At 34.1% G+C, this 70,141-nt stretch overlaps 8 protein-coding genes and 4 non-coding genes across 15 annotated transcripts in view; 5 read left to right on the forward strand and 7 right to left on the reverse strand.

Moving 5' to 3' along the window:
• Positions 1-3,373: 3,373 nt before the first annotated feature.
• LOC117915525 (probable protein phosphatase 2C 25) lies at positions 3,374-5,738 on the reverse strand. The gene is made up of 4 exons (XM_034831090.1): positions 5,171-5,738; positions 4,269-4,607; positions 3,964-4,143; positions 3,374-3,858 (listed from the first exon to the last, which is right to left on the reverse strand). The coding sequence occupies exons 1-4, from the start codon at positions 5,633-5,635 to the stop codon at positions 3,697-3,699; spliced, it is 1,146 nt and encodes a 381-aa protein (XP_034686981.1). The 5' UTR covers positions 5,636-5,738; the 3' UTR covers positions 3,374-3,696.
• A 2,031-nt stretch (positions 5,739-7,769) lies between these two features.
• Positions 7,770-7,903, reverse strand: LOC117917190. Its single transcript, XR_004651653.1, has one exon. It is a non-coding gene; the product is annotated as a small nucleolar RNA snoR136 (small nucleolar RNA).
• Positions 7,904-7,972: 69 nt separating this feature from the next.
• Positions 7,973-8,054, reverse strand: LOC117917170. The gene has a single exon (XR_004651636.1). It is a non-coding gene; the product is annotated as a small nucleolar RNA SNORD25 (small nucleolar RNA).
• Positions 8,055-17,079: 9,025 nt separating this feature from the next.
• On the forward strand, positions 17,080-20,998 carry LOC117916054 (asparagine synthetase [glutamine-hydrolyzing] 1). The gene is made up of 13 exons (XM_034831860.1): positions 17,080-17,320; positions 17,918-18,056; positions 18,158-18,253; positions 18,392-18,533; positions 18,644-18,834; positions 18,922-19,083; positions 19,170-19,250; positions 19,344-19,565; positions 19,661-19,795; positions 19,910-19,990; positions 20,093-20,179; positions 20,274-20,381; positions 20,489-20,998. Exons 1-13 carry the CDS (start codon positions 17,241-17,243, stop codon positions 20,714-20,716), a joined length of 1,752 nt encoding a protein of 583 aa, XP_034687751.1. The 5' UTR covers positions 17,080-17,240; the 3' UTR covers positions 20,717-20,998.
• Positions 20,999-21,279: 281 nt separating this feature from the next.
• On the reverse strand, positions 21,280-24,635 carry LOC117916055 (protein PMR5). The gene is made up of 5 exons (XM_034831862.1): positions 24,129-24,635; positions 23,871-24,042; positions 23,594-23,772; positions 23,315-23,473; positions 21,280-21,915 (listed from the first exon to the last, which is right to left on the reverse strand). The coding sequence occupies exons 1-5, from the start codon at positions 24,464-24,466 to the stop codon at positions 21,585-21,587; spliced, it is 1,179 nt and encodes a 392-aa protein (XP_034687753.1). The 5' UTR covers positions 24,467-24,635; the 3' UTR covers positions 21,280-21,584.
• A 3,053-nt stretch (positions 24,636-27,688) lies between these two features.
• Positions 27,689-38,007, reverse strand: LOC117915994. Of its 2 annotated transcripts, none has more exons than XM_034831785.1 (10): positions 37,665-38,007; positions 34,684-37,332; positions 34,358-34,481; positions 34,161-34,249; positions 32,689-32,933; positions 31,648-31,734; positions 31,456-31,555; positions 30,711-30,918; positions 30,517-30,622; positions 27,689-28,189 (listed from the first exon to the last, which is right to left on the reverse strand). In XM_034831785.1, exons 1-10 carry the CDS (start codon positions 37,869-37,871, stop codon positions 27,994-27,996), a joined length of 4,011 nt encoding a protein of 1,336 aa, XP_034687676.1. In that variant the 5' UTR covers positions 37,872-38,007; the 3' UTR covers positions 27,689-27,993. The 2 variants fall into 2 exon arrangements, with proteins under 2 accessions (XP_034687676.1, XP_034687675.1); XM_034831784.1 differs by having other exon boundaries at positions 27,689-28,192.
• An 807-nt stretch (positions 38,008-38,814) lies between these two features.
• On the reverse strand, positions 38,815-52,129 carry LOC117916041. Of its 2 annotated transcripts, none has more exons than XM_034831844.1 (10): positions 52,010-52,129; positions 47,924-49,414; positions 47,566-47,689; positions 47,350-47,438; positions 45,512-45,756; positions 44,580-44,666; positions 44,387-44,486; positions 43,081-43,288; positions 42,886-42,994; positions 38,815-39,474 (listed from the first exon to the last, which is right to left on the reverse strand). In XM_034831844.1, exons 1-10 carry the CDS (start codon positions 52,097-52,099, stop codon positions 39,141-39,143), a joined length of 2,877 nt encoding a protein of 958 aa, XP_034687735.1. In that variant the 5' UTR covers positions 52,100-52,129; the 3' UTR covers positions 38,815-39,140. The 2 variants fall into 2 exon arrangements, with proteins under 2 accessions (XP_034687735.1, XP_034687734.1); XM_034831843.1 differs by lacking the exon at positions 52,010-52,129 and adding an exon at positions 49,731-49,955.
• Positions 52,130-53,382: 1,253 nt separating this feature from the next.
• On the forward strand, positions 53,383-54,117 carry LOC117917032. Its single transcript, XM_034833261.1, has one exon. It carries the CDS (start codon positions 53,383-53,385, stop codon positions 54,115-54,117), a length of 735 nt encoding a protein of 244 aa, XP_034689152.1.
• An 8,041-nt stretch (positions 54,118-62,158) lies between these two features.
• LOC117915610 (gibberellin 2-beta-dioxygenase 6-like) lies at positions 62,159-64,531 on the reverse strand. Its single transcript, XM_034831211.1, has 3 exons — positions 64,033-64,531; positions 62,614-62,935; positions 62,159-62,530 (listed from the first exon to the last, which is right to left on the reverse strand). Exons 1-3 carry the CDS (start codon positions 64,488-64,490, stop codon positions 62,297-62,299), a joined length of 1,014 nt encoding a protein of 337 aa, XP_034687102.1. The 5' UTR covers positions 64,491-64,531; the 3' UTR covers positions 62,159-62,296.
• A 3,283-nt stretch (positions 64,532-67,814) lies between these two features.
• On the forward strand, positions 67,815-68,030 carry LOC117917187. Its single transcript, XR_004651650.1, has one exon. It is a non-coding gene; the product is annotated as a small nucleolar RNA U3 (small nucleolar RNA).
• Positions 68,031-68,905: 875 nt separating this feature from the next.
• LOC117917188 lies at positions 68,906-69,122 on the forward strand. Its single transcript, XR_004651651.1, has one exon. It is a non-coding gene; the product is annotated as a small nucleolar RNA U3 (small nucleolar RNA).
• Positions 69,123-69,251: 129 nt separating this feature from the next.
• Positions 69,252-70,141, forward strand: part of LOC117915633 (PHD finger-like domain-containing protein 5A) — a 2,612-nt gene continuing 1,722 nt past the window's right edge. Inside the window, exon 1 of one of the 2 annotated variants that reach the window (XM_034831245.1) lies at positions 69,252-69,385. The gene's annotated coding sequence lies outside the window, so the exon portion shown is untranslated. Of the gene's footprint in view, positions 69,386-69,532; positions 69,557-70,141 lie in introns of those variants that run through there. The other variant, XM_034831246.1, reaches the window with a different exon arrangement.

Genomic DNA, 70,141 nt, shown 5'->3' on the forward strand with positions numbered 1-70,141 from the left:
CCAAGAGCTTCTGCTGTTGACGTGCAACACCACCCACCATTACACTTATTTAATATATATAAATATATGAATATATATCATCCCACTGACACATGCCCATCTCCCATATCCATTCATATCCTCATAAGGATAATCAGAACTTGGGGGGACTTCTATTTTATGACACTTCCCAACTTTCGCCGTCTACTTGCTGATTGGGACAAATGAAATTGGATGACCCTCTTAGGAACTTTTAAAAGATAAGTGCTGGTGTCAACTGTCATCAGCCTAAAACAAAAGGGGTAAACCGCTTAAACCCCTTTCTTGGCCACTAATTTGGCCAGTTGTTGGTTAGATATTGGGAGGTTGTTTCACCACTTTGTCAATAATTAATCTTCATTTATACGTGGGACTCCAGGATTTTGATTCTGGACTCTCTATACTGGTGAGGTGGTGCGCTGTCTAGCTTCAATGGATAAGTTGGGACCTTTCGTTACGCAAAGGGAAATGACAAGCTAGTGGTTCTCTAGCTTCTCAGTATCGTTTACCTTTTCAATAAGATATTTCCCTGAAAAAGAAACCAAGATTTCAAAATTGGAATAGTAAGTCCATCTTGATAAAATTAATGTAACCCACCATGTTGCCTTATTGACTGCCTTTTGGGTTCATCGAACCAATCAATTATATGCCATGAGGATATATGATGTTAAAAGTTATACTTATTCTTTGTATTTCTTAAGGAAAGCATATCCAAATCCTCTTCTATCTATGCTATCATAGTTTATTCTCACACACGTTGCCTTTTATCTATTATAGATATTTGTTTTAAAAATATTTTCATATGGATTTTTATGGGTATACTTGTAAGTACATTAATTTTTTTTATTGTCATTTTTTTAAGGTTCTCTGATATTTATATTTATCAAGTAACCACGTGTCATCTCCTGATCGGAGTGAATAATAACTTTACTTAACTGATTAAATACTTTTTAAGTTTATGTGTCGTGTTCTTGATAATACAGTGTTTAACCCATGTTTTTTAGAACATGACATTAAACCTATATTTTTTATAATATGACTATATCATGTTTTTGAGAACATGACGTTTGGTAAGTGTTCTTGAGAATATGATTATTGGATATAGTTCTAATATTGTATTATGAGATCATAAAGGGACTACTTCATTAAGGATCCCCTCAATACTTATAAAAAAATTATAATTAATGTAAACAAAAAAGGATGGGCATATTAGATAAGTTAATTGCTTTCCAACTTCCAAACTTGCATATTGCTCACCACTTGGTGGTCTTATCGCTAATGCTAAGCCAATGAGAGAAAATTGGTCTATTTAACAAACTCTCAAGGACACAAGCCTGGTTGGGAAGATTTGGGTTTTATTCCGGTGTGCCTACCCTTGTCCTGGGAATTCAAGACACCGCAGAACATAAAATCGGACGGCCAACCATTGAACATGCATAGCATGAATCACAACCTTTCATTTTATTTATTTATTATTAATATTATTTTAAATTTTATTTTGAGGCTCCGGACATGCAAACCTCAATGTTATGTTCCATGCATGCACTTGGCTCCACCAACCTTAACCACTAGCTGTTAGCCTGATACAACGTGAGACTTTATGGTTTAGGGTCTTAATGAAGTCAACTATTTTGTTTTGCATGCAATTTTGTAATTAATCACCACCCTCCAGTTGAAAATAATTTTTAAAAATAGTTTTCAAAATGAAAATTGGTCAAAGAACTTGAAATTTGCTTAACTTTTCAAAATGAAAATTGTTCGAAAAACTTGAAATTTACTTATTTTATTTTCAAATATTTATTAAAAACAACATTTATTTGTAATACCTTATTTTCAATCATTTGTCATATTTATATAATTATTTTGAATATTATAATTCTAAACCTTCTCCTTTTGCTTTCCTAGAAGGTCATTTTATTTTTCAAAAAGAGTAAGTATGGGGGCAATTTTCAGTTTGTAAATTTGACATTGACTTTAATTGGAATTAAATTCAATTTATTTTATGAAAAGAAAGAGGCAAAAGCAAGGATTAGCATAGTGTAGATGCACCCATCAAGATGAACTGGTAAATGTAACATTGACTTCATTAAAAAAAATGGATTACAGATATAAGTAGGCCATAATGTATGGTGGTCACAAGCCCTAGACATGTGATGAATCTTGTGCTGAAGCTACAAATCTACAAGGTGGGACCTTGGTATAATTCCCATCAGAAGACTGTGTTCTTATGTTAATCTGGGTTGGGGGACTGGCCCTCATGTATTTGGGGGTGGGGTCCAACCCAGAAGCCCAGAAGTGAAGTTTCTTAAGAAGGCTGTTGTCTTGGAGGTTGGTCACATACAATGTTTGGTACAATGCATTAAATTAGGCAAATATGTACAGGAAGGCAGCCAAACACATAACATGATAAAAACACTGGGAAGAGCCAATGGAATGGAGTTGGCTTTCCAATGAACTGAGAGGTTATCAAGGGTGTTGGCTTGTGGGTTGGGTTTTTGTTGTAGACAGCTGCTATTGACTGTTCATGTTGTGTGTGATTATCTTCATTTTTTGGGCTTTTTTTATTTGATGAAGATGACATTCAGTGTCAACCTGCCTGAGTGGGGGGCAAAGGAGGGTGAGAATGTATGTAGTCAATTTACTCTTCTTCACCAAAACATCTTTCTTATTGTGATGAGCGATGAGGCCCTACGCTGTTGCTGTTATTTCTTTCAGTTCTTGAAGATGGGTGGTGGTCCTGTTGTATCAAAATCTAAGCATTTTATTGTATAAGTCAATTCAAATTCAACACCAATAATAATAATAATTGGGTTAAAAACATAAATCATATAACTTATTTAAAAATTAAATTATTCTATTTAATAATCAGGGTTGAGTTAAATTTTGTACTAGAACTGAATCTATCCATTTATTTAAAAAAAATTAAAATGAATTAAATGTGAACTATATAGTTCAAAGTTATAAATATGTTGATCAACATAATTATCAAATGGGTGAATTTGAGTCAAATTCGTGTCATATCGGTTGATAAAAAAACTATTTATTTATGTTAATATGGATCAACAAGAATTTGACCCAAACCCGATATGCTCAACCTAGCCCCATGAAATAAGCGTAAGATTTGAGTAGCAAATGGTGTATGAGATGGAGAAGGGGATGTGTAGGTAGAGGGAAAAGAAAGACGGTGAGGGATTTGCGCCCCCCCCCCCCCCCACCACTCCAGTATTTTCTCCAAACTCCTTTAACACCTCAACCGACTTCTCTGCTTCAAAATGCAGAATGATGAAGTGGGCACAAGCAACTTAGAGAAACGAGACTTCCAGTGCCTGGAGAAAGGCAGAGAGGCTTAAAGGGATGATGAGAAACAAAGAAAAAGGAACAACCTATACAACAGAATGTTTTACAGAGAATCAACTGATTTACATATCAAGTTATTTGTAGATCTATCAATAAAAAATGGTGTGTGGAAGTTACATAGTCAGCTAGATAAAGGCTCTTCCAGTATAACTATAGATCATCCTCTTCATCATATCTATCATAGTCACTGGCACTACCCGCAAAACAGCAAAAACATAATTATACCCGGAGAGCCCTGCCCTTGAGAGAACTGAGTTTCCTCTGAAAAAATAAGTTGCCTATTTGTTAGGTGAATTCCTTCCTTAGGGTTAATGGGGATCTTCAGATATACCGGCCCAACTGAATTAGCATCACACTGATATCATCAGTTGAGCCTCGTGAAACAGAGAGGTCCACGAGCTTTTTACAGGCAAACAAAGGATCTGGCTTATCAACACCGATGCAAAAAGGACGAGAAATGTCCACTGCTTCTTGGTTAGTAACCTGAAACCAAAGGAACAAAGGAAGGAAACCCATTTAGATTCATAAATTATTTGACCCTAAGGAGAAAGGAAAAACTAGAAACAAAATCTAGTTCTGATACATTACCTTATCCCACAATCCATCAGAAGCAAGGATTAAGAACTCATAGTCAGGTTGAATTGCAAGGATTTTTGTCTCTGGATCTGCAGTTACCCACTGTTTAAGATGACGATCGCCAATTCCTCGGGATACAGCCAAAGATCCCTGAATTCTCCAAACACCATGGTAGCAATCAACATAGCCATCCTACAAAAAAAAAAAAAAATAAAAATCCATCAGTCACGATTCAGACAAGCTTCCCTTCAACAGCTGAATTTCATTTTTCAGATTTCATGGGGGGAGAAAAAATAAGCACACCATCATCTTCTTACCAGCTTTTCAATTCTGCTCTTTTCATCCTCTCTCGAAGGCCGATGATCAGAAGTGAGGGCCTTGGCAATTCCCCCTCTGCTCATAACTGCGCGACAGTCACCAGCATTTGACACAACAAGTTTGCCATTCCGGATCAAAGCTGTCACACAGCATGATCCACCGCGGAGATCCTCCTTTAGAAAATCAGAATCCGTGTTCAAGTAACCGTGTTTTACTGACTCTTCAATTTCATCGTCACCTCTTCTCACCACTTCATCTAAGATGTTGTTTTTCAAATTTTGTGCTGCAAATTCAGCAGCTTTTGCACCACCATGCCCATCAAAAATACCAAAGAAAGCCTGCAAACATAAGATAACTTCCTATCAATTTCAAGTACTGTAGAATCATAGAACTAAACTCCAAATCTTTATATTTCATTTATCTCTCAAGTTACAAAATTGATTATTGTCTAACGATTTATATCAGAATTCCAAAATATCTTGTAGTAATCCAGATCTAATTATCTTCCATCAATTTCCCATCTATCTGTTTATTCCACAAACAATAGTTCAGAAAAGAAATTCCCAGAAGATATTAAGTGCCCTCATTATTTTGATGGAAAATAATTCCAAGGACAAAGAAAGGCCACGTTTTGTCCCAATTGGCATTCCAATACAAACAGTGGGAAATATTTTCCTGTGCTCCTATTGGTTTCCCAGGAAATCATTTTTCCTGAAGTTGTAGCTTAAGCCAAATCATCCAAGTCTACAAATTTCAGTATTTTCCATGAAAATTCTCCGAAAAGATTATTATTATTTATTTTTGTGTGAGCAATAGTCTCAACAGCTACTGAGCTAAGAATACAGGAAAATCATAAAAACTACAAATTAAGCAAAGGAAAAAAAATAAAATTTCGCAGTACCTGTTTGGGGTCTCCTTGAAGGTCAACCACAGCCGAGTAGCGATCCTCCATAGCTTCTCTCCTCCCCCTCTTGCAATACACGGAATAATACCCGTCTCTCTCATCCTCCACCGCCTCCCTACACCCCTCACCCACCGGAACCGGCGCCGGAAAACTCAACGACGCAATCGGAATATCCAACCTCGCGGGCCTCTTTCGCTTCAAAACCGTGGGTGGAGACGCCGAAGCCGAAGCAGCAGCAGCAGCAGCAGAAGAAGAAGAAGAAGAAGCAGGCCCCTCCTTGCAGGGCCTCAGCCCAGTCAAGGACTTGGGAAGCCTAAGCCTAAAGGGAGAAGATGGCGAGGAGGGCGAGGAGACATGGTGGTGACGCGTCAGGGTTTCAGGAGAAGAGACTGAGGTTTTGCAGAAGAGAGAGGAAGAGGGAGAGAAGACAGGGGAGTTGGTCACTGCAACTGAGCACGCCATTGATTTCTGGAAACGTTCTCTCTTTGGTTTCTGTCTTTGCTTGCGATGATTTTTTTTGCTTTCGTCTTTCTATTTTCTGATTCCGTTTGTTTGGTTTCTGTGTTAATGGGGGCGACCAATGTGGGATTTATAGAAGGGGGTGTTTGGAGTCAAGAGTGGGCCCATCCGTGTTTCTAAGAGCGTGGCGGTCTTTTTCTCAGTGTTTTGACTTTTGACTGCTAAAATCTCAAATATATATCCCAATAAAAAAAGGGAGAATTCCATTCACACCAAAAATCATGGAGAAAATTTCCCAAAGAAAAATTTATTTTAAAAATAAAAAATAATAATTTTAAGGAATGAATGGTGTTAGATTAAAGGGTGAAAATGGTCAAACACGTTATTTGTAAAGCAGTGGTGATAGGGATAGAGGGAGCGTTTTGATTCAATACTTGAATTGAAGATTATCCTCAGTTATGGGCTGGAGACAGGTGGCCACCATCTGATTGGTGGAGGCAAGTTCCGCGAAGTTACCGTTGGGCGGTGACCGTTACGTGTTGTGGTATTACGACACGGTCCTTAATTCCTGAAATTTGACCGTTTTTTATGTCGGAGGGAAGGGTATCTTCACCTTCCCTGCAAGCAAGAATATTTCCACAATTTCGATTCAATATTCAATAATTATAAATTCAATTTAATTTTAGTTAATTTTCCGTTTTTTTCATCTCCTAATTAATAAAATTAATATTAGTTATTGCGATTTATAATTACGTGGAAGAATTTTTTTCATATTTATTATATTATGTATATTAAGTTTGTCTCTATTAAAATGATTCGTGGGTTATGGAACATTTGTTTTCTAAATAGATAAATTTTAATTTTAAATTATTAAAATTTAAATATAATTTGAATTTCAAACATCTTAAATGTATTTTTAATAATCACGTAAGATTAAGATTCAAATTTAAATTATCTTGCATACAAACTATGATTCAAATTAAACTAAATTAATTTAAAATAAACTTGATTTCATTCAATTTTTCTATCATTCAAGTTTTAATTTAGATGTATAAGATCATATTATTTTGACATAATTTTTCTTTCATATTATTTAGAAGTAGAATCAAACTAAATTAGACCTAATTTTTTAATTTTTCTTTGAGAACCATTTCACTTGTACCTCTCTTCGTAATGGTGACAATGGACTGTATGTTGATTAACTTGATTTTGTATTTTGTTCATTTGAAAAAATAGTAAGAATTAGGGGTATAAATAAGGTTTGAGAATTAGGGATATAAATAAGGTAATTTCGATGGATTTTTGGATAAAAAGTAAATCAAATAAATATAACTAGTTTCATGATAAAAATCGAACCAATTAGATTTATGATAAAAAAATCAAATATTTTAATTCAACCCAATTTTTATACCTTATATTTGTATTTATTTTGAACCCAAATTCCATTAATTTGAATTTATATTAAATTTTAAATTTAATTTATTTTTAAAATTAATTGAAATGAACATGTTGAACTTTTTTTTTTATTTTACTTCTTTCCATGTGAGTTCTAATTAAAGATTTATTTATTTATATTCATTTAATTGGCTTGGTATCACGTGGATAAATTGATTTTGAGTCATTAAATAATTGGGGTACGTGTGAAATGGTGTGAAAGGATAACAAGAGGACCATTTTATTTTTCCGTGTACACATAACATAATTTCAACGCGATGTTGAACTGAAAGGATCCTCGGGAAGACTATTTTAAAGTCCTTCCCTTACGCCATGAAGAAAAAACTCCACACCAAAATTCCTTCAGGATTCATAGTCGTCAGTCCAATTCCTTCTCACTACACACCAAAATTCCTTCAGGATTCATAGTCGTCGGTCCAATTCCTTTTCACTCCATACCCAAATTCCTTCAGGATTCATAGTCGTCAATCCAATTCCTTTTCACTCCACACCAAAATTCCTTCTGGATTCGTAGTCGTCAGTCCAATTCCTTTTCACTTGTTTTTCTCTTGCTCCATGGCGTTAAAACTTTGAAGTGTTGTTAAAACCAGGAACATTTGAGAGACATTTTTAGAAAACAATCAAAACAATTTCCAAGAAACCATAAATACAAAAACAAAATCAAAACCTTTTAGCAGCACGTAAATGTAGTTCCCCGACGTCCAGATGCAGCACGACCGCGGCACCGGATAGCGAGGAGAACAATTTTCTAGCTTCGCTTTATGCATCGTCGCACAAACAATTATAAGTGCGATTTATTGACGAAAGTGAAGCCATTTCAAATCAACACAAAAGACAACAATTTAAAAAAAAAACAATCAGTTTGGAAAACAAAGGAGTAGTATAGTGAACTCAGTCCCTTAGATGTTCGTAAGAGTTGCGATCATATCCGCAAGTCATTACAGGTCTGTAGACTCATCACCGTTGTTAAACTATACTCCCCATCCTCATATTCAAAAAGCAAATTCTTTTTTCCAAATAAGGGCGAATATGGAGTTGTTCTGGTGTTCTTCAAAAGCGTGTAGAAGGATAGATTGAAGGCCAGATATGGAAAGAGCAATACAAATCGTATTGCTTCAGGGGAACGAGTACAATGGGAATCGATCAGATCCACATCGGCTAGATTGCCAAGCTTTTATAAAATGATCACAAAAACAGAGATTTCTATAGAGATGTTTCAACTTCCCAGTGATGCAGTGCAGGCGGTTTTAGAGCTGCAGATGCAAAATGAGTCGAAAAGCTGAACACTTTGCTTTTGCTTCAAGGGAACGAGTCGATCAGAAACAGATCAATTCTGTCGACCAGATTAAGAAGCATCAGATAAACCTTCGGTTTGAAAAATCATGAATCGAAAAATCTGAATCAAGCCCTAAATGATGAATAGGTAGATCTAGATGAAACCCTAATTTGATCGGCGCCAGAAGAGATGACGATTTGGGGAGAAAAGGCGCTGTCTTATAGATGTAGGGCTAGTCAGATCGGACAGTCCAGATTTGGCTATTGATAGATCAACGGATGGTATTTTACGGCCCTTGTATTTTCCTGTTTCACTCACAGATGACAATGTGCCCTAGTATGAAAAGTTTCGGCCTCGGCTAAAACCCAGGCCCATGAATTCCGGGCCAGATTAGGCCCATTTCTCGCTAGTAGCCGTGGGCTTCGGTCCCTTCTTGAGTCTAAACTATAGCCCTACTCTGCGTGGATTTTTTTTTAATTTTATTTAAATCAGTTTAATGTTATTTTAATAAAATTTGTAAAAATTGGGGGATTTATTCTCTTGGAATTTTGACTCAAAGTGGCCTTCATCCAACAAATATAAATTACGAGCATTTTATGAAACCGTTATTCAAATAACCCCTTTTTATTTTTTACTTTTTAATCAAATTACCCTTTTATTAAACATTGGTGCCTACTGCCTAGCAGAGATTTGGGCTAAGAGTTCAATTTCAAGTTGGGCCATAAGGCCCAATTTGACTAAGACAAGGGCGCTGCAAGCCTTGCCCAAACCCAAGTTAATCGTGTCTAAAAACCAGCCCAACTCTGTCCCTTTCTATTCATGGATTTTCAAACCATGGGCCATAATGGTGGCTCTGTGCAATCGAAACAGGCCACTGGTGACTGACCCATTCAGTCCCCTAAACTCTAATTGCAAGGGAAATGAGCTAAACCCAATAATTTTATGCAATTCATATTGGCTCATAGTGTAAGTTTTTAAGCCACCTAATTAGACTCTCTTTATCATCCATATAAAAAAGAATCCTAGATTCAAGTTTCTTTCTGCAAGCCCTATCATACAAGGATTGGTTGTTTCTTGGGAAAATGAAAACCTAGAAAAGAAAGGTAGCAAGCAGAGCCCTTTTGGATGAGAATTGCGTCTACTGCAATCTTAATACATGTATCATGTGGTCGAAAGTTCTAAGACATGAAATGAACAAAGCTTGCAGCCAAGGTATATCCCAGAAAATGACATGAGAATATAAAAGAATAGAAAAACTTGCCTTCGTCTACAAGACTACAATGCAGCAATAAAAAACATAAGCCCTATTGTCAGAAATTGCTGCTCTCATTGTCCAAACTCCAAAGTATGCCTGGCACATCACTCTCAATGCTAGATCAGCAGCTTCTTCATGATTCCTTTTTCAAAACATATCTTGCTTGTTAAAAAAACCTTTAGGGCTGGCTTTTGATTTTTTCAATAACATCAGTTTGTGTTCAAAATTGGATATTGGACCGTCTGTTCTCCAACAGTGAAGAGATCATGAGGGAAAAATGCAGTGTCCTACCCCGATGTTTGCTTCTTAGAAAGTTTGAGAGACAGAAAATGGAGTGGGAAAATACAAGGAAGGAAGGAAAAATACAGAGAAAATTTTTAATTTCTTTAAAGATGATAAATTATTTTTATTTGTTATTTTAAACTCATTTTATTTATTTTAACTCATTAATATAAAAATTAAATAATTTTAAAATACATAAGTTTTTAACTAATTTTAATTATATTTAATTTTCTTTAAAACATTTTATAAGAAAATCAAACATGAGAAAATTATTTTCTTTAACATTTTTTTCTTTTATTTGTACTTTTCGGAAACCAAACATAATTAAGTATAAAATAATATATTTTTTTCTTGACATTTTTTCTCTTTTGTTGAGTACTTTTTAGCAACAAAACATAGATTGAAGTGATTTATGATGCAAAATACTTTTTTTTTTTTAAATTAATAGAAACTTCTATTTTTTTTTTTTTGACTAATTTTATTCAAAAAGTTTAAGAATTAAAAAATAATTTAATGTAAAAATATATAAGAAAAATAATGGTTTTTTTTAAAAGTAAAATGACTTTATCCGTGTCGCCGCACACCATCACACTATTGATAGGACAATTATATGTCCTGGTCAAGCCCATGACTGTGTTTTGTCTTACTAAGAAGCTATTTCATTGGAGCCTTTCAGCCTACCTACCAAACAAAATATAAATTAATTGCAGTGGTCCTAATACAAAAGGGAGGGAGCTAGAAGTCAAAGAACATCACTGTCCTATTTGAAGTTCTATACAATTTTGTTTGATGGTAAAAAACAAAAAAAGTGGCTCAAGGCCTAGCCAATTGTCCCTCCAAGGAAGTGGCGCTAGTTGCCACAAGCGCCGTAACCATTGACCCAAAAAAAGTCTAGAGCATGAGAGTATTTTGGCAAGCTTTCTTCTTTTAACCTTTCTATTAGTCACCCTTTAAGCAAATGAGTGTATTTTGTCCAAAGAAATAATCCTAAGTTGATGTTGGAGATGAAATATACGTCTTTCTGCATGAGAAACATCTTGCTTCTTTACTTAATTGATGTATTAGGACTGACATTAAAGATGGAATAAGTGGATTTATCCCTTGATCTTTTAACCTTGTTGGTGTTTCCTTGTATGAGGAGAAATTTGCTTTTCCACTATTCGTATTGACGTTATAATTAAACAAGCGTACAAAGTTAATAGAAGGTAAAAATGATTCATTTCTATGTGCCACCGCTATTCATATTGACGTTATGATTAAACAAGCATACAAAGTTAATAGAAGGTAAAAAATGATTCATTTCTATATGCCATATGATCCCTAATGCTATTAAATATGGGCGAGTCAACAATTATTTTGCCACTGTCCCAACTCGTATATGCAACTTAAGTTTTATGTAATGTCATTTTGCTATGTTGGATATGGAGATAGTCGTCTCAAGATGATGAAACATTTGATATGAAACCAAAGGAAAAGAAAAAAAACCTTATTCTTCAGAGCTTTTGAATTTTCAAAAACATCACTTAGCGTTAAAAATTTGGGTCACGAGTCCTCTTAATTTTTTCTACTCCATTACAGTGGTTCTCCTATTCATGGTACTCTCTTAGATCACCACCACTCTTACATTGTGAAAAGGACTTGACACTCTTTAATTTATTTAATCATGTCAAGGAGAAGCCTACTAAATAAACAAGTTCTTTTTCCTCGCAAGCTAAGAAATATCTATTGAACCCTATTGTTTTTCCCGTATCAATCAATATTTGTTTAGTTCTATATATTGATAGGTGACAAACGACAAATTGGTAATAATGTCGCTCCTCAAGGAAATGACATTAAAGAAGTAAGTTCGAAGAAATAATGTACTCTGAAATTTGATATAGATTCTTATGCGTATACGTTAAAATTGTGTTGACCTAAAGATTTAATGTTAACTTTTGAAATTGTGCGTATTTGGGATTTTAATATTGTCATAGAAAATACGATTAAGATATTGACTCAGGCTTTGATATGACTTGAAACAAATAAAAAAAATCTCATGCGTGTAGGATAAGATTATGTTGACCTAGAGATTAAGTATTAGCTTCCAAAATTGTGTGTATTTAAGATTTTAATATTATGATGGAAAGTATGGTTAAGATATTGATTCGGGTTTTGACACGATGCCATTTTTTTTTGCATTTAATTAATAGAAATTATTTTTTATTATATTTAAAAACTTAGTATTTAAATAGGTAATAAAAGTAGCGTATTACATTTATTGGTTTAAAGTCATACACTCGAGATGCATTCAACTTATTCATGTCAGACTCCTCGTGTCGCCCCGTGCCATCACATAACATGACATGGTCGAGCTGGTGCTTCAATTTGTCAAACCAAGAAACCATTTCATTGGAGCCTACCTACCAAACAAAATATGAATTACTCGCATGGTCCTATATAGCATAAAAAGGAGGGGCTAAAAGTCATGAACATTGCTTTCTTTTTGAAGTATACAGTTTTGTTTGAAAGTTTAAAAAAAAACGCCTTGGGCCTTACCCAGTTATACCTTCGCCAATTATCCCTCGGAGGAAGTATTACTAGTTGTTAGAAGCAACAAAGCCATTAGGTTAAAAAAGTCTAGAGCTAAAGTTTCCTTAACCCTTCTATCAATGATCTTTTGAGTTGATGAGTATCTATTTGTTCAAGTTGAAGATGGAATGCATGCCTTTCTACATGAGAAAGAACTTAGTTATTTACTTTACTAATGTATTATAAATGACATTAAAAATGAAATAAGTAGATTTGTCACTTAATCCTTCTAAGTTTATGAGTGTTTTCTTGTACGAGGATAAATTTGATTCTTCTTTTGATTGAGCTTTTATAAATATTTCATTTTCAAGATTATGGTTGATCGAATATGACATATGATAAAATAAGACCGAGGATAACATATCATATTCTATGTTTGGTTAATAACAAGATATGATAAATTATATCGTTTCTTATCTTATCTTATATTAATAATAAAATATATTATTCGCATTTTTTTATATCATTTTTTCATGAGATGTTTTAATCTTAATCTAATATAGGATATACACATCCATCCCATGTATCATATTTTTTTTTATTTTTTTATATTAATTATGTCATAAAATAAAAAAATTGATTAAAAAATTAAATTTGTGGTTAAAAAAGAAGATCCAAAAAAATATTTATAAAATATATTGTAAGGGTATATAATGATAAATTTGAAATATTTCAAATTAACTTCATATCCAACTTGATAGACTTAAGTTTTGAATTAATTGATAAGTGTATATAATGATAAATTTGGAATATTTCAAACTTCATTAGGTGTAATTAGCCGATGTCACTTGGATAGCTTTTGTCACAAATTTGAAATTTCTCGACTCTGTTCCTAAATGTAGACATATTGAAATTTAACTTAAAATATTTCAATAATATAATTTCTTTAATATTAAAAAAAAAGCCTTTTGATATGATGGACCCACCAACATTTAAGTCATTAAACAAATTCTTAACTTCATTCCGAAATTTGGATGCTTGTAATTTTGCATGTTAGCTAGTTCAAGATATATTATTGGTTCATTACTTAATTAAAACTCAAAATTTTAAATTAATTAAATTAATAATTTGATATGATATCAACTTTGAATAAAAATTTAAGGTTTGATTAATTAGGTGTCTGAGTTCTAATATATCCATTTATTTATTTCAATTGTGATATATGTCCCTTCATATGGGAATATAGGTCTAGTTGAATCAAGATAGCCATCCACTGATTTGATCTATAAGACTATAACAAGTTGTTGAACCCATAAACCCTAAATGTAAGTTAAATGATCTTAAGCCAGGTCCATACACCCACCATGTGGGTTGAAGTTCCAACACAAGAAATGATAAAAACCTTCTAGCCAAGTTATGTCCTAAGAGGACATCAAAATATGAAGAATAGAAATCCTTGCCTTCATCTACCTACAACTTTAACAACCCCGGCCTCCATTTCACAATGTCTGCAGCAATCAAAATGGCTTTTCAGGATTTTTCTAAGTACTTCCCATATCAGAAAGTAGGCCCTAATATCAGAAATTGCTTCTCTCACAAAATCTTGAAGATGATAGCTGGTATAAATTGACTGCAGGACGAAGAAGCTTGGGGCTGATAATGAAAGAATGAGACATAGAGTGGAGGCATGTGATTTCATGTGATGGGGCCTTTTAATGGTTTGAAAGTATTCATGGCAAACCTTTGAAAATTCCTTTTAACAATCTCAAAAGCCACTTAGAGCATCTCCATTATAATCATGAGATCCATGACCAACTTAAAAAAATACGATACCCTTTAATTTAGTCTGAACTCAGAGGATGATGTCTAGGCATAGACCTCCTTTATACAATAATTTCTGTAATCACCATTATCATCATTGTTATAGTCATGATTCGGTTTGAAAAGGGTATGATATCATTTAATTTATTTTGGATTCACAGTCATATGAGATGATGGATAGACATATCCCACTTTCACATTCATTCCTTCGACCACTACCACATGCCTTTGATCATAACCACCGGTGCATCACCACCACCACCACCACCACTATGATCATTGTAGCTGGGAAGACCACCACCACATTCCTTTGACCCAACCACCGCAGCCATCACAGACCTCATTGTAGATTTGTAATCATCAGTCAGTTTAAAAATGGCATGGCACCCTTGAGTTTACTTAAGCCGGGTCAAGGATATAGCAGCGCTTGAACGTGAGACAATATCCATCAGAATCTTCCATGTTTCTGCAGTATTTCCTTTGGCTGAAAAGTCGCAAACTTATCCATCTCTCCGCTTGCCAGCTCAGAAAACTTATCCAAGTCGCCACACGCCACCACAGGGACTTATCCGCGTCGCCGCACGCCATCGCGCACTGCTGTAAGGACAAATTATTCACCATCTTCAACTCACTGCTCCCATTTCTCTCTGCCATACGCCACTTCATTGGAGCTTACCTACCCAACAAAAGTATAAATTATCACTGTCGATGAGAGTATCAAAGATAAGAAAGCTAGCAGTCAAACAACATCTCTTTCCACCTAACGTACGATCTATCTATCTATATATATATATATGGTCCATTATCATAAGTCCATAACTAAACCCCTCGCACGCTGCATTATTTTTTATTCAATGCATGGCGGTTTTTTTCACTTTTTTTTTCCCCATAGAAAGGCCATTTCGTGGTGGGTGGGGGATGGTGGGCACTGAGAACATCAGTTGCTGAAATAGAGAATTTTGAGTCATGGTCACCGCAGAGCCTTAAGAGGAATCATTTTTCCCTTCGTATTGTTGATTTTATGATTTAACTAAAACCTAAAGACTCCATTGATAATTCAGCTGTACTGCCTCTTTAGCACTGAAGTGATATGTCTCTGTGAAAACTCTGGCCTGCAGACAAAAGGGTTGGCACTTGGGACAGGCCATTGATTCATGAGCTTTGTGTTTTCAAAACAGACATATCTCTATCTCTGAAACTGTATGGGGTCCTTAGTTTTGTTTACTTTCCCAGGTGCTTGGACTCATCCTATCCTCTCATATTGTTACCATTCAGTTCAAAGTTGCCAAAGGGTGTGCATCGTTTTTAACATCTAATGGAATGAAGCATCTTAATTTTCCTCCAGAATCAGGGGAAATAATCAGCCATTTCTCGGGCATCTTTTCCAACCCTACATTTCCATACATCACGTCCATTCTTACTATACGTAAATCAGTACAATAATTGAACTCTTAATCAAGAGAAAGCATGACTTTAAGGGCTTGTCGGATCATTATCCTTCCAAACAACATTTTCCGAATAAAAAACTTCCTAACCCAAATTTTACTCTATGTAAATCAGTATAATAATTGCACTCTTAATCAAGAACATGTTTTAAAGGCTTTAAGGGCTTGTCAGGTCATTATCCTTCAAATCAACCTTTTCCAAATCAAAAACACATTTAACCAATTTATATTATTTATAAATTCACAATACCTTCACCGAGAATTAGCCAAAAAAACTGTTTTTCAAATTCAAGTTCATTGTTTTTAAAAACTGTTTTTCAAATAATTTTTTTCCACATAGGTTAGAGCCTAGAAGATTCAGAAGGGACATGTATAGATGTACCAAGAAGAAATGGAATGAGAGGCCCTCTCCATACCTCTTACTTTTCTTCCACGTGTTCATTTGGACTATGTGAAATGTGAAAAAGATAAACATATACCCTTGCCACCTTCGTCCTTGGACTTCTGTGTAACGTCCTTGGCATCATCATCAACTTTCTCTTTCTATTTCTCTTGCGGTTAGCCATACGTGGCTAAAAGTTGTCTGACAATGTGCCTGTTTCCCCTCTATTATTTACGAGGCCTAAGAACAAGATAAGGCTTGAAGCATTATGTCTCGTTTCATTTGATCAATTGTTTAAATCTATACTTCAAGGAATATGATTTCTTTTACCAGTTTTGCTATGTTTTTTAGCCCTTTATAGAGGCTCATACGCTATAATTTTACCCAAATTTTCACATGGGCCGACCTAATACTCATTGGTTTAGATGGGAATCATCCCAATTTAAACATAAATCAATAATGGGAGATTTCTTGCCATAATCTTATCCGATTGATTGTGAACTTGGAAGATATTCTAGTTCAGCACATCAAATAATCTACGAGATTCTTATCACATGGAAAATGGACCCTATTATCTAACTTAAAATAACTTTCTTATGTGACATGTTTCCAAAAGGAAAATCAAACCCCATTGTTTATTTCTTAATTTGAAGTCATGGGTGGACAAAATCATAGCCAAAAAATCAAAGGTCTTAGTTCCAAACTCTCGAAAATCCTAGTAAGTGACACGTGGATTGTATTATAAAAACGTATAATTAATGGGTTACATCATTTAAACTTATAAAATGTCGAGGTATCATCGGCAATGCTGACTCAGCATTTGAACCTAAAGGATAAACCTCACCTCAACATTTGGAGATTTACAAATAAAGAAAAGAAAAATATGGAGGAATGAGAGGAGAGAGTGGGGGATGGTAGGATGGAACGACGTCGTTTTAGAGGGGTGTATGGTAGAACGTGTTTAACGACCCAGGGCCAGAGGTTCAATTTTTGTGCATTTTGCCTATAAATACGTGGCCATAGCGGCTCTCTCTTTACTCCACTGCTATTTACGTGTTGATTTCTCCTGCTTCCATCGAATTTGATCCATTCTTTATCTCTCTTCCAATTTCGACAACTCCCCTTGAATTTTTTTCTCTGTCCGTTTTCTCTTTTTCTTGTGTCAATCCTTCTTCATCATCATCATGTGCGGAATACTTGCAGTTCTGGGTTGTTCTGATGATTCCCAGGCCAAAAGGGTCCGAGTTCTAGAGCTCTCTCGCAGGCAATCCCTTCATTTCTCTCTCTCTCTCCCTCTATTTCTTGAACACCCATTTGTGATTTCTTCTTCATTTTCATTCTACTATTCCTTTGGTCATTTTGCATCTCTTTTTATATTGGGTGGAAATTGACACATGGTCAGATACATTTTGTTTGTTTTCTTAGATTTTTTTTCTTATCTGCTTTGAGTAGGGAGACACAAGTGTTGTGATCTTCATATGATGATGGTCATAGGACTATTATTAATGTTTTCTTGTAACCTTTCTCTGCCATGGCCCATGGGTCCTGGGCCTCCTGGCCACATACTCAGAGTCTCATTAATGTGGGACCAATTTACATTTTTTTCCCTGAAAAATGTCAAACGGGAACTGTCATAGCTCAAATGTGACCAGGAAAATGTCAAACGGGAATTGTTTCCATCCATGATGCATCACAAAAAGTAGTGATTTTATGCTATTTGTAAATGGACCGACATGAACCTTTTCTTGAAACATATTGGACTGTATCAGATCATTGATCATAATCAATAGCTTAAATTGAGGAGTGTTTGATATTTAATTCTGCAGTTGTTTTACCATTGTTATTTATGCTTCTGTGATAGGTTGAAGCATCGTGGCCCTGACTGGAGTGGGCTATACCAACATGGAGATTGTTATTTAGCTCATCAGCGGCTAGCAATCATCGATCCAGCTTCTGGTGATCAGCCTCTATATAATGAAAACCAAGCCATTGTTGTGACGGTAAGCTTTGTGCCAGAATAATTAGTCTAGTTTCTGGTTGGAATGTAATTAAATTTCAGGAAATGAAGGTTTAATGGACAGAATTATGTGTTGAAAACCAGGTGAATGGAGAAATTTATAACCATGAGGAGTTGAGGAAGAGCCTGCCAAATCACAAGTTCAGGACCGGGAGCGATTGCGATGTCATTGCCCATTTGGTGTGTCAATTATGGCCAATTTATACCAACTTGGAATGATCAAATTTAAGAAATTTGCAGATTAAAATCGGTTTCCTATATTAATTCTTATTCTGATAAATAATGGAATTGTATTTTTTTTTCTCCTTTCCCGAACAGTACGAGGAGCATGGGGAAAATTTTGTGGACATGTTGGATGGAATGTTCTCATTTGTCCTGCTGGATACCCGTGATGATAGCTTCATTGTTGCCCGAGATGCCATCGGAATCACCTCCCTCTATATTGGTTGGGGACTTGATGGTAGTATCTCATTTGACCCTGTTTTTAAGGACTATCTTGACTGTTTTCTATGTAAAAATATGATTTGATCTTTGTGGCTAAACTAAACTACTGCCAATTTTCATCCTCAGGCTCGGTATGGATTTCATCTGAGCTCAAAGGTTTGAATGATGACTGTGAACATTTTGAGAGCTTTCCACCTGGTCACATGTACTCTAGCAAAGAGGGTGGATTCAGAAGATGGTATAACCCCCCTTGGTTCTCTGAGGCTATTCCATCGGCACCATATGACCCTCTTGTTCTGAGGCGAGCTTTTGAGAATGTGAGTTTCATGGAACCTAACCCTTTTAATTCGTAAACCAACTGGTCAGAAAATTGTTTCATTGTACGTCTTGGTTGCAAAATGCAGGCTGTGATCAAGAGGTTAATGACCGATGTTCCTTTTGGGGTTCTGCTGTCAGGAGGTCTGGATTCATCCTTAGTTGCCTCTATTACCGCTCGCCACTTAGCAGGCACAAAGGCTGCTAAGCAATGGGGAGCACAGCTCCATTCCTTCTGTGTTGGGCTAGAGGTGAGTTTAAAGACAACAAATTTCAATATAACTGTAACGGATATGGACTTTTAGTCCTTAAACCAGACTCTCCATCTGTCAAACAGGGCTCACCGGATCTGAAGGCTGCAAAAGAAGTTGCAGACTATTTGGGCACCGTTCACCACGAGTTTCACTTTACCGTTCAGGTAATAATACAGAAATGGTCTTTCCAAATTCAAGTTTTCGGCTTTTCTTCACAGACCCAACAAAGTTAGGAATTCATCATCTTTGTGTGGCAGGATGGTATCGATGCCATTGAGGATGTTATTTACCATGTTGAAACTTATGATGTGACAACGATCCGAGCAAGTACCCCTATGTTTCTCATGTCGCGTAAGATTAAGTCACTAGGAGTGAAGATGGTGATATCCGGAGAGGGCTCTGATGAGATTTTTGGTGGGTACTTATACTTTCACAAGGCGCCCAACAAGGAAGAGTTCCATAGGGAAACATGTCGCAAGGTAACAGATTTTATGCAAGGCGTCTGGTTTTATATCTGCATCCTTCAATCCAAAGTGATTTAAGTGAAGTCTTCCATGGCCTTGTTTGTATGCAGATAAAGGCACTCTACCAGTATGATTGCTTGAGAGCTAATAAATCAACATCTGCATGGGGTTTGGAAGCCCGGGTCCCCTTTTTAGACAAGGAATTCATTAAAGTTGCAATGGATATTGACCCTGAGTGGAAGATGGTATTAAAAAAAAAAATTCAATTATCAATTAGGATCGCTTATCTTAATGTGGGTTGCAAAAAATTCTAAGTTTATCAAGTAGATTCTCTGATAACAGCTTCAAATCTGTTTCAGATAAAGCCAGAACAAGGGCGAATTGAGAAATGGGTTCTCAGGAGGGCTTTTGATGATGAGGAACAACCCTATCTGCCAAAGGTGTAACATCATAATTTCCAGCGTTCTTTTACTGTTTCGTGCCCATCGATCAGATTAACAAATGAAACTAACGAGCTCAGTCAATGATTTGATTCCCTGCAGCATATTCTCTACAGGCAAAAAGAGCAATTCAGTGATGGTGTCGGTTACAGTTGGATTGATGGGCTCAAAGCCCATGCGTCACAACATGTAAATCTCTATCTGATGTTCATCTGCATTTTTGCTTTTTCCAAGGATATTTGATTGGTGTAACTCATGATTAACATGTAACTCCTACCTTCAGGTGACCGATAAAATGATGCTCAATGCTTCACATATCTTCCCACACAATACCCCTACCACAAAAGAAGCCTACTATTACCGAATGATCTTTGAGAGGTTCTTCCCACAGGTGATCTGATCGAATCTGACCTAATCCAGTAATACAACACTAGTCACATACGTGACATATAAAACTAACTTCATCATGCTTATTCATTGTCAATTTCTGTTCTACAGAACTCAGCTAGGCTGACTGTTCCGGGAGGAGCAAGCGTTGCATGCAGCACTGCCAAAGCAGTTGAATGGGATTCTGAGTGGTCAAATAACCTTGATCCTTCTGGCAGGGCGGCATTAGGAGTCCATCTTTCAGCTTATGACCAGAAGTTAACCACAGTCAGTGCTGCAAATGTGCCAACAAAGATCATTGATAATATGCCGCGGATTATGGAAGTAACCGCACCCTGACTCACCCTTGGAAGGACAATTCTATGCATGGATTCCAGGGTATAATATATTTATAAACTTTAGGCGCAAACGTAGAAGTGGGAAGGCATTCTATATGGTAGTCCATGAATCTTTTGATATCAGACAGTATTTTCTAGTTTAAGTACAAGGTTGTAAGCTTTCCTTCTCTGTTGTTGTACATGGTTTTGAAGTGTGTTTTCAGTATCTTGTGGTGGTTTAAAAACTAGTTTGTGAAGCTTCCCTCTGTTACACAATTCACTCAAAATGGTATACTTCATGTTATCAGTGTCTATAGGAAAACTAAAATGTGTTTCAGCTTAAATTGAGGGATAATGACTCAATAAGCAAGTCAAGGCATGCAATACTTCCACTGAAAATACTCCTATAAACCCGGGCTAGTCTCAGTATGAATCCAGGCTGGCCTATTGACAGGGTTGTCTCAGCTCTGTACTCAAAAAGAGTCACCCTGAAAATGGGGAGCCCTGTTTCCTATCCCCAAGCCTCTTCTGTTGACTACTTCATTCATCAGGGTACCCCATGGGAGAATATTGTCCAAGGAAATCTCAAATATGGAGTCTCATTTGCTTAGAATGAAGCCAATGAAAGTTAATTCAGAACAAATTGAAGAGTTCCATTCTTCTTCTTTGATTTCAAGAAGAGCTAAGATTTCCCAAATGCATCTGTTACCAACTAAGCGAGAAGCTTACATGTTTGATGATAAGAACACCTAGAAGAGGAAACTAACTATATTTTTCAGAAACAATACACATCTCCAATGGACTAATTTACATGAGAGAGAGGTGCAGTTTGGCACCCTCTCATGGGATGTGTGACTATATATAAAGAAGAAATGACAAACACTAGCAGATTAGAAGAATAAAGCAGTGTAGAATAGTTGGTTCCAAGTATCAGGCAATCCAGGAAGGCACCAATGGCTACAGTCAGCAGACCGATCAGGGTTAGCTCGCTGCGCAGGGCTCAGATCCCCACTGTAGATTGAGGGATGCCCATCTTTCCTCATCTCAGACAACAATGTTATGTCCAGCAAATATACAGGGCCACTCATTTGGCTCATTACTTCCTCCACTACCCTCATTTGATCTGGGTATGCTCCTGGATAAGTCATTCCACTCATTGGCGCAGTCTCACCGTAGCAGTTCTTTGTTGTTGTCACTGCCCCAGCACTCCATTCAGATGGGCTGCCAATTTCATTCACCCACATCATTCAGTCCCCATTCAAAATTTATTCTCTACATCACTTCAAGTTTGATACAAGAACAGAATGATCTCAGCTTTGTTCAAAGAGACCATTCAAGTGGATAAGTTACAAGACTTTTTAAAGACAAAATGCTATGGTTCTTAGGAGCTTTTCAACAATTGAATCACAGTTAATGAGGAATCAAAAGGGACCAGTGCTTCCACTTGGTTTGGGTTAGCAAGGTCAACTATGATTAGCATAATTATGATACTATTTTGAAACTTCCAAGGTAGGTTTTTATAATCTTAATAAACCAAGTATTGTTTTGTCTCTTTTTAGCAATGCTACCGACAGAAAGAGTGATTGGAAAATGGCAAAAAACATCATCACTGGATGCTCCTCCATCAACTGGACTAACCTTTACCTTTTCTAGCATTTACAAGATTAAATGTGAAATAAAGTTACTGCACATGTGCCTGAGAGGACCACATGCTCTGCAATTGTATGGAGACAAGGAAGTTTGAGGAGTTGATTCATTCAACCCCATACAATCTATGGAAATCAACCTTGGGCCCTCATTAATGAGTTCTAGAAATCAACATCAGGGCCTTATTTTTTTACTAGTTGCTCTCATCATAAACCAAAGAAAGAAGGGCTACAAACAACCTTATCTCCACTGGTGAAGTTTCGGGATATGGGAAATGGTGAATTGGAAAAAGTTTGTTATTTGAGAGCATTTAATTACCATAGTACAACAAGGAGAAAAGAAAACAAGCAGACAAGCAGTCTGGTGCCTACTGGGTTGAAAAATATATAAACAGAAGTCCTACTGCCTTTACAGTGCAGGGCATGGAGACCACGTGGCGAATCATAAAGGGAGAAAGTAATAGTATCCTCTAAATAATGGTACCTGCAAGTGGGCAGTCCAAGCATTTTCTGCCACAAGTTAGGTGACCCCCAAGAAAAATCACAGTTTTTCTCAGCTGGGTAATATGATTCTTGATTTTATGAACTAGGGTCCATGATCAAGAGCTATATATTTATTAGGACACAGCCTAAAATCAGACAGTACTCGTTGCTCTTCTACCATATCAGAGGAATGGTGAAGGAATTCTGAGGCTTCTATTCAATTTGTACCGACTGGGATAACCTAATTTTCGGGGAATCTAATGGGATCGACCTAATGTGCTTAAGACATTCATCATTTGGTGGGTGCCAATAGTTTTTTCAATGGAATTATGGGTTGATGCCCTACCATCAGTAAAAGGCACAAAAGGCACAAGATCAAGGAGGCAAAGTGTTCAGTTCTAAAAAATGATTTAAGTTTTTCAAATTCTTCTCCAACTAATAAGAGCCTGGAAGAAAATCTAGCATAACACATGGTTGAGAGAGGAACTTACTTGTAATGGGTGGGAGAAGTGGACTGAAAGAAAACTCTGGTTCTGGTTCTGTCAACATTGGTATCAACCCATCTCGCCCATGTTCTCAATCCTTTCTCAAAAGCAACCAAACGATCCATATCTTGATACAATGTCCCATCCATTTCTATGTAATCCCACCTACAAATTCACACAATATGAAATCACCCATTTCCCATCAAAATTAAATGACTCGATTAGAATGAAGTCGACTTCTTTTATAATAATATGTCATGTAATTTTGGTAAAATCGGGACTAACCCTTGGAGGGATCCCTTGTGACTCCACCAGTGACCTGTGTTAAATGACAGTACATCGACCCCTCTCCATGCGTTACCATTTCCAGAGATGTCACCCAGCCTTAGGACTCTCTTCCCCTGAACTGCCTCTATGTCCACCAGATATGGTGCTCTGTAAAATGAGACAGCCACACCATAATCCTGCATTTCCCAAAACAATTCCCATTAGGGTATGTTCGAATTGGAAAAAGAATGAAATGAACTATTGAATAACAGGGTGATTAAGACCCAATGCCCACCAAGAACTTCAAGGTTGAGAGGGGGTCTCCTCTGATAATCTGGGTTGGTGATCGTGGCACTGCAGTCGAAATCATGCAAACCAACGATTCCCATTGGTTTCTCCCCAGAGAATCACCTACAAACATCACAGTCTTGCCTTTCATTCTCAGCAGAAACTCGAGTCCATTGAACCTACAATGCAAGCGCAAAAACCATAGGTCATGAGAATGGGCAAGCGAACTGAAGCAATGGTGAAAGAAGAGAAGAAAATCAAGCACCTTGGAAGCTCGCAATTGGTGGGTTTCCAACGATATTTGAGGTAATCAGTGTCGGGTCGACCGTACATTTGGCAGTTGAATTCAGCATCAATGAAGGGGCAATCAGAGAACTGGTACAAGGGATATGCATCGTCACGAACCCAGGTGCCCATAAACAGAGCACATGTGCTTTGGTTAGCCTGAAGAAATGGCCTCCTGTTATGGTGGTGGTTATTGTGGTTCTTCAACCCCAGTAGCAGAGCTGATGAAGCTATGTGTGGCTGAACCAGAACTAGAACTAAGAATGTGAAACAAGACCCAAAAGCATAGAAAGAAGATGGAGCAGAAGGAAAATCCATTTCACAGCTCCAGGGAGAAGAAGAAAAAGAAAAAGAAAAAGAAAAAGAAAGGAAAGTAAAGCTAAAAGAGAGAGGAAGAGTTAATGGAGGCCTGCATAGTGCATATAAAAGAGGGGTTTTTTTGTTGTGTTGTGTGCATGTGAAGGTAGCTATGCTGGTTCACGTGAGTTATTATCATAGTTTGGTTGACGGTGGCTTGTGAAGCTACTTTGGACCTTTGAATCCAGTTTTTTCTTATTGGGCATTGGGGTCATAGCTGTCTCAAATGGTTTTTTGTCCTTACATCCCTCCCCCCACGCCAATCCACCCATATATGTTTCTTTTGTTTCACTAATCTCTCACCTCCATCTTACCAATATCTATTTGTCAAAAGAAGCAACTGGACAACACCCCCCTCCCATATGTGTTCCTTTTGTTTCCCTCTAATCTCTCACCTCCATCTTACCAATATCTATTTGTCAAAAGAAGCAACTGGACAATACCAGTCATTCTTCCTTTTTTTTTTCTTTTTTTTTCCAAGGGTTTTAACCCATATTCAATTTCTCCCTTATGTGTATAATTTATATCTGTCAAAGAAGTAATTTGACAGATTTGATTTAGTAGTTTCCCAAGCATTATGTACTCCCTTGTTAGCATATGGTTTTTTCCCCTCAAATAGTGATTTGGGCACTTGAGATGACAGTCCAAATAATTTTTTTTATTTACTTAATAGCTAGCACATGGTTTTTGTTCCCCTCAAATAGGTGATTTGGGCACTTGAGTTGACAGTCCAAATAATTTTTTTATTTATTTAATAGTTAGCATATGGTTTTTCCCCTCAAATAGGCGATTTGGGCACTTTGGGATGACAGTACAATATATATATTGAATAGTATCACGGACATGAAAGATTTGCTTTGAAAAAGGTGGGAAAGAAAGCAAAAGCAAAAGTATAAAATAGGAAGGAGGGAAACATGTAGAGGAGGCGCCAGTTGTTGGGATGGGGCCAGGATTGTACTGAGCCATTGCTATCAGAGCTTTATTTTTGGGAGAGGAGACAAGGTGGGTGAGGTTTTTAGCCCCAGTACACCCCACTTGGGGTGTGGTCATGTGGCCACTCCTGGTTTTGGCAGGCGCCTCCAATTTTGATTCTCATTTTCAATACAAAAGAAAAGGAACAAAAGAATACTTGCTGTATGCCCAAAAGCAACTCTGCCCCCTTTCCATCAAAATGAATATCAAATGTTCTTTGCTTTCCTTCACCCACATTCATAGAACATCATTCTCTCCTCAATCTCCTCCACAGCAGTAGTACAATCAGAGATTCATGCATCCCAGAATGATTTCATGGGATTAAAAGAACTGCATATTGAGTTATGTAGCTATGATTTTCAGAGTGTATCAAACTTTATGAGTGGGTTTACCTTTTACTGAGCTCCCCCCCCCCCCCCCCCCCCCCCCCACAATGCTAGCTGTATCTGCATTAAAGATAACTGTATTACAGATGATCTAATAAGTTTTGGTCACATCAAAGCTGGGCAAGAGAATTTCTTTCAGTAGCTGAGATCCAATTATTGTCTTCTAGGTGTGTACCTCTAAAAATAAATAAGGTTCAATTAATAGTTGTCCCCAGGCTTGCACTTCAAGATTGTGGATTACAAAGTTCTCAACATATCAGCAATGGTTATTTAGAAGAGTAAGTCCTTTTGAGGGTTGCAACCTGTTAGAGGAGATGGAGAATTTAAAGAATTTGAAGAAATGAGCATGGATTTGAAGGCACGAGAAGTCTAGGATACCTATTTTAGTACTTTTCCCACAAAAAAAAGTGATCTGTTTTTGTTAAATTGTCTTAGGAATCAAAACCTAAACTTTTTAGGGAGGAGGAGGGACACAAAGAATAACTTGTATTCTACTTCTAGGGACTTAACTAAATGTGAAAAATGTCCTTGTATTAGGCATATCATACCCTCTACAAAGGACACATACATTTTTATTGACACAATTCTCAGAAAAAGCATCAAGTTGAGAAGAGTAGTCAGCACAGAACCATAATGCTAATGTTGTTCTTGCACCCCATAATTTCAATGGAGAGAAGTGTAAAGACTGAGTTCCGTGATTGAGGAAAATGACACCTGTAAGGCATTGATAGAAGGGAAAGCTTGACGTATGCTTGACTCTAGTGCTACCATGTGAGTAACACTTTTTCATAAATTTTACGAGGACAAGACAATGATGTAGCAGATGCTTACATGTTTTACAATCACATTTTTTCTCTGTGTTTTTTTTGTAAGCCATTTTGTTGATTTTTACCAAGGGGTTTAAAATCAGAAGCTTTAAGAAGGGTAAAAGCTTTTCTTTTGAATCAATTTTAGTGATTCCACCACCTTTCATCATTCCTCAATTTATTGTCATACAGCACCCCCTATCTTTTCCCTCTTTCTTTCCCTTTTTAATTTTTGGGTTTTCCCCCTTTTGGAAAAATATACATAAGATGATCTTTCTGCTAGTTGAAAAAGCCCTTAAAGTAGTGCTCATTAGATTGACCCAGATTTGAAATCGATTATCAATGAAGCAGTATATGATTATAGAGACAAACAAGAAGAAAGAAATGGGCTGTCATGAAAAGAATAGGAGCCAATCAGAGTTTCAAAAGTGACATATTGAAAAGTCTCCTTAATCCTAGCATTATCTTTATTAACTAAAAACATGACCCTCATAGTTATTATGAAGTGGGCACCACCCTTGACTCCTCTTGTTCTTATGAAGGGAATGTGTTTGTATGTGTCCCAAAAGCTAAGATCAAAGGAAACCTCCATTAATTAATGGAACTACACCACCTTCCCCAACCACCAAAGAAAAAAGAAAGATCAGAAGATACAAGAATGATGCTAATAGTCTTAGTGGAAAGTATGCTAAGAAGTCAATTTTCCAGGCAATAGAAATAATGATTCCAGGTCACTGGTGTCCACAACAGAATTATTGGAGCATATAAAAGAACACCTTGATCAACCTACCAAAAAGATGAATAAATGAACGGTTTGATCAGGTGAATTATTGAATACCATGCATTGAAGTATTCAATTCAATGTGTCAAGAGACGGGTCCTCAAAATGAGGCCACAAGAAGAGCATGAAAAAGATACTGGGTTGCTGTCACCAGTTGGAACACAATTGGTATGACATATCATACAGAGGGATGATTCTCAGTAAGACAACACAGAAGGACATCATTCTTACTGTAAATATACCCAGTATTGGTTTTACTCCAAGTTCGTCTGTGAAACAAGTACTCAAAATGAGCTATACATTAAACTATTCTCCGACCTATACATAAAATAAAAGTGAGCACAATTCAAGCTCCTGTGACTCACTCCATCCTTTACAAAAAGGCAATCTATAGATTTCTGAGTCAAAATTTTCAAGTCCTGGGACACAGTCTAAATGACTGGCTCACAGAACAAAGCAAAATTTACTGATTTTTCATGTCGCTGGGGAACTAGTTGCATTTAGATTCAATTAGTTGTGTTAGTCTGTGCACGTGGAATGAAGTCAGCTCCCACTGGCTGATGGTATTCTCCTTCGCTTGTAGCACTTGAAATAGCCATTGCCAATGTCTCTGCCCTTATGATTGTCATCTTTGAGCAAGCACTCTAAATTATTTTCATTGAGGCCCAGTTTATGTTCAGGATCAGTCTGTTGGGTTGCAGGCAGGCTATTGCTACCATCACCGCCTTTGCTTGAAGTACTGCTGACAAAAATCACCATTGTCAGTAACATAATCAGCAACTTCAAATGAGGAAAGAAAGGAATTAGGAAGAAATAGAAAGGTGCCAATCATCCATGCAATCAAGGGACAATGGATCAGATGGGAATGGAGTTACTCAAATCAGGTGGACCACAAATAACTCAACATGAGGCATCTGAAAGGGGAATTGTGTTTCACGTTGCTAGTATTGCTCAAGTAAACATCTAACAAGTAAAAACCTATATGCCTATGGAACTTGGAACATAAAAAATATGTGAAATAAATGAACAAATGTTAAAGGGCAATTTACTAGCAGCATGGTGGTAACAAATAGAGAGCAGAGAAATGGCAAAATGATGCAATGTATCAAGGACAATTATATGGGATGTATAGATCCTTGAGAAGAGACAAATGATGGTGGGCCATGGTCTGCCTGAATTTTACTAGCAAACACAAGGTGGATCTAACTGTTTTTACCAAATTGACATCAACATCAACATTTATACACATTGATCAAGGCATAAGATAATAACACCTAAAATGAACCCCTTTTTCAAACACATATATCGAGCAACAACATCTGTCGTTTGCAGTCTCCAATCTTTTTGACAAAATGGACTGGAAAAGCAGGATTCCCTACCCAAATAGTGAAAATTAGCGCTTTGTACAATAACCTATGATTAGAATGATATTGCACTGAGGGGTCTTGACAAGTGGCTAATTTGTTCATTTTTCTAGTAAATTTTCATCTGAAAAATAGTGTCTGTCACATATAATGGTGGTAATGGTAACCTCCTTTCAACTAAAGCTTGGAAAGACCATGCATGTAGAACTCCCATATGATCTAAATTTAAAGTGCTAGGTGGCCTAATTTCTTTTCTTGAAATTTCTATTTATTTAATTCACAAATTACATATGTTAGTATTTCATAGCATCGTGTTATGCAGTCATTTAGAATAAAATATGCTCTAATGCTCTAGTACAGCACGTGCTTCAATTACAATAGTAAATTGGCATTTTCGAGTTAAAATTTTTCTTACATGCTAAGTTGGGTACTAATTAACTTTTTCTCTGTTGCATGACTAGAAAGCACCATTGCATAATTCTTGTCGTCGATTAGAAGGAAGTTGGATGTTTTGATGTCATGCCCTGATCTATGAAACTTGAATGATATAGTACATAATTTGTCACGCTCCAGTTGTTCTGAACAGACAATAGTTGCAATTGACCATTTAAATGGTACAAACATTAATAGAATTAATTTCTTCCATTCTAGTCCACCCTACCAGAGTATTTTTCTTAGAGCAGAAGAATATTTGTCAATATTTCCAAAAAGCCAGATTGGGATTTCCCTTTATTAAAGAGGAAAGTTTATTAATTCATTTACCACAGTTCTTGTACCATGATGAAATCCCCTTCTTTGGAAAGGTATGGAAGATGAGTTCAAATATCATCTTCTTGATTGAATGATGGTGTGTATTCCTGACTAGATGAGGGGTTTGGTTAGGGTTTGAGATTGGTATTTGTATAAGTTAACCTTCCTTAGGTAAGTAGTTATTTGGAGATTCCAGCAGAAAAGGATGAATAATGAGAGAAACGAATATCTTTGCAGTACAAGTGTAACTGCAATTGAGGAGAGTGGTGGCTTGAAGAGGTTCGGGACATCTTTTGGGTTGGTGTTTGAAATACTTGGGTTTAATAAAATTAAAGAGATTTGGTTTATTTTAGGGGATGAGAGAAGAGTGAGCTTTTGGAAGATTGTTGTGGATGGCCCTGTTATGGAGAAATCAGAGAAATTTTATGGAATTTTTTTGGCTAATGCAATTTAGACGTGCTACTATGACAAGGGAAAGGAAGGTCACATGCAAGGAATGGAATATCAATATTGACAATGATATAAAGGTTCAGAAATTATGGAGATATTGTCTTGAGATTCTTCCTTCCTTTGTCATAGAGCACAACTTTCAATCTAGAAGAAAACATTAGGGCACCCTGTGGAAATAATTTTAATATACACAAGCAAAGTCTTGCTTTATTATTCAAATCTTTCTTATTCTTTTATTGAGCAATGGGCAGACTAAATAATTTTCACTATACTATTTAGCTTCTTAGTATATTTTGAAAACACTGCTAAAGCATACAGCCCACCCACTATCACATTCTCCTACATCATGGCATTAAAACTCACCAATAAGAGAAATTTTTGAAATAGGAAATCCATCTCCATTTCTTTAACCTCAGTCTAGATCCAAAGCACTACCATGTAAGCCCTTCTATGCTTTTTCATTGAAATTTTATAAATACAGGAAATTAGAGGTGAGACATACTCCGATGGTCCTGGGGCAACAATTTCAGCTTCAACTTGTTCTGATTTAAGAGCTTCAGAGATGGCACCACGCTTATTGAAATCAATAATATGCTTTGACCAAGCTCCTGAAAAAGAACATATAAGGGGATGCATGCCAGCTAGCAGACTGTTATTCACACTTCAATAAGGTAGCTGAGAGGATGGAAAACATACCAGTCGATTGGTTTGATTTTGCTAAAGGGATCTTCATCAAGAGTTTCTGGCACATTACCGTGTCCTGGAAATCCAGGAAACTGTAATCCAAAAACCTTAGTCTTTCAGAATCCGTCATCTTTGAAAAACCAAATGAAGTAGTCCATGTGTTTAGCACACTAGGAACAGCTGGCAACACCAACCTCTCCACTCCTAATTCCATGAGTTTCTGCAGAATCAATGCAGAAAATAATATTAGGAAATTGACAAAATAAAAGTTACCCTTCAGAATTGTAAAAACAGATGGGGAGAATGCTATTCTTTCCATGTGTGTCAATCTTAACCCAATTGGAAGAATCAGCCTCCCACCCACCTACACCTCTCAGGTCATTTGGAAATTTACCCTTGATATAATTGTCATATTTAAATCAACTACAGTGACACCAGATTTCGCACTGACCATTCCAGCCATCAATACAGGTATTACAATGAGGTGGTGATAAAAAATGATTGACCAACTCTAAACAATTTGATACTGAACTTTTAACTGTGATTGCATGGTGATGTCAGCAATCAAAGTTCAAGCATTATACTTAAACTAACAAGTTATATTTGTGAGAAATGAGATTTACAGGGATATTACAAAGTAGCACTTCAATGAAAGATCTAACTAAATTACAGACCAATGAAGTCCACAAAAAGTTCGCAAGTTATACATATGTATGTATATATGCTGAGCTCCAACACAAATAAAGAGAATAATCACCTTTTCAAGTTCATTCATCAAAATGTGACACATTCCTAGTCGACGATATTGAAATCGAGTACCAATAAGTGGCACTTCTGCCACCTTTTCTCCATATACTCTTGAACAGGAAAATAGAATGTCAGATTACCATTATTTAAAAAAGTAAGAAAAAGGTAGCTACATTAGGATCTGTAATCCTGTAAGCCCTACCTTACAGTAGCCACGCTAATCAGCTCATCATTTCTCTCCAAGAGCACAGTATAGAATCCTTGGAAGTTCAAACGGTTGAGATCTGACCTGAAAGTTCCACACCACTTGCATCAAACTTCAAATGAAACACTTTTTATTTGCAAGCATAATGTGATAGTGAAATCCAAATGAAAGTAATTTTTCTCCTACAAACAATATCATGTGGACCAACCAGTGATCCATTAAGAAAAATGAACGAACAGGAAAAACTGGATCAGGCTTCCATTGCTTTTGTTTCTGATGACACTAGCCATGTAACAACCTAAAGATTTAAATACAGACAATATATCTTAAAATAATAGCAGAAACAATAGTGATAAGTCAAAACCTTTATATGGTTTTCCTTAAATAATATAAGAAATGACTCCTTCACCGTTCCATGATCCTTCCTTTAATGTAACTAACATGATTTTGTACACTCTTCTTTTCCCTGCATACCCTTAAAAAATAGGTATACATCCATTTGCTCATCCTTGACATGTAATTAACAATATAGAATTAGCAAACTTTTATCCTTCAAAGTCTTAGCCTTCATTTCTGCTTAACTTTTTACTAAGTTTTTTTTACATTAAACATGGGCAAATACATAAGACATTTTTTAAAAAGACACAGTCAAGAACCTACTAACTAATGGTATAATTTCTACAGAATTTGTAGGTGGATTTCCAATTTAACCATCATAAAATTGGCATATGGGAAAAAGGGAACACAAAATATACATTTTACTAAAAACAACACAATTCATGATCCAGTCGAATGATAAGGAACAACAGAAAAGGTATTCATCAGATCAAACAGCATGTAGTTCAAGTTCATTACATACAATGATAACATGTCAACAACAAAGATAGAAAAATGAATTAGCTGAAACTTCACACAAACGAATCAGAAAATGAAAGGAAACTGAAAAGATCCTAAAACTTGCACACAAAAATAAAAAAATAAAAATGCATACAAAAGAAGGTTGTCAAGATAGATAGTGCAGAAATAAGAATATCTCACCCTCTACAGAAAATAACATCTTCAACAACATCTCTCCTTGTATGAGGTTCTTTAACGGGCTCAAAACATTCATGCATGACAACAAGAGCAATATTGAGCTTGCTGTAAACTTCTGTCAACGCCTCAATATCAGGTAAATCAATCTCAAGACCTTCACTTCGAATGGGTTTCAGCAAGGTCCAGGTTAAATTATCCACACCTACTGGAAATGATTTCCCTAAAAGCTTCTGAAGGCCCAAAAATATCTGCAACAGTAGCACAAGTATCATAATGTAATAACAAGTGTGTTTGCTTATATCATGTTCAAGTAGCAATATATAACAGAAAGCATCCATGTGCCAAACAAGCACTCAATTTAATGTTTGGTTTTTCATGCAATAAAACTGTACAAAGTAGTTACTGACACCATCTGCTGATGATGGCATTAAAAGCATGCATATTGATACTATTATTAGCTTTTAGAAACATCTAACCCAATAATGATCAATAAATAAAAATTTATCCTCAACTAATACCATATTTATGTGCCCTTTATCAACCACCATGTTCATTCATTTAAGTCAAGTCATATTAGTCCCATCAAGAACCTTCCAAAAAATGCAAAATAGAAAGCCCCTTAGCAGTACAATGCATAACCAAGTGTATGGCAATATTTCCACATAGGACGTTCCACCACTTTCAAAAATATGCTCCAGATTCTTGCACCTTAGGAATAGAAGAAACTATGACAATTAGTCCATTGATTACTAATTCCAAAAAGAGAAAATCTAAAAGAATTTATTATTAGCCTTTTTTTTCCACATCTGGACAACTGTAAAATCAGAACAATCAGAGGCTTTACATCAGTAACGGACTAAGGAATTATGTATTTATTTTTTTGTAGAGCCCCCATCATGTACATGATAGCCTTTACAAAAGCAAGATTTATCACTATTTTACCTCTTGAAAAAAATATATTTATGCCACTTCTTCTTACTTCTTCTATCTGCCTTTTTAGACCTATTATCTAAGAGTTCTTGTGCTTGAAATTACATATAAACTGCCCAGACTGAAATGCATAATGCTTTAGATTTGCTAGTAGTGGAGCAAAAGCAGATCAAAATTAAAAAAATTATTCCTCTAATTAATAAGAAAAATAAATTCTGGTTAAGAAAAATGGAGAAAAAAATTTATTTCTATATTCAATTGTTTCTTCTTTTTATATCCATTCATAGAACAACATGGGACCACATATTGGTAAGTAATTCTAATATGAAGCTCAAAAGCAATAGCATACCTTAAAAAAAATAATAATGAAGAAACAAGTAAGTTTATTTATAAAACTTCAGCTAGAATTATTTCAATATGAGCTCTCATGAATTCCCTCTAAGTAGAAAGAAACGTAATTTGAAGTTGCATAAATGCAATTATATACCAAGACAACACTTTTTGGAGCGAAAAGGTAATCAAGAAGAAAGATGGGTCATACATACCTTTTTACACTGTTTACTGCAAAACCAAGTTCCATTAGGATAACTTGCCAACTTAACATGCCCCCATTTCCTTAGGCAACCTACATGATCTGTATTAAATTGTAAAAATGTAACTACAAACTTTTCAAATGAGCATATCCATCTATACAAATGCACATGCATGTAATAGAAGTACCATGAACAGAAATAAAACTTACATTGACGTTCGCATTGATAACAACTGAAAACAACATTATCCTGTTCACTGCCTCCATCAAATTTGTTTTCACCACAAATTCCACAAGAACAGGATGGGCAAAACCAGTCACCCTCAGGAAGTGTCTAAAGAAGCAAGAAATGAATGAAGAATAAATAAATAATGCAGTTGAATACCATACTCAAAATTCACAATAATATTCTAGAAAAAGGAAACAAGATGAAAGTAAAAAGGGAAAAAGAGCTATAAATGAAGTTTGAAATTATAAAAATGGAACAAAACAAACAATCAAAGAAACAAAGAAAAAAAAAACACAAAACAACCTACCTTCAAACCAAGGCAACTCTTATGGAATGAGGATGGACAATGGTCACATAGGACTAAATCACCACCATAGTGACAAACAGAACAAATGTAGTCATTCTCATGGTGACGTTCATTGCTCTTCTTCCTACTAAACGATTCTTTTGTGAAGCCTTTCCCAGTAATATCACGTATTATTTGCATTTGGCATTCTAACAGAGACCTTCCATCTTCCAAGAAAATATTGGCAGCTGACCTGTGATAAGAGCTGCCAGCATGAGCTTCAAACCTGCTAAGACTAAACACTTCTTGGCAACAACTGCATTTGATCCCATCACGAGTTATCCGCCCGTCTGCCATTGGATGATGATCCCTTCGACTACTGTAGTGTACTTTTGCCCTTGGCAGCACCACATTGTTGTCTATCAACCAAGAAAGTATAGTCCTTGGGTTGTTTGATGAACCAGGAATCAGTACCTGACGTGCTCTTTTTCTAGATCGCAGAACACGGGTACCATCTAGACCATTTAGTCTCATCAAAGCTTTAGAACCCTTTCCATTCTTCAACTTTGAGAAGCAGACATTTTTGTCCTTTGGGTGCCTCAACTCTCTGTCACCTACTAATCCAATTCCAAATCCATCTTTTCCAGTGGATTGTGTCCAACATTGAAGCGAATTAGAGGTAACACCATGTAGTCCATCATGTCTCTTCTTTGTAACTGCACTAATCTCTTTGCTTTTCAACTGTGATATTCTGGAAGACTTTATTGGCCACTTTGCAGATGGTACATTTTGTTCTATCAAACTGTTCTGCATTCTCATATCAATCAAGGCAGAAGATAATTCTTGGCCCAAAGCTACCTCACTAACATTCATGGTTTTCACAGGGTTACAAGTGGTAGAAGTACCTTCAGAAGCTCCACCTTCATCCATACAGCCCTTGCAGGCTGTACGAAGAGAATAATAACACTTTCCTTTTGGTGAAAAGTAGCGCATTTCACGCTTCCCTCTCCTATATGCATACCAAAATGTCCAACCCATGAATGAGAGGTGCTTCTTTGCTTTAGATTTTAAATCCAAACAACTCTGAATGTCATCCTTCCTGCTATGGTGTTCTTTCTTGTCTAACCCAAGAAAATAGTAGTTGACTACAGCTTGAGGGCAATATTCATGATCAATATCAACTCTGTCATCATGACTAGGCACTGTCCATTTTCCCTTACTCACTTGTGATTTTTCAATAAGCTGACTTGACAGATCATTCACTTGCAATTTAACGAGTGGAAATGCCAGGTCATCATATGGACTAAGCAAACTTCTCTGGTCATCTTGGGAAATTGGAGAATCAATTTCCGCAGCAGGTCGCCGCAAATCTTGACAGACCTGTCGAAGAGATAGGTAAGTCTTCCCTTCAGGGGAGGTGTAACGAAATCTAGGAAAATCTTTGTTCATAAACTCAATTTTCCAGCCCAGATATGAAAGGTGCTTCCTGACATTTTCTGTTAATGAATTTGGAGGTTTCCTCTTCCCAGAAGAAATAAGTGCATATTCAATAATTGCATCAAAGCAGGACTCGGCTCCGTGAAGTATGTCAGTATCAACACGTCTCCAATCATTCTTCCTATTAGCTGAAGGGTTATTAGAATATCCTTCACTTTTGCAATCAAAAGTGAAATTCTCCAATTTATTTGGTTTAGAAGGTATAACCAACAAAGGCTGAGGTTGAACAGACATCTCTTTATCACGATAGGGCATATCCAACCCACTATTCTCCACAAAAGGAATCACACCATCCACCTCATGCTTCTCCTGGACATGTTGATTGCTACTACATTTTGTATCAGTATACTGGAACCTAGTAGCCAAGCCACCATTTTCAACCAATTTATCAGCAAGTCCAATACTATAATCACCTGAATTTGTTGCATTAGCATCATTGTTAGTCATCATCATACTACCATCCAATGGGCTAATACCCCGTATTGGTTCCACCGCATGACAGTTAGCCAACACTTCAGGCTTCAACATAGAACAGATTTTATTTAGAGTTATCCTGAAATTGTCAGCAATGGCCTCCCGAACCAACTCTCTCCATAGAGCATTTGATGGACAAGTCCACTCCTTAACTTTCTCAAACCCCTTTTTTTCCCTCACATCATACCAAATCTGCTTCAGTGAGACATTAAGGAGCCAATCCTGTTCATATTCCTCAATCAACTCAAGAAACAACCAATTCCGTCGTCGCTCCCAAGTTGCTGTACCCTCGTTCCAGTCCTGAGTAATCCGAATGCTATCAACTCCAACTGTCAATTCATCACCCAAATCTGGGAAAAAAACTTTCCTGTTCTCCAAACCATCTTCATGGTCAAAAATCACGCCTTCCCACCAAGCCTCCCGAAAAAACACATCCACACATAGTCCATAATGAAGGTTCCATTTCCCAAAGTCACATTGTGGTGGCAATGGCCTTATCCTACCACGATGATTACACTGGTCGGTATCAACAACACTTGTTCCCTCAATAGCACCAGAAACACTCACAGACTCTAAGAATCTTTCTCCCATCCGATCATCCAATATCTCATTATATTTCACGTTCCGAACTAAATAATCACAACCAATGATAGTTCCTGAATGCCACGAGCCCAGAAGCCCTTCTTCCACACTCCTTACCTTCAAATTTTCACACATTTATGCGTTAAAATTCAATGTATCAAAAAATCAACAATTGAGAAAAATTAAAGAGAATTGAATTATATTGAATAGAATCAAATGACCCCGAGCAGCCAATCAAGCCACGTATAAACAATGACGAGAACAACGAAACCCACAAGGATTACAATGCAGCAGTCAAGAATAATCGCATTCAACCCCAAAAAAATAGATAAAAACCGAAAGCATCAATAAAACAAAAGGAAACAAAGGGTTTCCACAACACCCTCATAAACCCCACAAAAACCCTTGAAAAAGAAAAAATGAAAAAGAAAACCAAGGCTGAATTATACCTCAACTTCTTCGCCAACAAGAAGCTTTCTCTTGTTGCCCGTCCTCTCCCTCCCACAATCCGGTTCTTCAAGGTTCACCACCGTTGAAGACCCAATACCACCCCGCAGAACCTCGCCTTTCTCATCATTAAAAAGCTTTCGTTCGTTGTGTAAACTCTTCCGCTTCTTCTTCCTCTCCCAATCCGATTTTTCAACTTTAACCGCCATTGAAGACCCAATGCAAGGCCACAGAAGTAGAGTGCAGGTCCACCTGGTTTTAATGAAACTGATACCTTCTTTCTCATATAAACCCGGTTCCCTCTTTCACGCGCCGAGCCGGGTCGATCCAAAGAGGCGCGGCGCAGTTTACTTGGAGCCGAAGAGATTCCCTTTTCTGTTACACACATAATATTATGATCATATCTCTGATGGGAAATTTCTTTACTGCCTTGTTCGGTTTGTCAGACTTCCCTTATTCAACCCAACCTGCCAAACACCTCCTAAAGTAAGAAAAAAAAATCAAACCCATTTTTAAGTAAAATAATTATATTTTCACCCGTAAGTTATGATAAAATAAATTTAAACCCCATTATTTCTATTTATTTCTATTTATTTACATTAAAAGCTAAGCCAGGTGGAATAAAAAAAAAAGGTCATTCGAGTTTTGCGATCAAAAAAACGGAATTACGGTTGGCTGGGTCCCACACTTGGCGCGAACACCCCGAAGAGTCGGGAACGCTTCCAGCTCATGGGAGTGACTTGGCATAAAAAATCATGGGAGTGACTTGGCATAAAAATCATGGGAGTGACGGGGCATAAAAACGTGAATGACAAGCAAGATTTTTTATGTTGTAATTTTTATGGGTTTGGTTTTAATAATTTATTAATTTTTATAAAATTTATTATATATTTTATATTGATTATAACATTCTTTATGTAGTTAATGAATATTTTATTTCATTCTGAATGTGTATACTCTCTCCCAATGTGAATGCTATCAAAATGACACATTGAAAAGTCTCAATCAAAGAGTCCTAGGAAATGTCCCTGGCACCACCCATGACTCCTCTTGTTCTTATGAACAAGGCAGGATATATAAAAATAAAATAAAAAATGAAGGGGAAAAAGAAAGCCTCCATTAATTCACAGAACTTCACTAAAATTACCCTCAGATCCTGCACATTCAATTCACCCTCCCCACCCAACAAGGAAAAGAACATACACCACGATTATGGCAGATTATACAAAGGGATGATTCTCACATGGACAACACAGGAAGGGTGTAATTCTTGCAGTAAATATACGCAGCATCACTTTTACTCCAAGTTCCAATCCAAAACAGATCCTCAAAATGAGCCATATATGCATATGTACCTATCACCTCTTCTTCCGCCTATACATTAAATAGAAGCTCCATCATTTACAAAGAAACAATCTACAGATCTCTGTACCCAAAAGTTAGGTCCTGGCAGGTTAATCAATGCAGATGGAATGAGATCAGCTGTCATAGGCTGATATTCTTCTTCGCTTGTAGCACCTGTAATAGCCATCACCATCGTCTCTGCTCGTCTTATGATTGTCATCATCCTTAAGCAAGCACTCTAAAATGTTTTCATCATGATTGTCATCCTTAAGCAAACCCTCTAAACTGCATTCATCATGATCATGATCCTTAAGCAAGCCCTCTAAACTGTTTTCATTATGATGATCATCCTTAAGCAATAACTCTAACATGTCTTCATCAAGGCGTTGTCTCCATTCAAAATCAGTCACGTCGGTTGCAAGGGAAGCCGTGCTTTTGCTGCCATCAATGCCATTTCCTGAAGTAGTACTGAAAAAGATCACAATTGTCAGTAACATAACCAGCAACTTCAAATGATGAAGAATGGGAACAATAGAACTACACTTGGATCATATGGAAATATGGGCAGAGTCAGGTGGACTACATATAACTCAACATGAGATGTTTCAAAGAAGAGTTTGTATTTCGCATAACTAGCATTTAATGAAGAAGAACTTTGCCCTTGAAACTTGGTGAATGTTCCACAGTACAAAGACATGTTAATCTACTAGCACCATGATGGTAACAAATAAATAAAGCACCATATTGACATCAACATTAACATTAATACATATTGATGACAGAAAATGTCAATAACACCTGGAACAAACTCATCTTCAAATACATCTTTTAAGCAAAAACATGTATTAGTCATAGTCTCTGATTTTTTTGACAAAATAGAATGCGGAAGGGGGATTCCCTACCTGAATAGTTAAAAGTAGGGCCATGTGCACAATAATGTAGGATTAGAATGATAATTTCCTGAGTCTTGACAAGTGGCAATTTTTCTTCCCTTTTATTAGTAAATTTTCATCTGAAAAGTATTCTAACATCTTTTAGGATCAACCTAAATCGTATTGAATATTATAGCTGTGCATGTATACTCACTTGGAATTCACTTAAACTGAATAGCAGAATGCTTGCTGCATGAAATGGTACCACTTCCTTTCAAGAGAGCTCAGCAAGACTATGCTTGCATAATTCCCATCATCCAAACATGCTCCAAGTTTCTAGTCATATACTCACTATTCATTTTACTCATGCCGTGCATGTTTGTATCACAGAGTACTCTCATAACACAGTAATATACAATAAAACATGCTCCAATGTAGCATATAACATGCTTAAAATAAAATGGAAAATTTGGCATTTTGGGGTGTTATAATCTCTGTAACATGCTAGATTGGGTCCTAGTTATTTTTTTCTTTAATGCATGACTATAAACCACCCTCTCAAAATCCTTGAGGTCATTTAGGAGGAGGATGGATGTTTTGATGTCATGCCCTGATCAGTGAAACATGAACAGGTAGATGAGTTCATGCCATGCCATGCCCGGATTTCCCTATCAAAGTGGAAAATTAAAATAAGCAGTTTACCATAGTTCTTACACCATTATGAATTGAATCCCCTTCTCTGAAAAGGTATGGAAGATGAGTTCAAATACCATCCTGTTGATTGGATGGTAGTGCATATTCCTGCCTAGACAAGGGGCTTGGTCAGGATTTGAGATTGGTTGTTTGTATTAAGTTATCTGTCACAAGCATGAACTTTCCCAACAAGTTTTTCTCATCTATGCGGCGCTTAGAAACCCTCCAAGCCAGAGCTCATTCAATAAAACCCACAAAGAAACACAAGGTTACAGAGCTGCTCAATCCCCAACTTGCATTTTATTTTCTCTAACTAACAATACAAGACATAACTCAGCGAGACCCCCACAATCTCTTCCATGAGTTCATGCTCTCTCATGCTATCTCATTCATGATCCCCTCAGAAGGCACTTCAGCCCTCCTTTTATAGGTGTGGCATCAACCCCTCCTATTTTGACTAAGAACCAACAATCCTAGTCCTACCCAAACTCTTATTCATAGGTTGTGGCACCAACCACTCCTTTTTTCACTAGTAGGGACAAGCAAATCATAGTCCTACTCAGATTATAATTGCAATAAGAATTTGAACTCTTACTCAAAATCAAATTGCAAAGACACTTTGACTTTGAGATTTCAAATGTCTTCGGCCCATTCCTCATCCATTTGAAACTCCTCATGTTGAGGTTGCTTGCATCAGTCCACAAACCAATCCTTCAACTCCCTGGTTTGTGGGGCAACACATCTTCCTTGGGCTTGGCCCAATGCTAAGATGTTTCTAGTGTTCTGCCTCAAGTCTTCCCACTCTTGTGCCTTGAATCAGTCCACCTATGTGCTTGAATCAGTCATGCATCCAGTCCACTTGTTGCTGCATCTCTAGGCAGACCGCCACATGCATCTATATGCAGCTCATGTGTGTGCTAAGCCCTTTGTTGGCCTGCACTCCTCGCAAAATGGTTCACCAACTCGTTGTAGCATCTCTAGGCATGCCCTCAAATGCAGATCGTGTGAATGCCAAGCCCTTTCTTAGCCCACACTCCTCGCAACATGCTTCACCAACTTGTTGTAGCATCTCTAGACAACTTGTCGCATGCTCTCTATGCAAACCCTATGCATGCCAAGCCCTCTCTTAGCCCACACTCCTCGCAACATGCTTCACCATCTTGTTGAGCATGCCAACCAGCCATGCTCGTGTGTTCCCCTAACATCTATGTCGAGGGAGCCTGCTCATGCATTTGTCTTGTTGCTGCTACAGCTCCATGCCTTGCTCAAGTCCTCTTCTTAGTGCAGCAACAAGTCATGTCATTGCGTCCATGACTCCTCATCTCCGTGAACAAGGCACTGCGTCCTTGTGCCAAGCATCACACACCATGTCTGAGTCAGCTTTGTTGTTGTTGCATCTCCATGCCTCATCCAAGTCCATCTTTGTTGCTGCAACAAGCCATGGCATTATGCCCATGGTTCACCAAGCTGCCTCATTGCATGAGACATTATGCCCTTATGCCACCTTGCCTTGGTCATAGGCCACTCATGGGGTCAATTTGCCACACTATGAGGCCTTGGTGCCACATGCTCCAAGTCAAGGCGCTAATATTAACCATCCTTAGGTAAGTGGTGGTTTAGAATTCCAACAAAAAGGGAGAAATAATTTAAGATACTCATATCTTGGTAGTTGAGAAGAGATGGGGCTTAAAGATGTTCAGGACATCTTCTTTGTTGGTGTTTGGAAGACCATTATTTGGGCTTGATACAATCAAGGGGATTTGGTTTATTCTAGGAGATGGGAGAGGAGTACGTTATTTAGAAGAAACTTTGATGTGGATAGGGCCCGCCCTCTTATGGAGGAATTTTGGAAAAATTATGGAATAGCTTTGGCAATGGCATGGGAAAAGGAAGGTCACATACAAGGAATGGACTATCAATATTAACAATAAGGTTCAGAAATATGGAGAAACCCTCTTGAGACACTTCCTTTCAATCTAAAAGAAAACTTTGGCACATCTGCAGATATAATTTCAATTACACATAAGCAAGTTTCCCATTATTATTCCAATTCTTCCTTTTCTTCTATTGACCAATAGGTAGCCTATACATGATTTTCACTCTACAATTAGTTTTTAACAAATATTGAAAATGACACTACAGCATTAGTACTACCACAAATATATTAACCTACATCATGGCATTAAAATTCACCAATAAGTTCAATTTCTGAAAGGGAAATCCTTCTCCATGTGACTGATTTTCCCTATAGATGAAACATTTGAGCCATTTCTTTCAAATTTCATAAATAAAGGAAATTTTAGGTGAGACATACTCTGTTATTCCTTCAGCTACAATTGCAGACTCCTCAACTTGTTCTGCTTGAAGAACTTCAGACTCAGCGCTATGCCTATCAAACTCAGTATTATGCTTTGACCAGGGTCCTGCAAAATGGTATATAAGAGCATGTATGCAAGTTAGCAGAATGTTCTTCACTTATCTAAGTTAGCTGAAAGAATTGCAAATATACCTGTAGATTGGCTTGATTTTGTTGAAGGGATCTTCATTAACAATTTCTGGCACATGACTGTATCCTGGAAATCCAGGAAAGTGTGATCCAGAAACGTTAGTCTCTCAGAATCTGTCATCTTGGAAAAACCAAATGAAGTAACCCATGTATCTAGCACACTAGGAGCAGCAGGTAATGTAAGCCTCTCCACTCCTAATTCCATGAGCTTCTGAAGAATCAAAGCAGAAAATAATATTAAGAAATTGCCAAAATATCTTAAGACATGATAGACAATAGATGGGGAGAATGCTGTCCTTTTCTTAACCAATTGGCACAATCAGCCTTCCACCCACCTGATAAAATATCTGAAGGCATTTGTTTATTTAGCCTTGCTATACAATTATCATATTCAAACCTACTAATACAATTTCGTAAGACCATTCCACCCATCTAATATTTCAAATCATGAAATTTTCTGTAATGGAACAAATAGCTTCAGATGTCAAACATCTGATATTACCACATTGATATGGCTATATTACAAGGAATTCATAAATAAAATTTCAACTGTGATTGCCTGGTGATGTTAGCAATTCGGATTCAAGCATCTTGCATAAATTAATATGTTTATGAATTAAAATTCCTTAATTTCAACCACTTTCTCTCAATAGTATAAGGTGAAATGATGCAGGATGTCCATATTGCTCGATTCCAGTCAAATAAGGTTTACCAAGACAGTACAAAGTAGCCACTTCAATAGAAATATCTGATTAATTTACAACCCAACAGTGTCCACAAATAGTTTGCAAGTCAATTGAAGCATATGCAAATTACAAATGGTGAAGCAACATGCATATATGAGACAATATCTTTCACACAATTTTCCAGAAATGTTGTAGACAGAAAACGTTTTATTTAGGATCATGATCACCATTATGGTAACCCAAGTCTTATTTTTCTGGAATTCAAAAATCTGTTGAAGAAGGCATTTGTATCTAGTTAAAGATGGTCAAACTTATAACTGAATTACTGATTCACACATAAGAGTGAAACACACGAGAATCTGAGATGTAGGAAGTAAACTACTTATTCTGCCTAATCCTGAGTATTACTGATATTTCTCAGTGCAAATAATCAGAAATATATTAGTTCTACATGAGGCATGCGGACATTGTTTTGATCTCCTTAGCCTTTGATTTCCTCGTTTCATATTTCAGGACAATCACTCATGTCAATGTTGCCAACACCAATACTGATGATCAAGGAATTGTTCAAACAAACAGATATATATTTAATGCACTCAAACATAAACAAGGGGCATGATTACCTTTTCAATTTCATTTATCAAAATCCGACACATTCCAAGTCGACGATATTGAGATCGGGTACCAACAAGTGGTACTTCTGCCACCTTTTCTCCATGGACCCTTAAACAAGAAAATACCAATGTCAGATCACCTTTATTCAACAAAGCAAAAAGAAAGCAGTTAGATTGGGATCTACCATCCTATAAAGCCTACCTAATAGTAGCAACACTAATCAGCTCATCGTTTCTCTCCAGCAGCACAATATAGAATCCTCGGAAGTTCAAACGTTTGAGATCTGACCTGAAAGTTTCCATGCCACTTGCATCAGGCTCCAAGTGATAATACATTTAATTGTTAGCATAATCTAATGAGAAAAATCCACACTTCAGTGATATCTCTTGAAAGAGTCACAGACAATATCATGGTGCATAACCAGTTAACCATCTAGCAAACTTATCAAAATGAGGTCTACTGGATTAGGCTTCCACCATTTTTATTTCTTATGATTGCAATGTGTTTCCATTTATGCACTTGAATGTCAACCCTTCAGATCAAGGGTTGCAATTTGAATTGCATGGAAGAAAGGACCTCACAATTTGAAATGCAATATTAATTTGAATGGTCCTATTCAGAAGGCCCCTTCCAATCCATATCCATCACATGATAGGATGTGACTCAATCCCACCATCTGATTCATGCAATTAAATTTAGCAAATTTTTATCATTCAAAGTTTTCCTCATTCCTGCATTTTTGCAAAACTCTGTAGTTTGTAGCAATAAGTTCTTTTTGCAGAAACATGGGCAAATACTGGACATACTTTTAAAACATGAAGTAAAGAACCTATTAACTAGTAGTATCATTTCAACAGAACTTGTAAGTTGATTTCCAATTTAACAGTCACCGATATTAGCCTGTTAACAAAAGGAACATGAAATATACGTTTTACTAAAAACAAGTTAAAAACTTATTCATGATCCACTAGAATAATAAGGAACAATAAAATGATAAAGTATATGTTAGACCACATAATACACAATTCAAGTTCATTGCCACATAAAGCAAACATGCACTAAAAAAATATGCACATACACAATTCAAATATAAAGAAGGCTGTAAAGATAGCTAGTGAAGAAGAATATCTCACCCTCTACAGAAAATAACATCTTCAACCAGATCTCTCCCCGTATGAGGTTCTTTAATAGGCTCAAAACATTCATGCATGACATTGAGAGCAATATTGAGCTTGCTGTAAACTTCTGTCAAGGCCTTGTTGTCAGGGACATCCATATCAAACCATTCACTTATTGTAGGTTTCAGCAAAGTCCAAGTTAGATTATCCACACCCACTGGAATTGGTTTTCCTAAAAGCTTCAGGAGGCCCAAAAATATCTACAAAAATACAAGTATTATAGGTTAATAACATGTATGGTTGCTAATACCATGTTCAAGAGCCAGTATCGAACAGAATATATCCATGAACCAAAAAAGCATTCAATTTAAAGTTCTGTCCTCATATGTAGCTTTTAGAAATATCTAACACAACAATAAGAATAAACAGAAAGTTATTGTCAATTAATACCACATCAAATTCACCTAAAAAATAAACAATGTGCGCCCCATAGCAACCGCCATTTTCATCCATTCAAGTCATATTAATTCCATCATGGAAGCTTCCAATAAATGCAACATAACAAATTTGTTATCAGTAAAATGAAAATCAGAATCTTAGGCAACTTACCTTCAGAGGACATCCCACCTCTTTTCAAAAATATGCTCCATATTCTGGCACCTTAGGATTAATAAATGGTTTTCTCCAATAAAAGAAACTAAGACAAATCAGCCTAAACATACAAAGTATGAATTGCTTTCCAACTCCACAAAGAGCAAGCGTAAAGGAATATAACATTAGTTGCAAAAGCAGAACTATCAAAGCCTTTGCAACAGTTACAAACTAAGGGATTATGTACTTATTTTTGTAAAGCACCAATCGCCTATAATACTCAGATCCTTCAATTTCACCTAACATACCAATGTTGACATGACACAACATGAGTAAGGATATCGGATCTTTATCAAATACTCCTATTTTATTTATTTATTCATCAGACCCTCCTATTTTATTTTGCGTGTGCCTGTTTTGATTTTTTCATTGATATCCTTTTATTCTTTCAACTTTTTCAATAATAATACATTAGAGAAAAAAAGAGAAGTTAGATGAAAAGTGATTTTTTATAAAAAAAAATATTTTAAGGATAAGAGTGAAAATATGGATTAGAGTGGAAAAGAGGAGCTTTAAAAGGGATATCTTCATTTCCAATCTATTTTTAATTTATTTTTATTTTATTATATTGTATCCTAGAACCCATGCCCATTTTTTGGATTCTTTTTATCCAAATCCCCATATCCTAAAATATGAGTTGTGAAGGATTCGACACCTAGACACATACCCGCATCCAACACTCATACCCAAACCCATGCAACATAGCCAATCACTTAAGTGACTAGCCTTACAAGAGTAAGATTTGTCTGCTTGAAACAAATGTTCATGCCACTTCTTTTTACAATGCTTTAGATTCACTAATAGTGGAACAACAGGTTAAAACTGCAAAATGTATTCCTCTAATTACTAAGAAAAATTAATTCTGCTTAAAGAAAGATACCATGGGCCAATGTATATTGGTAAGTAATTTTGATAAGAAGCTGAAAAGCAAAGGCATGCCTGAAAAAAAAAATATGGAAAAAAACAAGCAGTTCATTTGTAAAAATTTAGCTAGGATCATGTCAAATTGAGCTCACATAAAATAACTACCAACACAAACAATGCAACATTCAGTTATATGATCTGAATTTTTAATTGGATTACAATGGATAGTTATGCTTCTAGGAGTAAAAAAAATTGAAGCTACATGAACACAATTATATACCAAAATAATACTTCTTGAGCCAAAAAGGAAATTAAGAAGAAAGACAAGTCATAAGTACCTTTTCACATTGTGTACTGCAAAACCTAGTTCCATCAGGATAGGTTTCCAACTTAACATGCCTCTGTTTCCTTAGGCAACCTACATGATCTGCATCAAATTGTCTAGAAATAATTAAAAATGTGCATGCTCACATGTACAATTTCCTCATCTATTTAATAGAAATGTTGATAAACATACCCCAAAAAATAAAAGAGAGAAGAACAAAAACCCTTACATTGAAGCTCGCATTGATGACAACTGAATTTAAAATTATCTTCTTCACTATATTCATCAAATCTGTTTTCGCCACAAATTCTACAACAACAGGATGGACAGAACCAATCTCCCTCAGGAAGTTCCTAAAGAAGAAAGAAAATTTTATCTTTATCTCCTGAGCCTTGAAGGACAAATCTTTCTTTGAAGAAAAGTTTTCTAAATAAGTCAAAAAAATAAATAATTCAATTGAAAACCAGATCTCAAAATTCAGGATAATATATTCTTACAAAAGGGAAGAAAGATGTAAGTAAGTGCAGGAAAAGAGCTAAAAATGAAGTTTGTATAGGAAAAAAAAACAACAAAATAAAACAATGTACCTTCAAACCAAGGCAACTCTGATGGAAGCAGGATGGACACTGATCACAGAGGACTAAATCACCGCCATAGTGACAAACAGAACAGATGTCGTCATTGTTACATTGATCCCCATTGCTCTTCTTCCCATGACTTGATTCTTTTGTGAAGCTTTTCCCAGTAATACGATGTACCATTTGCCTCTGGCATTCCAACAGAGATCCTTCATCTTCCAAGAAAATATTGGCATCTGATTGGTGGAAAGAACTGCCAGCATGAGCTTCAAACCCTCTAGGACTAAACACCTCTTGGCAACAGCTATTTTTAATCCCATCACGAGCTATCTTCCCTTCTGGCATTGGATGATGGTCCTTTTGACTACTGTAATGTACCTTTGCCCTACACAGCACCACATTGTTGTCTATCAACTGAGAAAGTATAGTTTGAGAGTTGTTTGATGAATCAGGAATTGGCCCCTGATGAGCACTTTTTCTTGATTGCAAAGCAGGAGTCGCATAATTACCATCTAGATTATTTAATTTCACCAAAGCTCCATTGATTTGTGCATAATGTTGAAGAGAATTAGATACAACAAGTTGGAGTCCATCATGTCTCTTCATTCTTCTGCTTTTAAATTGTGATCTGTTGGAAGACTTTACAGCCCGCTTTTCAGTCTCTACATTTTGTTGTACCAAGTTTTTCTGCATTCTCATATCAATCATGGGAGGAGCGAATTCCTGGACCTCAGATTCCTCACTGACGTTCATGATTTTCATAGGGCTACATGTAGAAGTATCTTCAGAAGCTCCACCTTCATCCATGCAGGCCTTGCAGGCTGTCCGAAGGGAATAATAACACCTTCCTTTTGGCGAACAATAGCGCAATTCCCGCTTCCCTTTCTTATATGCATACCAAAACAGCCACCCCATGAATGAGAGATGTTTCTTTGCCTTAGCTATCAAATTCGAGGTAACACTATCCTTCCTTCTATAATCTTTCTTGTCCAATCCAAGCGAATAGTAGTTTATTACAGCATGTGGGCAATATTCACGATCAATATCAATCAGATCATCATCACGACAAGGGTCTGTCTTCTCCTGCTCACTCACTTGAGATTTTGTCACATCATCATGTGAACTACACAAAGTCCTCTGCTCATCCTGGGAAATTTGACAATCAGTTCTCATTGCAGGTCCTCCCAAATCCAGACAAACCTGACGAAGAGATTGGTAAGTCTTCCCTTGAGGAGAGGTGTAACGAAATCTAGGCATATCTTTATTCATGAACTCAATTTTCCAGCCCAGATGTGAAAGGAGCTTCCTAACATTCTCCGTTAATGCATTTGGAGGTCTCCTATACCCAGCAGAACTGAGTGCATATTCAGCGATTGCATTAGAGCAGGACTCAGTCCCATGAAGTATGTCAGCATCAAAACGCGTCCAGCCACTCTTCCTTCCATAGTCACAACTACCAATGACAGTTGCAGAAACGAGGGATTCTTCCACACTCCTTACCTACAGAAATTTCACATTGATGTGTTAAAATTCCAATCTCCAAACAAAACGTTATTGTGAATTAATAACTGACAAAAAAAAAAGGATCGAATGGAAGTCAAACAACTCGAGTAGACAAAAGAACCGTGGAAAAACCAATGATCCGAGAAAAGAGAAAAAGGACCGACAAAGATGGCAATGAGGCCGTCGAGAATAATCGCAGTAAACCCCAAAGGAAAAAAAATACAAATCGAAATCAATAAAAGAGACGGAAACCAAGAACCCGATCAAAAACCCCAGAAAAACCCTTGAACAAAAAACCAAGAATGCATTATACCCCAACTTCGTCGTCAAGAAACCTTCTTTCGTTGCGCACTCTCCCTTTCTCAGAACCCGGTTCTTGAACCTCCACCGCCCTTGAAGACCCAATGCTGTCGTGCATTACCTCCACTTTCTGATCAAAAGGCATTGTCTTAGATTGTAATCTCTTCCGCTTCTTCTTCCTGTCACAACCCACTTCTTTAACCTCAACCGTAACTGCCATGGAAGATGATCCAAAGCCAAACACAGAGAATACAGGAAGGATCTTTTTACTACCTTGTTTGGTTGTTCATAATTTATACTTTCCTAATCCAGCCAAAAACTCTAATTCCCAAACACGTCCTTTGTTATATCATATCTTATAATATCTAAAATATTTTTTTAATTGAATAAAAATAAAATTTAAATTAAGCAATTTAGCAATAAATTGATTAATAAATCATTCCATTTTGACCACTTAAAACTCGAACTGAAATTAGTTATCCTAATTATCAAAATCCAAGTAACATATTAATTTCCATTAATAAAGCCCAGTGTAATAATTGAGAAATTCCAAAGTTTTCCATTTTTAAAAATACAAATATAGAAATTAAAAACTTTTATAAAAGTATGGATTTACTTTATTTGGTAGATTTTTTTAATAATTTTTAAAAAATTAATATATTTTGGAATCTTTATATTTTATATACTATTATTTCTATTTTTTAAAATGAAAAATACAAACGCTACAGGGTTTTGTGTTTCTAACAAAATCCTTTAGCTATAAATAAAAGTGGGTTTATCAATTTTCAAATATTTGATAAAAAAAATTACGGAATATTGATGGTTGGATTTAATGAAAATTATAAAAAAAAAAAAAAAAAAAATTGGATGATATGAAAATTGCTCAAAAATTTTGAATATATTGAAAATGTTTTAAATTAATTAAAAAAATAATGTGATACATATATTAAAAAACTTTAAAATGGTCAAAATAATGTTAATAGACATATTTATTGGTTTTTTTTTAATCCTTTTTAGAGTTTTTTCAATATATATAAGTGTAGAAAAAATAATTTAGTTATATTTTATATATTTAATCAGTCAAATATTTTAATTTAAATATTAGTTTGATATATAATTTAATTAGTTCATAAGTTTTATTTATTGTTTTATTAAAATAAAAATTCTTTATATAGCTTTTAAAAATATTTTCATAAATTTTGATTGATTTTTATATTATCAAAAATTTTTCATATATAATTTTTTTTAATATATATTTTCTTACAAAATTCAATCATCAATATTTTCATATTTCATATGTGGCATTAACTGACCTTTTATGAAAAGGATTTAAAAAGAGAAAACCGTCAGAATTGCAAAAAAACAAATTTAAAAAAGAGGAAACCGTCATTGTTGTCGAAGTTTCAGAAGGTGCAGAAGACGTTGACGCATACGGGAACGAATATATTTTTAAAAATAAAGAATAAAAATAAAAAATATATTCGAACGTACATTTAATTTATTTATTTCCTAAAATCAAATTATCTCACATTTCTTTCTTCCCGGGAACCTAATTATCCTACATCATTCCCTCAAATTGTGCCACTAATATGACTATAACTAGGATCCTCCATCCAATTTTCCTTTGACCATCCACCAATTATAACAATCTCTTCTATTCTTTCCTTTATCCACGAAATATTTTAAAAATAAAAATAAAATAAAAACCTTGACATGCATCAATGCAATTTGCTAAAATTATAAAAACAGTTCGAATAATTCTAAGTAGAGATTGAGAGGGTGATTATTTTTTTGGCTTTTTATTTTCAGAATTTAAATTTTTTACATTTTTATTTTTATATAACTTATTATAAATTTTTTATTAATAAAAAAATTTAAAATATTTAAAATTTTTAAATAAAAAATAATAATATATTATTTTTTTATTTTTAATACTTAATAAAAATAAAATACTATAAAAATAAATAACCTAATATTTAATACTATTAAATATTAAATTTCTATTTAAAATTAAATAAAAAAAAAAACAAACTCCATGAAACTTTAACATCCAACAGCTCTTTAGATACATATGATCGTCAAATTCAATATTTTTCTCCTTATCTACAAATTTAAATGAAGAAAAAGGATAATCGATATTAATTCTCTCAATCAAGAAAACAGACTCGAGAATCCAGAGATAAGAAGCGGCATTCATTCAAACAAGAATGATAATGAAAAAACAAAACCACCAAAAATCAAAGTAAACAGAATAAAAAAGGGGAAAAAAAGTCGGAGTCGTTGATTAATTACCTCATCGTTCTTGCCAACGAGAAGCTTTCTTTCGACGCTTTGGTCTAATCTCTTGCGCTTTCTCTTCGTCGCGGAGTTCGATTCCGGCATTGCAGAGAAAACGGCGGTGAGAGAGAGAGTTTTGAGTTTACTGAGGTTTTCTTTCTCTGGAAACTTTGTCGCCAAGAAAGAAACTCAATCCTTTCTATTTCAGTATCAAATCTCCGCACCGTCATTTCGGAATTTAAAGAAATTTATTTTACAATTTAAAATTGAATTTGGAAATTTTTCTCGATAAGGTGAGTTTAGGCTTGGGAACCCAATTTAAATAAATTTATTTTACATTTTAAATTGGATTTAGAAATTTTTCTCAACCCAAGAAAATATAAGGTAAGTTTAGGATATACATTTTTTTTATTTATTTTAATCTATTTTTAGGATATACTTTTATTTTTATACCCAAATTGGTTATTAACTTTTGAAGTGTTTTTTTCTCTAAGTGAAGAGCTACAAAAAATGATGAACTCTTTCTGGTGGGCCCGAAGTCCAATGGAGGAAGGCGTGTTAATTGGCTCAGTTGGGATAAATTATGCCTTCGGAAAGAAGAAGGTGGACTGGGTTTTCGTAATCTCCGTGATTTCAACCTAGCCATGCTAGCAAACAAGGGTGGAACTTGATCACTAAACCAGACTCTCTTATTGCTAGACTCCTCAAAACTAGATATTACTGTTCTGGGGATATTCTTTCAGCCCGTCTGGGCCATAATCCAAGTTTTACTTGGAAAGGGATATGGAGTTCTCGAGCCATTCTCTTAAAGGGTAGTAGGTGGAGAATTGGAGATGGTTGTAGTATTGATGTGTGGAACAACCCTTGGCTTAGGGATACGGAAAACTTTAAAGTTGAAACTCCTATTATTCATGACTTAGCTCACTTAAAAGTTCATGATCTCTGCATCCACGGCTGTAAGGAGTGGGATGTGGAATTACTTGGGGAGATATTTTCACCTAGGGATGCTCAAGCCATTGCTAGTATTCCTTTGAGCTCGAAGTCTCCACCTGATTCGCTCATTTGGCATTGGGACAATCATGGAAACTACACGGTGAAATCAGGGTATCGTATAGCGAGATGGCTTTCCTTGCATGGTAGTTTGTCTTCACGGCCTATAGCATGGAATATGCTATGGAATTTGTCTATCCCACCAAAGATAAAATTATGTCTATGGCGTGCTTGCAAAGGATGTCTACCTACCAGGTCTACTCTCTGTGCACGAGATATGCCTATGACTGATACGTGTTTACTCTGTGGAGGACATGAAGAGGATTTAATGCATCTTTTTCTCTCCTGTCCGTTTGCTCTTTCATGTTGGTCACAAGTTGACTTGATTCCCTCAGTTAATGGTCTCTTCTTTTCTTGACTGGTTTTTCATGTTCCTCACTAATGTTGATAAAGAAGTGGTAGGGCGTGTTGGGTCTATCATTTGGGGTATATGGAGGCAGAGAAACTCCTTATTATGGAATAATAGTGCCTCATCTCCTACTCAAACAGTCTTTGCTAGCTTATCGTTCCTAAAAGATTGGTTAGATGCAAGATTGGGTTCTAATCAAAAGCTTTCTAATGGAAATGCCAACACTCAGGTCAAATGGAGTAAACCTTCCCCGGGAATGTTGAAATGTAATGTGGATGCAGCGATTTTCTCAGAACATCAAACCATCAGGCTGGGTGTGATTCTACGAAATGAATTCGGCTCTGTTGTTGGTTGCTACTCTAAGGTTGTTAATGGTGTGAGTTCTCCTAAGGAGGCTGAAGCTTTGGGGTTACGTGAAGTTGCAAGATGGCTATTGGAGCTGCGTGTTTCAAATGTTATAATAGAATTGGATGCTAAAGGTGTTTATGATGCATTTTACTCTAAAGCTCTTGATAGGTCTGAATTTGGCATGCTTATTCAAGATTGTAGATCTCTATTTTTAGATCAAAGTTTTACTCTATGTCATGTGAAAAGGCAAGCTAATGATGTTGTTGATGCTCTTGCAAAAGCAGCAAGCTCTTTCGCTAGTCCAAGTTTTTGGCGGGATGCTCCACCTCTATTAGGAGCTATCTTAGCCTCTGATGTTTATATTTTTTCTCATTAATAAGATCTATCATTATTTCAAAAAAAAAAAAAAACTTTTGAAGTGCTTTCATTTGATGTTCTTACTTTTTCAAAGTGCGGATACGTGACGTTGAGACATGCATGGCTTATAATTGAGAATTTAATTAAATAAGAATAAGATATAAGAAAAGAAATGATAAGAAAAAATTAATAAATTGTTTTTTTTTTGTCGTATTTATAAAAAAGTTTAAAATAAAATAAAATAAATTCTATTTGTAATTATGTATATAATTAAAATTAAAAAATAAATATTTTTATTATTTTATTTTTCTAACATATATAAAATAAAATAAAAAATCTTATTGGAAGAAAAATAAATTATAACGATTTATAATATTTTTTATTTATAAATTATATTTATTTAATATAATTTATAAATGAGAAATAATAAATATATATACCAAAGGGGCTCTATGCTATGCAAGTTGTGCCTTTGATGCATTGAGAAGGTTAGGTCCTAATTGATAACTGTTTTTAAACATTTTTTTTCTAATGTTTTATAAAATAAAAGTCCGTTTAAAAATTTTAAATATTTTTAACATATTTTTATTATTTTTAAATATGTTTTAAAAATAATTCTTATATTCAATATTTATTTTTAATCATTCTACGTGCTTATGTAATTATTTTCTAAAACAACCCTTTTAAAAACAACTAAAAGATATTCTATAAAAATATTGTTTATACTTTTAAGAACAAAAAACAAAAAAACAGTTCAAATGTGTTTTCTTGTTTTTTTTTTTTTTTTTAATAGAAAATTGTTATTGATAACAGTTGTGAAACAGATCCTTAATATGATTTTATTGTAAGTTTTAGTGAATTTTATTGTAAATTTGTAAATATTTGATAAAAAAAATTGATTTAAAAAGTGTTTTGAGTTTTAAAAATAATATTTAATTATTTAATAAGTTAAATTATTAGATTATTGTGTAAAATTATGATGATCAAAATAGGATACTAAAATTTTGAATCTTCCTTCATTTTGATATCAAATAAGATTTTTAATTGAAAGACTTTTTTCTACAAACTAGGAATACTCTCACTTTCCTATTAGATTTAAGCCAACATATTTATAACATTCGTTTTTCTTTTATATTTACAATAAATATTATAAAATTTAAATATTTTATTTAAAATATAAGCAATGCGAGAAAAAAAATGTAATAAAATGAAAGTATTTATAAACATAATAGTAATAGAAAACCATTTTTTAATAATATATCTAGTAAATGTAAGTGAGTGTTTGATAAACCAACTTAATAACTTGAATGGACTTGATAACTTAATTCAAGTTATGAAGTAAATTATGTTTGATAAAATAACTTAATGGTATGAGTTAAAGTTAAAAACAACTTTAAATAATAAGTAAAAATAATTCATTCATTCTTAAATTCACATTTTTATTTTTATTTTTTTATCCTCATTTATCCTAATTACCTTCACAATTTTCTTTGTCATTCCATGACTTTCATTATTAACTCAACCTATTTTACTCAATTATAATTTATGAGGATAAATATATTAATTTGATAATTTAAAATAAATTTTAAGTTAATTTTATTAAACAACCAATAATTAAGTAATAAATTTTAAATCAATAACTTCACTTTTGTAAAATTTAACTTAAAATTAACTTAAGTTATTAAATAATAAGTAATAAATATTAAGTTTTATCAAACACTCCAAAAATTAATTATTTATTTACTTTGCTAAACAAATTAACCATAAAAAATAATTTTCAAAATTGAAGGATTGATCTTTAATTAAATAATTCGTTAATATATTATAATATGTGAAGACTTTTTTTTCCATAATGGACCTTTAAATATGATAAAATTCGGGTTTTGATAAAATTGTAACTTTAAATAATAAATCGAGTTTTTCAAAGATAAATGAAATGATATGTAAATCCTAAGTGCACTCATGCATTCACCTTACATATGTTTCCTATGATTAAAGGTCTTCCAAAGGTCTTGATCTTACATCCATTTGGTTATTTAATGAAATTTTAAATTAACACTTAAAATTCTTTATAAGTCAAACCAATTAGTAACTTAATCATGATTTATTTTCATTAAAACCTTATTAGGAGAACCCTTGGCCTAACAATTCTCATTCACAATGACTCTTCTGTTTTCTCCATTTGACCATGATAATTATATATATTCTCTTCTTCAAACTTAATTATTAGTATGACTATTGTGTCTTTTCCATCTTTTATAAAATGGAAACTACACTTATATTTTTCATTTGTTTTGTTTTATTGGTATTTTGTTTTATTTTCCATTTCTTATAGGATATTTCCCATCAGATGTATTTTGTTTTGTTTTATTGGCATTTTTTTATTTGTTTTATTTTCCATTTTTTATATGATATTTCCCATCATATGTATTTTGTTTTGTTTTATTGGTATTTTGTTTTATTTGTTTCACTTTCCATTTTTTATAGGATATTTCCTATTAGATGTATTTTGTTTTGTTTTATTGGTATTTTGTTTTATTTTAGTTCTTTTTCATTTTTTTTTATAGGATCTCTCCCATAAAATGTATTTTGTTTTGTTTTATTGATATTTTGTTCTACTTTTTTTTCCCCTTTTTTTTCCTCCTTTAACCTTGAAAATTGTTTTATTATATTGTATTAGTATGCTAAATTGTAGCCAAAAAATATTTTACATTTTTCTTTTCAAGATTTGTTAATTTTCCTTACATTGTTCTATTGTATACTAGTTAGACTTGGTTATTTTCTTTATTTTTTTTTTTTCTATTAATATATTTTCTCTTTTAATTTAATTCTAAATTTCTTATATGTTTTATTATCTGTTGTCTTTTTCTTTTTAATTATTATTATCCATTGTTTTTTCTTTTGTTGTTTTTTTCTTTCAAAATTAACAATAGCCCAATTGAAAAAAAATGGTAAAAATTGTCATACGTAGTTATATTTAGCTATTTCAAAAAAATTTAAAAAGTTTATAATAAAATATTAAATTTTTCTAAAAAGTCCCTACGGGTTATCTTTTATTTGATTTTGAGATTTTTACTTGTGGTTACTAACAATTACCATAATTTAAATGACTTGCTCTAATATATGTTTATTTTATTTCTTTTAATCAATTACCGAATCAAATAACTCATGTCATATACATATTCATAACAAATTTATGAATGGTAAAAGAATTTTTTTTTATATTCATCCAAATAAAAAATAATAATAATTTCACTTATTAAAGCTAAGTTTAGTTGGTAGGATAAGATATGATATGATATATATATATATATATCTTAAGATATCATATCCCATTAGATATAAAACACATATCCTAAAATATGATTTTTATTAGGATATAATATTTTGAATTTATATATCTTATGGACATGATATTTTGAGGTGATATATCAAATAAGATATATTATATTATATTCATTTTTTATTTGTGAAATAAATAAAAATAAAAATATAAAATATATATTATTTTCAATGTTTAAAATAAAAATTATATTACATTCCAATATTTTCTATTTAGAAAAAATGAAATCTCTCTTATATTTAATAACATTCATGATTAAAATATTTAAATTTTACAATAAAATTTTTTTATATCATGTTATTTAATATATAAAAATAATTTATATATCATATATTAATATTATTAAAAATTGATAAAATAAAAATTTATGATACATGGGATATTGTATCTCATATCTTCTTAGTATGAGATTAACATATCTCCTTAGTATAATATTAACATATCTCATATAAAAATGGATAATATATCTCATTACTTATCATATCTCCTGTTTGGTTTAATATAAAATAAGATAAGTGATGAGATAACTTATCTTATTCCATCATAAACCAAATATGTGAAATAATACAATATTTCTTCTTTTGTCTTATCTTATGTTATATCCGACTAACCAAACATGACCTGAGTGTTTAAGTGATAGAATTTCACTCATTATTTCAATTTAGCATTATGTTTTCTTATTATTTTGCATTAACTAATTAATCTTACAACATATATTTTTACTAACCCTTATATATATATATATATATATTAGAATAAACTTAGAAACTGCAATCAAAATTTAATGATTTATAATATGTACTTTGAAATGAATTCAGAGTTGATGAATTATGTGTGAAGGTAGTGAAAGGGATTTGGATCATGTGCATTCTAAAGTGTACTTTAGGAGAATATGGATTCATTTGAAAAGTTAAGAGGAAATTAATAATAATATTGTGAGTGACTTTAATTAAGATGGAAGAATTCACATTGATGTTGGTTTATGAAAAGTTGTGTATTAAGCTTCACCATCATTTATTTAGCCTCTTGCAAGTCCCAAGAAGATTACCTATAGAAGTATAAGACTTTTAAAAATAAAACAATTCACACGAGTATTTGTTATCTTAAATAATAAATTCAAATTTTCATATTATTAATTACTTTCTTTTGAAGTGTAACCTCTCCCAAATTCAATTATTGTTATTTGTTATTGTATATCTCTAAAGTTACTTTAATAAATTTTGATTCAAAAAATTTCTTTGTAGTAATTAGTTAAAATTAAAAATCTAGATAATTACCAAAAACAAATATATATATATATAATGGACAACATTTATCATAATAAATAACTTAATTATAAAAAATATAAAATAATTTAAAGATTTTATACTTTGTCCCCAAAATTTAAAGCAAGGTAATTACTAATTTATAATTTAGGTGATGTTTATTTTTTTGGCTGAATAGAAAAAGCCAAAATAATCGTTTTTTTTCTATTTAATTAAAAATAATTTGTTAATATTAACCAATATAACTAAAGTTAAGTTCACTTTAATTATGTTAGTTAATATTAAAATATTACTTTTAACTAAATAAAAAAAGTAAAATGTTTTGACTTTTTCTATTTAGATAAAAATTAAACGTCACCTTAATTTCTAATTTAGTTTCTTTCTCGATCTATAATTTGATCAACTCAATGAGTACAAAGCACCTAAATGTTAAAAAGAATGAAACTGGATTTGATTTAGATTAAGTTATTAGAATTATTGTGGCCTTCATGACCACATAAAGTTAATCCCCATATCTTAATGGTTCATGAATAAAGTCATGAACCTAATGAATTTACATTTCCCTTCATTATACATTGAATGTATGTGGGAAGATTAAGTGTATAAGGTGTATGGAAAATACAAGGTACCATGATTAAATTCATGACCCTATTAAATTACGTAATAAGGTACAACGCCCCAAAGTCATGTGCCTACATTGATTAAATTTTTCATTTATCATCAATACTACATGGAACTAAGTGGAAAAGGTGGATTCGTGCAACGGGAAGGAAGTGTTCATTTGTTACTCTTGATGGAAGTTTAGTTAACATGATATAAAACAATTTTTTGTCCCTCTCCACTCATCCGAAGTTTTATAAGGTTTCTCATCACTTTGTACAATCATTTAACAAGAGAGGGAAGAAGGAAGCTACCGAGTGTCGATACCAATACAATGAGATAAGGTGATACCAAGTGACTCAACATTATAAACAATCCAAGAAAGGTGATCTTTATCACATGACACAAGGTGAGTTTTGCAAATCTATTTTGTTCCATTAAACTAAAATTGAGGGATCTTATTACTTGAGTTTTTTAACATAAGTATACCAATTTCGAGAATAGTTTTATTTGAAATTGAGTTGAATGTTTTTGGATTGACCCTGCATCCAATCTAACAAAGTAGGTTCCATTTGAGAAGTGTTTTCAAAAATATTCTAAAAAACGATTTTTAATTATTATTTTTTAAAATTATTTTCTAATATTTTATAAAATAAAAGTCTGTTCAAGAACCTAAAATATTTTTAACTTTTTTTTTATATTTTAAAATATGTTTTATTTTATTTTACTAAAAAATACATAATTTTTTTTTTTGAAATATTTTTCTATTTATTATTTAAGTATTAGCATAAATATATATAATCGTATATTTTATTCATTTGTATCGTATGTAAGGTTCCATTACTTTGTCTTTGACCTCATATTATTATACCTTTGATACATGCATTTGTATTTTAATCTCATCATTTTCTTGTTAAGCGTCTTCCAGAGTCACACATAAATACTTCCTTCTAGCTACATAAAACCACTTTTCCCATTTAATTCTATATAGTATTAATGTTACATGAAAATTTTAATGCATGAACATGATTGTAGTTATTGTACCATCTACACAATTTAATAGGGTCATGAATTTAGTCACGATACATTTTTTGCACACTTTATACACTTAATCGTTCCACATGCATTAAATGTATAATAAAGGAAATGTAAATTACTAGATTCATGACTTTGGTCGGGAACCTTAAGTGGTGGGGATTAGCTTCACGTGATCACGAAGGCCACAATAATTCTAATGTACAATGTACCTAAATTTAAAAAGAATGAAATTAGATTTGATTTGGACTAAGCATCTCGATTTAAAGAATAGTTTAGTTTAAAAATGAGTTGAATGTTTTTGAATTGACCCTGTATTAAATTTAAGAAATTAAGTTCTATTTGGGAAGCATTTCCAAAAAAAAAACTATATAAGAACATTTCAAATTCTCAAGAAGATTTTTATTTTTCAAAATATAATAAAATAATTTTCAAAAACAAATTTTAAAATAATGTTTGCAAACATTTGAGTCCTTAATGGCTCGTGTTTTCATTCTATTTCCTAATTATCAAACAATTATTTTTTTCTTTTTTCTTTTATTCTTAAAATAGGAAATTATTTTTACAAACAAAATATCATAAATAAGATTTTGAAAACACTCTTCATGTTTTTTTTTTTTTTAAATTACCTTATTTCTTAATTGAAAAACAATTTCTTTGTTTCTTTTCTCGAAAATTAGGTTCTGATAAATGTTTTCAAAAAAAATTTTAAAAAATGGTTTTTTTAAAATCGTTATCTAATTTTTATACAATAAAAGTTTGTTTAAAAATTTAAAATATTTTTAACCTATTTTTAATATTTGTAATATATTTTTAAAATAATTTTTATATCAATATTTATTTTTAATTATTATATGTGTTTATAATAATTACTAGATTCATGAATTTAATAGGAAATTATTTTTACAAACAAAATATCATAAATAAAATTTTGAAAACACTCTTCATGTTTTTTTATTTATTTAAATCACCCTATTTCTTAATTGAAAAATAACTTCTTTGTTTCTTTTCTCAAAAATGAGATGTTTGTTTGATAAATATTTTCAAAAATAGTTTTTTAAAACCGTTATCTAATTTTTATACAACAAAAGCCTATTTAAAAATTTAAAATGTTTTTAACATGTTGTTAATATTTTTAATATATTTTAAAAATAACTTTTATATCAATATTTATTTTTAATTATTATATCATTTATATGTGTTTATAAAATTATTTCTTAACAACCGTTGTTAAAAAATAAGCAAAAAGAATATTAAATAAATAAAAGATAATTTATGAAACATTTTATTTTTTTGTTTTTAAATGTCAAAAACAAAAATAACAAAATATTTTGAAAACAGAAAAGTGTGGTTAAAATCAGTTTCCAAAACAGAACGACAAAAAAACTATTTTTAAAAATCAGTTACAAAACATAACAAGGTTTATATTTTAAATTTTAAATTTATTTTTGTCCTGTCAATAAAGAGAAAGGATGAAAACGGAATGGATGCTATAAGCCTACAACACGTGTTTTCACGAAACATGAGGAAAAGTGGTACCAATAATAAATATATAAAACAATGGGCAGGTAGCAACAGCTTTTCAAAGAATAAATCAGATGAGGCCTCAGGCCCCACGTGCATTTGCATGGTTGGAATGAGGATAAGGACTAGGGTACCCTAGTCTCTTGGTATTTACAAAATTCCTAGTTACGGAATTCTCAGTACCATTCTTATCCCCTGTTTGGGTACACCAGGGACCTTGCCCCCCTGCCCATTTTCCACTATCCTCATCATTATTTTATTTTATCCTTTTTCTAGTGGACAATTATATAACATTTGAGCTAAGAATATAGTTTAAGAGCTTTATTAATTCATTGAACCATGGGACCATTTGGGGTCATGGGCCCTTTGCTTATTTATAAATTCCGGTTTACAAATCAAATATGGTAAGCTCCCTTGAACCTAATAAACTTTTAGTCACTATCATCATTAACCTTGAACCGTTCAAGCCCAACCTTATGCCCTAAGGTCTTTATGTCGTCCTGCACTTGGCTACGAAAATCATTATACGAAAATGGTCTATACTTAGAGCTTTTGATTACGGTGTTTTCCTCTGGAAACACGAAGTAACATATCGAGAGCCGCTCCCTCTCTTTTGCCACCTTCACTCTGTGAATCACGCTCTTGTAATCATCGTTGCTTATAACCTTATTCGAAAGGACAAATTTTTGTTAGTACATTTTATTATTTAATAATTTAAGCTTTTGAATTCAATTAAAATTCGTCTTACCTGCATCATGTCACCGACGTTGATCACCAAGGTATTGGAAATTGGACTTGCACTTAGCCATTCACCGTCCTTCAAGACTTCAAGGCCACCGACTTCATCCTGATTCAAAATTGAGAGCACAGAACTATCCGTGTGCACCTCCATGTGGCTTGCATGGTCACGATTAGGGCGTAATGGGTATCTATAAACTCGAACGATTCCGGAGGATTCGTCTAGACTGGACTCATATTGCTTTGGATCATGTCCCAAGTTCTTAGCCATAGCGTCGAAGAGAGTTCTCGCAATTCTAGACAAATGCCTTCCATATTCCTCGAGGATAAGTCTTGTGGGCCATGAAACGAAACAAAAAAGGCATATGATTTAGTAGCATACTTTCTTCATAGAATTAAAAGGGGAACGGAAATGGTGTTGATGATGAGAGAGACATGAACGTTGAGCTTTGCTTAACCTTTTCCCCTTTGTAATGGGGCCAAGAAAAAGTAAATGGGGCCAAGCAAAAGTAAATGAATTATGAATGAAAGTGATGGTGGCCATTGCAAAAAGAAGGATTCTTAGTTAGCAAGGACTTTTTGTCTTGGAGGAAGAGACAAAAGCAATCCGGACACCATAGGAGACAAATATTTAAGTCATGTGGCCATGCTTCCTATTTAATAAAACACTCTCAATGCCATATATATATATATATATATATATCCTATTTAATACTTTTTTTTTTTTGTAAGATTCGATTGGAATGCACTAGATGATGTGACCTTGTATTATTTAATTTCATTCCATTAAAATTACAATTTGGGGTTGGGGTCGGGGTCGGTTAGTGAGCATCGATCTCAATCTAAATTAGAAAGCAATCAATAATCTCATCTAATCTTTTTTTAGCTTAAAAACATTATTATAAAAAATTTATGTGTAGAAAAACTTAGATTAAATGTAATGGAATATTAAAAATAATTGCTTAAGACTTTTGATGTAATTAGAATGAAACCAATGAAAATCATCTTCATTATTTTCATCTTATTTCTTTAAATTTTGAAAAAAAAGGATGACATGGGCAGATGGGTACAGGGGAGGAAACTCTCTCTCCGTCTCCGGGAAATGGATTCCTTCCCCTTTGCAGAAACCCATTCCGTTTCCTTGGATTGGGGTTTTACCATCAAATATGGGGTGGTGGTGGTGGGTATCTTAGAATCACTATTCTTAAGTACAAGAGGAAATAATTGATGGCAAATGATCAGAAATATTTTGAGTGACATGTCCTCGGGAACACACTTTTTGTCTTTTGAGGAGAGCCAGAAACTCAGTCCAAAAATATATAATCTTAATCATTAATACTTACTAAGAACATGAGAAACCCCAAAAAGGAAAAAAAAGAAAAGAAAAAAACCCAAAAGGAATGAGAGGGAGGAGAGGATGTTCATGTACCTGAAGGAAGCAATGATGGGATCCTGGGTCTGAAGCAGGGGCAATTGAGAGAGAGGAACATTGAAGCCTTCCACCCAATTGACATTTTGGGGGGTCTGTGAAAGGGCCACTCCGGATTTGGTAAGCGCAGGGGTACCCCAAAAGTAGGACACAGGAGTGGTGAAGATGGCCTCCTTGGATTCAAAAGGCAGCCCAAACAGCCTTTTTGCATGGTCCTCGAGTTGGCTCAATAGAGATAAAGGAATCCCATGGTTGACCAGCCGAAAAATGCCCCACTCTCTACACACTTCTCCTAGCTTCTCCATCTCCATGCATTCAAGATCCATCACTGGAAGTGGGTCTGACTCTGAACTACCACCCCCCACCTTCACCCCTTCTTCTCCCTCTACCCCCCCATGGATTGACCCTTTCTCTTCACGAAACAGAGGAGGGTATGATGAAACTTCTGTCCCTGCCATGGCCAATGCCCCCCACTCCCAACTTTCTACTCCACTATCTCTACTTCTCAACTTATCACCCATTCACCCAACAACTCTCTCTATATATAAACCCAATATGTAATTTTTTTTTTTTTTGGAAAATAAATAAATAGACAAAAAAAAAAAAGTAAAAAAAGTATTGGGTCCCAATGCCAACTTTGTGAAGGACGACTGAGACTATATGCTGACACCTGCCCATGGTCCCTCTCCACTGTTCTGCCTCAGAATCATCTCTTTGTCTGTCAAAATTTGACTTTTTTGTTTTTGAGTGAATCCACTATCCTATTTGTCTTTTTAATTTCAAAAATATCTTCTTTATTGTTCTTTTTTAAAAATAATTTAATACTATATATAACCAATGGTAAAATGCCATCCTTTTCTAATGTTATAAATATAAACCATGAACATGTGAGGGCATTCTCCTAAAAATGGTAGCATGAGTTAAAGGATAATTCAGTATCCCATTGTAAAATTTTTTCCCATATTTGTCATGCACATATTTATGGGAAACTTTATGTAAATTTCTCTTCTTTTTTATTATTTTTGTTTATAAAATTATTTTTCCTTTTTGTGTTCTATGATATCCTACTTTTTATATCATGATTTCTTACCATTATTTCAACATTTTCCTTTTTAGAAATTTAAAATTTATTGTCATGGTTTCTTTTTTTACATCTCAAAGATGGGAGATTTAACCATTTTAATAATATATATATATACTTTTTGACAAATTGCTTTAAGACTTAAATCAAGAAAAAATAAATAGTACAAATAATTCAATACTTTATAAAAGTGCATGTGATAATGATTCTAAGAAGTGTTTTTAGTTTTTCTAATATTTAAAAAATAAACATTTTTAAGTGTTAAAAAGGTTAAAAATACTCTTCATAATCACTGTCAAATGCATTCTTAGAATGTGTTTAATAGTGATTTTATGAAACGTTTTTAGTATTTTTAATACTTGAATTATATAAATTTTAAATGTTATAAATATTAGAAACATTCCCAAAAATCACTACCAAATGAACTTTAAATTAAGATCCTTTTAGACCTTTTTTAGATATAATTCCATATTAAAATGTTTTTACTATAATGCATTAGTAAAATTTTTTGTTAAAAATGTTTTTAAAGATAACTAGTTGAGATTTGGATATAAACTTAAAAAAAAAAAAAAAAGAATTATAATACTTTTTATAATCTATACTACTTTTACTTTTCAAATTTTTCATTCCAAAAATATCCATTAATTTACTTTTAAATTTCAAAAATGCCACCAAAAAATTACTTCTATGATATTATTTATTTTTTATTAAAAAAAATAGAAACATTTGTTTTGTGGTATAACTTTCAATATTCTCAATTAATTCTATTAATTATGTGATTGTTTTGTGGTTAGAAATTTCTATCTATTTCATATGATTCTTAAAGAAATTTACCATAAATTCAATGCTATCAATTAAATCTATAAATATTTACCCATTTTGTGATTATAAATTCTTATCTGTTTCATATGATTTTTAAAGGATATATTTACCACAAATGGATTTGTTAAGACAATTAATTTCCATGCTTTTTGGGCAATTGCTTCTTGAGTTTTTTTTTTTTTTAATTTTAATTTAGTTGAATCTTCAAAATTAGAATTCTCATATTTTTTTAAAAAAATTCTTAATATATATTATTATACTAAAAATAATTTTAAACAAACATGTTTTACAAATTGAAAATGGAATCCTATTCATAAACTTTAGTGTGGAAAAATATATATAATCCTATTTATATTTCATCCCTTTTTTTTTTTAATTTGGTTTCATGTCTAATTCAATTATCTAACTTTGAATCCTTACTTCATTTCATACATGATTCTTGAAAGAATAAATTCAGATATTCATTTATTTATTAAACTTTTTTCTTCCCGTAATTTATTGGCATGTGCACACTTACTAGTAATATAATAAAAAGCGAGCTTTGGAAAAATCACCAAAATAGTCATCATCCATATATTAAGTTAAAGGTATTATTAAGATTTTTAAAAGTATTTTTCTAAAAAAATACTTTTATATTTAATTTTTATAATTAAATGTCATAGTAATATACACATCGTCGGAATTATTGTGACCTTCATGATTACATGAAGTTAATCCCCACCATTATAAAGGTTCATGAACCTAATGTATTTACATTTCCCTTAATATATGTGGGAAGATTAAATGCATAAGCTATATGGAAAAAGTACAAGGTATCGGGACCAAAGTCATGAACCTACCAAATTAGGTACAAGATACATTGAATTAAGTCATGTACCAAGCTTAATTGAAATTTTCATATAGTACATGAAATTTAATAATGGTGTGACAAAAATTGGTATACATGACTATGGTTAAAATTATAGGTTAACTATGGTTTGTAATTAGACTTGGGTTGAAAGTGTGATTTTGACAAGTTAAAAAGTGTCTTTAAACTTTAAAGCACTTTCTTTCCAAAATTATTACTTTGATATAGTTTTGAATATTTATATCATAAGTGCTTGTTTGGATGCAATTTCCATTTTTTTTATTTTTTAATTGAAAAGTAGTATATAAATCCTATACACTTTCTCTTATATTTTTTTCAAAAAAATTTTAAATTCAAAATAATCATTTTCTAATATTTCAATTATTTTAAACAAATTTTTAAAACTATATATATTTTTCAATATAATTCTCTAATACTTTTTGGGCATTGACCACGATGATAACAAATCTCTCACATATCTTTTCTGTCTTAGTGTATTTAATTGTCATTAAAATATTTATTTAAAAATCAATTTTAATTTATAACAAAATATAAAAATGCTATTAAAAATAATTATTTTGTTTAAAATTTGAACTTTTATATAAAAGTATTTATAATAAAATGGATCATTAACAAACATTTTACAAATTAAAATTACTTTCATAGGAATAGGTTTCAAATGAACCTTTGTGATACACTTCGATCTTGACTCTCTCTAAAAGCAAAAATCATTAATATTTTTTCAATTATATTTTAATTTTTACAAATACTAACAAATATTAATAATTCTAATCTCTTTCTTGTTTTGAAAAATAATAATGTTTGGTATATTCCGTATATATTATTTTAAATGAATCCAGAAGTTTCCAAGAATTTCACTGGCAATCAATCGTGCATCAGCTGTCAATCGTTGTTCCCAGGAAGGCTCATTGGAAGTCAACCAATGAGAACACGCGGTGACTAGCCGTCCCACATCGGAAATGCAGGAAACATTTAATGACTATATAACAAAGGATAGGAGACTCACGTGTCACGACCTTACTTGAACAGGATCTGTTCTATAGGCTCGTACCTCTGTATCCTTGAGTTCTAAGGAGACAGGAACCTCAGTCTGGTGGATGAATAATGGCCGTGCGATCAGAGCGTGATTAATGGCTTGACCGGCCTCGGTTGGTCAGTGCTGTAGAGGATCGTTCTCAACCGAGCTGTAGGCTCGATTGGGATGGTCGCACGGTTGTCTGACAGACTCAAAGCCAAACATTTTGGAATTTTGGGCCTCTAAATGGACCTTAAGGCCCACCATCACTCAGGCTTTTTCCAACCCGACTCACTTAAGGCCATCCCACCGGATTGTAAACCATTCAAGTACGGTTATCTTCATCTTTATCACAATCTTGTTTTGTAAATCATTCATGTCATCTTATTTTTAGTTTTGTTAAAAATAATTGTTTTTAAGAAAAGTATTTATAATAAAAATATTATTAAAAAACATTTACAAATTAAAAGTCCTTTCATAGGAATAGGTTTCAAATGAACCTTTCTAATACACTCCAATTTTGACTCTCCAAAATCATACAAATACTAACACATTTAATAATTATTTCTTTCTTGAAAAAAAAAAAATCCTATTTGGTGAAAAAAAAAAAGCCAATAATGGATGATATGTGAATGTTAATTTTCTGTCTTAAAATTTATTTATATAATTTAGTTCTAAAAAAAAAATCCTTTACTTTAATTTTTTAAAAACATTTACTATGAGATAAACATGATTTTCTTAAAAAAATTTAATCGCAGAATCTTAAAAATAGGATTTCAAGTGACAGATCCCATACTTTACACGTGCAACTATTATCTTCTTTAACGATATAAATAAAAAAAATGTTTATCAAAATAATTTTTCAAATTAAAATATCATACATCGGCCGTTAAGATTATTTTAAATGAATCCAGAAGTTTGCAAGAATTTCATTGGCAATCTGTCGTGCATCATCTGTCAATCGTTGTTACCAAGAACTTATTGCAAATCTATGGCCAATGAGAACACGCGGTGACTGGCCGTCCCACATCGAATATCAAGGAAACATTTAAGGCGAATATAATGAAAGACCCGGCACTCACTTGTCACGACCTTACTTGAACAGGATCTGTTCTATAGGCTCGTACCTCTGTATCCTTGAGTTCTAAGGAGACAGGAACTTCAGTCTGGTGGATGAATCATGGCCGTGCGATCAGAGAGTGATTAAAGGCTTGACCGGCCTCGGTTGGTTAGTGCTGTAGAGGATCGTTCTCGACCGAGCTGTAGGGCTCGATTGGGATGGTCGCACGGTTGTCTGACAGACTCCAAGCCAATCTTTTTGGAATTTTTTGGGCCACTAAATGGGCCTTTAAGGCCCACCCCATCACTCAGGCTTTATCCAACCCGACTTGCTTAAGGCCAATCCCACCGACTCCGACTTTACCCAACCGGGTCACGGATTGTCTCGATTGTTCTCATAGTCTGCATATTCCTCCTTCCTCCTATGCGTCAGCATTATTCAGATTGAGTACGCTCCACACCCGGTGCACGTTAGTAGCTTCCGACCGCTCGACCGACACCCGCTCAGGTTAGTGCTTTACATCCCTTACTTAGATCTCTTTCTTGAAAATTGTTAAACATCTGCATTAGGGTTTAGTGGAAGGATTGGAAAGATTCAGAAAGCTTAAGCTCACAAAATAAAAATCGCGGCGAAACCCTAATTTTTGTTCCGGCTCAAATCTCAGATTGAGATCAAGCTGTAAGTTTCCTAATGATTTTGGCCTAAATATTTAAGAAGAAATGGCTGTGGATGAGAGTGCATTGGAACATGAGGTTATTGAGAAAAGAGATCATCGTTTGTTATTTTTCGATGAAAATGTTGACTTCACCTTTTAGATTAGAAAAGAATTTTATTCGAGTCTAGAAAAAATTTAAGGAGAAGGAGCAACAAGTGTGGAGGTAAAGGTAGCTTTGTTGAAACCCTATTGTCGGCGTTATACCCTTTTTGTAGAAAATTTTGCATTGATTTTCTATATATTTAAGAATCACCCTGTAACAATCAAGGAAAACATGATTAGTAAATAACCCATAGTAGCCTCCTCAAAATAATTTTTTCCTTGATTGTTACACGCCCTAAACCCTGCGAATGCTTTTCCTCTTTTTTCCTCATTGATTTTGGATTTTAGATTACAAGAAAATATTGGTTCTGCTTCTGGGTGTCTGTTCCCATCGATTTAAAGGTCACTTGTGGATATCTGGCCTAGAATCCCAAACTGGGTTCCTAGCTATGGATGGTGCTCAACTTTTGACACAATTCTTGTAGTTTGGTTCAGGAGTAGATTTT

The sequence above is a fragment of the Vitis riparia genome, chromosome 6, assembly GCF_004353265.1.
Source record: "Vitis riparia cultivar Riparia Gloire de Montpellier isolate 1030 chromosome 6, EGFV_Vit.rip_1.0, whole genome shotgun sequence".
NCBI lineage: Eukaryota > Viridiplantae > Streptophyta > Magnoliopsida > Vitales > Vitaceae > Vitis > Vitis riparia.

Excerpts from the sequence above, each read along its gene's own strand:
- LOC117915610 (XM_034831211.1), bottom strand. The coding sequence starts at position 64,490 with ATGGCAGGGACAGAAGTTTCATCATACCCTCCTCTGTTTCGTGAAGAG. Across the intron at positions 62,936-64,032 it reads CCCATCATTGCTTCCTTCAG|ACTTATCCTCGAGGAATATG; the intron begins GTACATGAACAT and ends ATGGCCCACAAG. Across the intron at positions 62,531-62,613 it reads ACGTCGGTGACATGATGCAG|GTTATAAGCAACGATGATTA; the intron begins GTAAGACGAATT and ends CTTTCGAATAAG.
- LOC117915525 (XM_034831090.1), bottom strand. The coding sequence starts at position 5,635 with ATGGCGTGCTCAGTTGCAGTGACCAACTCCCCTGTCTTCTCTCCCTCT. Across the intron at positions 4,608-5,170 it reads TTCAAGGAGACCCCAAACAG|GCTTTCTTTGGTATTTTTGA; the intron begins GTACTGCGAAAT and ends TTATGTTTGCAG. Across the intron at positions 4,144-4,268 it reads AGAGCAGAATTGAAAAGCTG|GATGGCTATGTTGATTGCTA; the intron begins GTAAGAAGATGA and ends TTTTTTTTGTAG.
- LOC117916054 (XM_034831860.1), top strand. The coding sequence starts at position 17,241 with ATGTGCGGAATACTTGCAGTTCTGGGTTGTTCTGATGATTCCCAGGCC. Across the intron at positions 18,835-18,921 it reads TGAGGCGAGCTTTTGAGAAT|GCTGTGATCAAGAGGTTAAT; the intron begins GTGAGTTTCATG and ends TGCAAAATGCAG. Across the intron at positions 19,796-19,909 it reads TTGACCCTGAGTGGAAGATG|ATAAAGCCAGAACAAGGGCG; the intron begins GTATTAAAAAAA and ends AATCTGTTTCAG.
- LOC117916055 (XM_034831862.1), bottom strand. The coding sequence starts at position 24,466 with ATGGATTTTCCTTCTGCTCCATCTTCTTTCTATGCTTTTGGGTCTTGT. Across the intron at positions 23,773-23,870 it reads TCTCAACCTTGAAGTTCTTG|GATTATGGTGTGGCTGTCTC; the intron begins GTGGGCATTGGG and ends TGGGAAATGCAG. Across the intron at positions 21,916-23,314 it reads ACTTCTCCCACCCATTACAA|CCCATCTGAATGGAGTGCTG; the intron begins GTAAGTTCCTCT and ends TGAAATTGGCAG.
- LOC117917032 (XM_034833261.1), top strand. The coding sequence starts at position 53,383 with ATGGTCTCTTCTTTTCTTGACTGGTTTTTCATGTTCCTCACTAATGTT.
- LOC117915994 (XM_034831784.1), bottom strand. The coding sequence starts at position 37,871 with ATGGCGGTTAAAGTTGAAAAATCGGATTGGGAGAGGAAGAAGAAGCGG. Across the intron at positions 31,556-31,647 it reads ATTAGCGTGGCTACTGTAAG|AGTATATGGAGAAAAGGTGG; the intron begins GTAGGGCTTACA and ends TTCCTGTTCAAG. Across the intron at positions 30,919-31,455 it reads TGATGAATGAACTTGAAAAG|AAACTCATGGAATTAGGAGT; the intron begins GTGATTATTCTC and ends TTGATTCTGCAG.
- LOC117916041 (XM_034831843.1), bottom strand. The coding sequence starts at position 49,937 with ATGGCAGTTACGGTTGAGGTTAAAGAAGTGGGTTGTGACAGGAAGAAG. Across the intron at positions 47,690-47,923 it reads AGAGTTGCCTTGGTTTGAAG|GAACTTCCTGAGGGAGATTG; the intron begins GTACATTGTTTT and ends TTTCTTCTTTAG. Across the intron at positions 47,439-47,565 it reads TCATCAATGCGAGCTTCAAT|ATCATGTAGGTTGCCTAAGG; the intron begins GTAAGGGTTTTT and ends AATTTGATGCAG.